This window comes from Anastrepha ludens, chromosome 6 (genome assembly GCF_028408465.1).
Source record: "Anastrepha ludens isolate Willacy chromosome 6, idAnaLude1.1, whole genome shotgun sequence".
Taxonomy (NCBI): domain Eukaryota; kingdom Metazoa; phylum Arthropoda; class Insecta; order Diptera; family Tephritidae; genus Anastrepha; species Anastrepha ludens.
In genome coordinates, this window is record NC_071502.1 from 79,721,346 (window position 1) to 79,793,434 (window position 72,089).

Genomic DNA, 72,089 nt, shown 5'->3' on the forward strand with positions numbered 1-72,089 from the left:
CTTACCATAAAATTTTAAAGCATCAGCATAAGTAAAAATTGGAATTTCTTTCGAATCGTAACTTCACCAGTTTTCAAAATAGTTTCATTTATCACACTGACCTGCGGCACTCCACTAGCGTGTGAGCTCAAAATAGAGAGAAAACTGAGATTGTTAGCTTCACTTCATAAAAAGCATACTCTCAACAGTGCGGAGTAATGGTTTTTTATTCTAAAATAATATTTAAGGCGTAGTTGTTGGCAAAAAATTATTGACCGTCTACAGACGGTCTAAACGGTTAGAGGCTTAAAGATGCATTTTTGGAGAGTTAGTTCTGAATACTCTCCACTACATTGGCGGTATGCATTATAATGTCAATCACTAACCTTATGAAGAGACGATGGCCAAGTTTTGCGTTCCGCGCTCGATCTGCCATCGTTTAGCATTTCCCATCGTCTACCTTGTACTACACGCTCTTCCACTAAAACAAGCTTATTCATACAACGCAGCCATAATAATTATATTTATATATATGTTTACCTACAACATGAATACTACAAAAGGTAGATATTATACAAATAAAGGCATAAAAGGTTAAGAAAGTTGTAAAAGTGATGCTAGGCATGTGATACGAAGAACGTTAAAATTTCCTTTGACTGCACGTCACCCCAATAAGTTTTAATTATATCAAGAAAAAAGTCAATATACATAATAATACCTCTCCAATAAGCAAAATATTTTAAATATTGTAACAAATTTGTTTAACTATTCGAAATAACTAACTAAAAATCACATTACCGTACTTATTTTGTTATGAAGGTTTACAAACATTGCTGCCTGTTATGTTTTAAGCTACCCCTTTGCCGATTTTTCAGCTGCTCTTTAAGCAATATAGTAAAGTGAGTTATATAATTGGCGCACATTTTTACTTATACTCAAGATAAATGTAATCACTTTTAGAAATTTAATAATAGAATAACTCTGGAAAATTTGTCTCGTAAATAGGCTTTTCTGCTTGCAGCTGTTGCGTTTTGTTGTCGCTTTGCGTTATCTGACGCTCCACGGCCAGCGAGTTGAAAAGATCGTTGAGTCGGTTTTGAATAAGATCATGCTACCGAAAATCGAAATAAATTATTAAAAATTGCTTAATTTCCTCAAAAAAGTACACCCCATTTACCTTCGGCTCTGTGCGTCGTACTAAATCTTCGAAGTTACCCTCTCGGAATGTGCGCACTATCTGCAATTGTTTCTCGCGCTGTTCACGTTTCATCGCATCCGATGGTTCGGCCAATGCACGCTTCATGGCTTCAAAATTATATTCGGGAGGAAGCATTTTCTGAAATTAAAAAAAAAAAAAATATTAAAACATTATCACGTCATATTCACTTGAATGGGAACTCACCTTTGACACCCCTGGTGAACTGGTAACACTATCACCATCGGCATTGTATGCAGTCAAGTCGGCAGAACTATTGCGTTGCGGCAACTGTGGATTGCTGACTGTATCCACCCACGAATGGCGATGTGCAGGATTATCGGTTTGATTCAGAGCATACGGAGTGCCAGTTTGCAGGCGGTTGAAGTCCATGCCAGAATTTTGAAGACTTTCGGCTAGAGCTATTTTGTCGATCGTCAAGTGGGGTAAGCTTAGATTAATTTTTGTAGAAGTGGTCTTTTTCGGGTCGAGCAAAGGTGGTAAGAAGTATGGCGCTTCATCTTTTCTTGCGTCGATTATCTTCTGGGTGTATTCAAGCAAATTATTAACGCCTGTAACGCGAGATATCAGAGACATCAAAGCGATTGCAATGCAATGTAAATTGCATTTGTGCACTGCTTCCAATTCCAAATCAGCTGTGAGAGCGACTTGTTGAATTCTAGGAAAAAAGGGAATATTTTAAATAATAAATTTCGCTCAATTATGTATGCACCTGTAGAAGTGTAGAAGTAATTGCTTAAATAATGTACGAAAGAAATTTTACCAGTGTTCCTGCTAAAGTTTCGCTAAGAGTAAAAATAAATGAAACTACGACATCATCGGCATACACCACTCCTATAATCACTAGTGCCGCTTATAAAAAGTTTGCGGTATAAAGACCTTTTCCAAAATCTTTGTTATTTGAGGTAATCGGTAATTAAAGGAAATTTTAAACCTTTTTCTGACCTCACATACTGTGCAGCCTGTGTCGATCACATATCACGACTGTAATCAAAGTAACACATAGGCTGCAAAGTCCCGGGCCTAATACATAGATAGTACTAGTTTTATTGCATTCACCTCTTTTTCAGTTAGTACTAACCTTAAAAAGGCAGCTGTTAAAATTTCATGCGTTTCACGCTACTTTTGTTATTTCCAAAGCAATGGACCAAAAAGAATTTCGTGTTTTAATTTTACACTGCTTCTTGATGGGAAAAATTACCGTTCAAGCAAAAAAAATGGCTTGAAAAAAAGCGTTATGAGGACTCCGCTCCATCAGAAACAACAATAAAACGATGCTTGCTGACTTCAAACGTGGTCCTAGAGACACCGATGATGCACAAAGCGGTGGACGTCCAAATGAGGCGGTAAAACATAGAAAACAGAAAACATCAAAAAAATCCAGAAAAGTTGCGTGAGTTAGCTGACATCGTAAAGATATTGAAAGAACGTGTTGGCTTTATATTGCATGAGCATTTGACTATCAGAAAGCTCTGTTCAAAGTGGGTGCCGCACTTGCTCACTGTTGACCAAAAACAAGACAACGCACAGTGTCACAAGTCAATCAAAACAATGGCAAAACTACATGAATTGAATTTCGAATTGCTCCCGTATTCGCCAGATTTGGCTCCCAGCGACTGCTGGCTATTCTAAAAAAAATGTTCGCCGGTAAGAATTTTCGCGCGAATGAATGCAACGGAAGCCTATTTTGAGGCAAAAGATAAATCGTTCTACAAAAGTGGTATTTAAATGTTAGAGTGGCGCTGGAATCATTGCGTTGTTTTTTTATGGAAATTACGTCGATTAATAAAGCTAATTTGGAACAATTTCTTTGTTAGGCCCGGGAGTGTTCAGCTCATGTGTTATAAACACTTCATTGATTGACTTCAAGTTACATAGCAAATAATTTCAAATGTCTAGCAGAAACAAATAAAAACCTTGATAAACCTCAAGGCACTAACATCCTTTATTGGGTGTTTGATGAGAAGCTAATTTATGGTAGCAACACTCTCGGAGGATTGATATTGCCTGACGAGAAGCGATTGCCACTAGTACAACTTTTTCTTTCATTTAGTGTTTCATGCCCGGGCTTTCGAGTCCGGGCACTTCTGAACGGTAGTCTCGCACCAACCCAATCAGCTATGGCGGTCACTAAAAAATTATACTTCTAAAAATACGTACCCGAGAATGAATAGTAGAAACTCTTGTACGGTCTCTCCACATGCCATTTCGACTATAAGCAGTGCTGCTGTATTGTAACTGGAAACAAGCGATTCAACACGGTCTGATAAAGCCATGCTATCGATCAGTGCTTGCATTATATTTGCACCATATTTATGCGTGAAAATTATATCAGATCGTGATGGTGGCTCCTGCGACAAGGCGGTGTAGGTCTTAACAGTCACATGACTTACCACCTTCTCATTTTGGTGACGATCAAGTAGGGCCTGGAAGATCTGCATTACGATAATACGTGTAGGATCATGTGGTGCACGTGCCATCTTCAGTAAGGGTTGCAAGAAAGATGCCGGAAATGCCTTCTCAAACGAAACGGTGCTGTATTGGGTACCCACTTTCAGTAGCGATTTTAAGAGTATATTCTGTAGCATTTGGTCGCCTTTACTTTTCTTTGAAAGATCCGGCACCGTATTCATTATGAATAACATTATTTCTATTTTCTGATAGTCCGGATGGTGATTAGCAAACTCTCCAAGTGCATTAATGAGCGCTTCTTGGTACTGAGATTCTTCGGTGGTAATTTCTGTTGTTGTACTGACGCTAGTTCGCAAATGCATTAGCAAATTATTAATTATGTCTAATGCGGAAGGGCCGACACTTTCGCCCGCGGCAATAGCTATTATCTTTGATAGCACCACTGCCAACGATGTGCGCGTCTTCGGCGATGACTTGAAATTATTGTCTAAGTGTTGCATTAAGGTCTCTACAACAGTATATGAATACTGGGGCTGAATAGAAATCATCACTATGCGAAAAGTGTGTATAGCGAATGTGTTCGGCACCCACAATTCATGTCGGTCCAGATGGCTGCGGAGAAAAACACCAATTAGCTCATTGTGAGAAATATTTCTGCACTTACTTACGTAAGCAATGGTTTTAGTACACTGCGAATGTGACCGAAAGATGCGCGCCCAACCAGCTCGCGTAACACTTCTTCGGCTAAAACCGGCGGTGTAACATGCGTAGCGTCCTCAACAGGTGTTAAATCGCCAGACTAGAAAATTGTGCGTGTATACATTTTAGAAGTTATTTTTAAAATGTATTGTTAACAAGATTATATTTTTCGAAAACTTAAATTAAAATAGTTTATATTAAAAACTTAAATAATAATAATTGAAAAATATTGTTACCGCTATTAAATTTTTCTTCACAAATAAAACGTTCACGCAAAACTTTTTCAGCGGCATTAATTTTTCGAAATTAAAAAGATGGAATTCTTGTTAAATGACCAACAGAGGTGCAGGAAAACAGGAACATACAACTTAGATTGCATCATGCTTATCTTACCTGCATATTGAACAGCAACGACGGTACAATTTTCTCCATATGCACCTTGTCCCAAATGTTCTCCACCAAATCATCAGAAACAGTCTTGCGAATGACGCCTTGTAGACCCTTTATACCAGCTAAGCGTATACTATCACGCAATTCGATATTGTCATGGTTGCCGTGACACATGGCTGAGAACTTCGAAATAAAGAAGTCGTAACGACGGTGGTACGAAGGCGTGTCCTCATTTATATTTGAAAACTTCACAAACTGTAATAGATAAAAAGCAAATAGAACATTAAGCACTTAATGCTCACTAATGCAGAGGTTTAGATTAAATATACATATCGTGACGGGGACATGAACTTCCAAAAAGTTTAACTAGTCGAAGACATTTTTTAACGATTATAATATAATTTGAAAATTTATATTAAACCTATTGCATGTTATACATCTTCTTCTTAATCGGCGTATCCATGCTGGATGTTCGAGATTACATACAAACGTCATTGTGATCTTAGTCGTACGGTTGTCAGGTCATATTATTAATGATGTCATTATATTTTGGTCTGTTTTTCGCTGCTGCTGTTAGTTCGCCGATTGTTTTGAGGCCTGTCCACTCTTTGATGTTGTCTAGCCATGCCATTTTCTTCCTACCAATTCCTCTTTGTCCTTCAATTTTTCCTTGCATCAGCAGTTTTAAAATATCATACTTGTCACCTCTTGTTATGTGTCCGAAATAGGCGACTTTCCTCCTTTTTATGTCCGTAAGCATGTTCCTAGCGGTTTGCATTCTATTTAGCACTACGTCATTTGATATTTTGTCATTCCAGCTTATTTTCAACATTTTTCTGTAACACCAGATTTCGATTCTAGTAGGGGTATGCTTACGGTTTTTAATGTCCAGGCCTGGCATCCATATAAGAGTGTTGACCATACATAACATTTTAAAAATGTTGCCTTTAACCCGATTGGTATGTCCCGGCGTGTCAGTATCTTTTTGATCTTCATGAAGGCCGCTCTAGCCATTTCTATTCTGCCTCTTATCTCCTGATCATGGTCCCATTGGTCATTCAACCATTCACCCAGATACCTGAAACGTTTTACTATTTCTATTGTTTTGCCACCTATGGTTAGTCTCGCATATGAATAGTCTCTGCTGCTTTTATTTACAATAATAAATTTGGTTTTTATGTTTAGCCCGAAGTCTTTGCTGTGTTTTTCAACTTTGTTTACAATAGTTTGGAGATCCTGGAAATTGTTTGTTACTAACGTTGTATCGTCTGCGTAGCGAATGTTATTTATATATATATATTACCATTAACTTTAATACCTAATTCTGCGTCATTTATTGCTTCTTAAAATATTTTTTCTGCATACACATTAAATAATAGTGGCGATAGAATGCAACCTTTTCTCACTCCTCTGAAGATTTTTGTCTCTCTTGTGGTGCTGTCTCCGAATCTGATTTCAGTATAAGTTTTGTATACATTTGACGTCATATTTGTTTATGTCCAAATCTTTCATTACTTCAAATAGCTTGTTATGTTGTATTTTGTCAAAGGCTTTCTCGTAGCCTATAAAACACATGCATATGTATATCTTGATTGGCGTCCTGTGATTTTTGTGTAAGCATTTGAAGACTAAATATTGCTTCTATGGTCCCAAACGCTTTCTTAAAGACAAATTGTGTTGTTCCTATAGCGGCCTCGCCTTTCTGATAAATTCTGTTGTGAATGATTTTGGGGAAAATTTTTAGCGTATGGTTCATTAGACTTATTAGCCGATAATCCTTGCATTGTTTTGCATTGGCCTTTTTTGGTATCACAATAAACGTGGATTTTAACCATGAGCTTGGATAATTAGCAGTTTCATATATGTATGTGGTTAAACACTTCCATTAGGGTTGGCATTCCACTGTCATTTATAAGTTTGAGAATATCAGCTGAGATTTCGTCACAGCCTGTTGCTTTTTTTGGTTTTGATAATTTTATCGCATATTTTATTTCAGACATAGTTATTTTAAGTAGTGGATCATCTGTTGAGTCGTTTGTGCTGATATTTACATCTCTTGAATCGTCTTTGAATAATTCATGGACATATTGTAGCCAAATATTGCGTTTTTCGTTTTCGTCTGTTATATATAATACTATTTTTTATGCGGATTAATACATACATTTTTTTAACTCATTCGAATCGAATTTGCTAAAAATTTAACAGAATTTTGAATATTGCAAAGTATGTCTCCAATTTTCGGTATTGGTTGGAATATGAGGATGCGGGCGCAGTGTACGAATAAAAAAACTACTTTTAACACTATACTGTGAAAATTTAGCTGCTATGTTTTGTCATTTTCACACTTATTTTCTCAATACATAAAGGCTTAACATTAAATAATGTCTTGATTGCTGCTTACCGAATTTGTTGCCATAATTTGTAGATTGGGGTTGGTGTCCTCAAGCAACTTCTGCACCATTCGCAGGAATGATTCAACAAACAAATTCAACGTGGTTTGAGCATGACAAGCTTGTAGAAGTAAATCCATTGCTTCCATGGCGATTTCCACAAACCTGTCAAATATTTTAAATTTTAATAATTAATAGTCAGTTTTCATTGATAACGCAAGCAGCAGCTTAACGTTACTCACTTATAACGTTTGCGATTTATGTCCTTGCTAGCTTTCTGATACAAATATTCACCAATTCTATCCAGTTTATCTGGCGAACTTAGAGAATAGAAAGTTAACTTCTCCATATTAGATTTGACCAGACCATCTTCAGGATTCACTGGAAATATATTATCGACCAGGCGTTTGTAGCGCGGACGCAGTGCTGAACAACAACCGCAGCAACCTATTGGAATAAAACACAAAAAGTAACCGTAAGATGAGCAAGAACAAATCGAAGCTTCCCTCGAAGGTCGTGGTAATATTAGGCGGACACAGCGATAACTGAACATTGGGAGGGAGAAAACTCAGTGTAATTATTATATAAACAAATTGTTTTGTATTGTTGTTAAGCAAAATTCTTCATCGCATAAACTAGAAGTCACACAACAACGCATACGTGACAATTCATTACTGGCCCCTGAAGCCTCCCTCAGCGATTCACCAAGGCCGAACAAGCAGTCTAACATATTAAGGTAATCTATCAATAAAATGGATGCCTTTGGACTAATTATGGATATGTGTAGCGACAGAAAAATTGTGAAAATGAGTATTATGGCTACGAAGCAGCCGGCCTTGCAAAAATCTTATCGCACTTATGTATGTGTACTCAAGATAACAATTGTTTTTTTTCTTTCAGAATGTCTGAATCAAAGTTTTCGTACAAACACCTACCAGGCATTCTGGTTTCGTTGATGCCACTTTCGTTTGCAAAATGAGCTTGATTAGAGCAAGCACAAAGGAAATTTGAAAATTTAATTTATCTATTAGGAAAGATTACGACAAGAAGTTTATATTATATTTGTAACGATTTAAAATTCTTTATTGGATTCGTCATCGCAAAACAGCTGAGGAAAACTTTGATGCAAAGCAAAACCCTATTTCAGCAGAGTTGTATTTTTAGTTTCGAAACGATTAATGTGGTGATAATAATGGACGAAGTAGAATATCATCAGTGCGCTAAAATATAATCGAAGCAATATGCTAAGTAGCGTTTATGCTCAAAATTAAAAAAAGAAATTGTTTGAAATATATGGGATATTATAACGCGTTGTTTGTGTCTGCTTGGCCATACGTATCTTTTCTCTCTCAAAATAAGTATGAAAACAATTTGGAAATCTCGTTTGACATTTCAAGGTATACGATATCACTTACGTTATGCCGTATACCTCGTGAAATGAGCGATCTACACGAACGTAGTCTCACTTGGCATGCGATGTATGTATATGGCTTATAGCTGGTCACGAAGTTTTACAAAATGAAATAAGAAAAACGATTTTGAACGAAAATCAATATGATATTTCGACTTATTGTATATCATCGGGCACCAAAATGTTATATAGTAGAAGTAAAATTTTTTTACTCGCTTTTTTCGCTTTTATTTTTTCTTTCCTGATTCTCCTCCGGATTCTCCGAAAATTTATATATAATATATTACAATATTTATTTATAAATTACAACAATGCCAGATTACAAGACAGAAGTTGCCGGAAAATGCGTGCTGCCACATCTAGAAATTACGATAGTGGTTAGGCACATGTGTGAAGGCAGAAAAGCATAAACACACAGTAGCAGTCTTAAGTTGAACGTGTAAGTTTTATTTGAAAAAAAGAAGTGGTCTGTAAAGTCGGTTTACTGATGATAGTTTAACGTGACAACGTCATAAGAAAATATTGATGGAATGGTTGCAATATTCAAAACAAAATTTTAATTTTATTTGTTTGATAGATATTTTGTATGGATATAGAGAAGGAGGTAAATGGAATCGCAATGGAATAGGTCAAGTTACATTTACACAAACGTGGAAAATGACGAAACATTTATCAAATTCATGAAAGATATGTTCATTTTCGATTGTGCATCAGACATTAATAAGTCAACAACACTAAGAGGCAACATCATCGATTTGACTTTTTCAAGACACATTACACTCGAAACACCCCCTTTCATTTCCTACTTTTCCTATCATCGTCCTATTCTCAACAGAGAAATGGTTCATTACCATGGACACAGGAAGAAGGCATATGTAAATGCAAATATGTGAATTTATATACAAATGCGCATATATATACATATACATACATATATATGCTCACTCAAGTAGGAGAGAGCCAGATGTCGAACGTTGCCGATCGCGGGGGCCGATTGTGCTCTTTGTCGTTCATCCCGCGCTCTCGCTTGCAGTTCAAGCAAGTTCGATTGAGCAAGATAACGACACATTTTTTCGTGCGTGCAGCCGGTTAAATCGAATTATAAGACGTTATCACGTCAAAAAAAAAGAATACTTGGACCAACTTGTATATTTTCGTAATTAATACACTCCAGAATACAAGAAAAATATAATATAAGGACTTATTGTACACACAATTGATTGGAATAAATTCTTCTCAATTTCTGTATTTACCTCACGTGATTAATTAGGTATGAAATAAATATTGAATTGAGAACTCACATGTTGGATCGGTGCATTTCTGTACAAAAGTGTCGAAAAATTCCGGTAACTCAACTGGTTCGAAGCAGCAACGAATTAAGGCCATTTATTGCGCGTCTCAGAAGCCGAGGCTGATGTCCCTTTTAATCTGTAAAAAGTTGTTCCTCATTTTGTATGAATAAATATACGAGTATAATATATATGTAAATGCAAATTCATAATAGGGTGAGGGCGAATCCAACGCTTAAACAGCTGATTTGAAAAAATATGTAAATATCAATGTCATTTGTATATAGAGGCCTCCACGATGAGTTCGGCAAAGTTACATGTATTTTGTGGCTGTAAGATTTTCCGATTAATGAATTAACTAATACCGAGTTACGGAGATGGCAGGGCTATAAGGTCGCAAAGGAACTTGGTTTATTTGAAATAAACTTTTAAATTGCTAGTAAATTTTGCGAATTAATAAAAATTAATTGATAAAAATAATAAATAAATAATTGGCCGAAATCTTTCTCCTATTTGTGGTGTGCGTCTTGATGTTGTTCCACAAATGAAGGGTCTGCAGATTTCAGCCGACTTCGAACGGAATGGTTTTTCATGAGCAGCTTTTTCATGGCAGAAATACAATCGGAGGTTTGCCATTAGAAGAAAACTTTTTCTTTTATTTGATGTCCATGAACGGAGATTCGAACCTACTCACTCCCGAATGGTAGGTACGCACCAAGCCATTCGGCTATGAGTTCACTAAATTATCGATATTTGACTTCTTACAGCTCTTCGGACAGTTTTTCTAAACTCGCCGAAAAAAAGCTAGGCGTTTTCATGGTTAAGAGAAGGTTGCACATATCGCGTTACCGTTACTCTTCTTTTAGTGACTTGAACAGAATCAGGTGTTAAGTTAACGCAGTTGTAAAGTTTTTCCTTTTTATTTTCGTCCTTGTTTGCATTAACCTAATTTATCTTTTAATTTTTTATTGCGCTTCCACATCTCTTACTCAATTATGACACATCAAATTTATGTTCCTCTTCCCCATTAATCTGAGCAATCTTATATTCTATAATTTTTGCATCGTTTCCGGTCAAGTGAGAAACACAAATTTCTCTCTCAGTACCATTCTTAATTGCCCGATAATTGACCAAAAAACGAGATAAAAATTTAGTTATGTCTTTCTGTCCGTGTGGACGATAACTTAATACTTGTACATCTGCATATCATCGAAATTTTGTACACAAGTTACCCTTGAAGCTTTGTATGGGGAAAATCTGACATCTGAAGACCATTTTGCCATAATTTTCAAGATTTCCGAGCATAGAAACTCTGTCTAAGAATATCGAATTATCATTGATCACACTGATAATATGACGTTTGCCTCACCAACAAGATGGTTCAAAAATACGCTTCTCAATTTGAGATTTAGAACATCATCTTTTCCTCGAAGCGTATTTCCATTTCATAGGCTACTTCCACAAACAAACATGTTGGTAATTCTAATTACCATACCGACTCCGGGCTCACCAGGAACTGGCAATACTTTTGGAATACATTCTTTGCAAATTGTATTACTTTATGGAAATACTGACTTAACATTTATTATTGTTAACGTTTTATACGGGGTCACTTGTGTTCAAAAAGCATTGTTTCGAAAACAGATTGTCGGGAAATGTGAAGCATCTGGAGTAGTATTTTGTAGTTGTTACCGGAAGAAAGTACTTCATTATTAGTAATACTGTATGTTACTCTGATGGTGGCACGCAAATACGAGATTTGTTAGAAAAAAGATTGTTATTGAAGAATTTGTATAAGAAATTGCATCAATATGAATATTATCCAAAGTAATCCCCTTCGGATACAATATACTTGTGCCAGCGTTTTTTCCAATTCTTAAAACACTTCCGATATGTGGTTTTTGATATGGCTTTGAGTTCTTCTAACATGACTGTTTTTATCTCCTATATCCATCTTTTTGTGGGAATTTTCAGTTTTAGAAACAGGGAAAAGTCACAGAAAGTCGTGCTCATAACGGTGTTATTATTGGCTTTGAAATCAGGTACAAGCAATGACGTGAGAGCTGGCGTATTATTGCGGTGCAATGTCCATGACTCGTAGTTCCACAATTCAAACAGGGTATAGTTTCAATGCAACATTTCTTATTGCCTATAAGAACTCGATGCACCACGCCATTGCAATCGAAAAAAACCGTAAGCAAAACCTGCACATTCGACCGAACTTGGCGTGCTTTTTTTGGTCTTGATTTTTCTTTCCGGTCTTAAGTCATATTTCGCGTTCAGTTTTGATCCTTTTGAGCAGATCTGAAATGTTGTTGATGTCTCACAACAGCTCCTGAGCGATGCTCAAGCGGCAGTTCTTTTGGTACAAATTTTGCAAATACCGAAATCAGAATGTCTATGACACCAAAAAAGTATTACTTGTATATGTATCTGTCAAAAACAAAAAACTAAGTATTCCAAACAGCTGTTAATATAAACCTATGTATGTAGGGAATCAACGTAACAAAAAAGCAAAAAAAAAAATCGAGAATCGGACGTACGCAGCTAACGAAACTTCAAAAACCACACTTTTGTGAACAAACTTTCTCAAAACTTCGCACGTGCAAAAGTCAAAAAAAGGTGATCGCATCCTCCCTCTTCATTGATGGATTTTCTGAAGCACGCTTCCAAAATTTTTTAGCATTACTGGTTTGTGAAGGGTTAAATAATTTTATTAATTGTATTTTTTCAATCGTAACCGCAATCATCTTACGCTCGCTTCGTTTTTAACAAAAACTTATGATGTGAGCAAAAATAATATGTCCGTATACACTGTTGTATTGTCATTCACAAAAAAAAAAAACACAGTGAAAAGTAGCTCTCGCAGTGTGAAGAGCGAAAAAGTAATTTCAGTTAACCTTCAAGCTACTTTTTAGCGATGAAAAGTTCCTTTCGAAAAGTATTTTGCATGCGTAGTGTAAATCGCTGCTTCCGTAATCACTTTTTACTTTTTGTTTTTTAAATTGTCAGGTTTACTGACTTTAACTTTTTTGACTTTAACTACTGGCAGTACTTTAGGAGGAAATTAAATGATAACTTTTTATAATACTATAACTCAGGGACTTTTATGTATATATAAATATGCAACGATCTGTTCGCAAGCTTTACATACAGCTTCTATGGAAGACAATATCTTTTAATAAACCAACATGAATTTCTTAAAATTAACTTTGAAAAATCACCTACAAAGCCAAAATATTCAGCATAAAAATTTAACTGTATATTTCTTCGATTTGATACCGGGCACCTTAGATTTTTGTTATGTTTTGTTCTTGGCTTTGTTGTACTTTTGGATATCTCACCAATCCTTCCGGTGATAGTTTTGAGAGACAGCTTATTCACTTTATTATCACGTTTTCTCACAGGCACTTATTGAAATATTCTCTTAACAATTCTTTTAAACATTACAATTTAATAAATTTGTACGATAATTCACTCTGGCTTTTATTCATTGCTTCGATACCGATTTTTCACGCCACTCAATAGCTACTGAACGCCTAAAAGTAGTTTACATTAAAGCTTCAAGGAATTTTAAGGTTTCAGTTTCTATATTAAAAGCTCCAAAAGTCACATGGTTGAAAGAATATGTCATTATGTACATATGTATGTATTATTTGTGTTTCTTTCCTGCATACCGTAAATATGTTTGTGTGAAATTGACCAATACGTATGTATAATTATGCGCTTTTGCTGAGTACATTTAAAGCTTTCAGAAGAGCAAACTTTACAATTTTACACTTTATTACACAAGTATACAGGATTTTGGAGCTGAGCAACTAACATTTATTTCTAGGGAAATTTGCGGAGCTGAACTCAAATGTTCAATTTTTTAGTAAGATTGGTTCTAGTTTTTGTGATATTCAATAAATATTTTTTCTGGCATCTTTGACCCTCAAAAGTACTGAATTATAAAAAATGTCGTTTGTATCTTTCCAGTTCCGTTTCACTCATTAGACTCCTATAGTAGCCGCTCTTTATGCCCTCGTCCAAATATCTTTAGTACAGTTTTCCAATTTCGCCAAATCTTAGTATAGCCACTTCTCACATAGATTTTAAGAAATAAAACCAAATAAAAAGTGTAGCAAAAATGTGTTTTTTGGTTGTTTTCAAGAAATTGCGATTTTTTAACTGAAAACTTGAGATTTGCGTTTCCTGAGAAAGATGTAAGCAATTCTTTGAATTTGTGGTCCTATTGTATATGAAAGAGTGTGTAAAGTTTCATTTTTCTGTTTTATAAATAATGGTAGGTAGGTAAGTAAGATGGCAAGAGTACCTCAGGAACACTACAAGTAGCACTTACGTGCCGTTTTGATACCATAATGTGGACCACTACCTGTGAAAGGATTTAGGGAGGAGAGAAAACCGTCTACAGCCATCTAGTGCTGTTGATGTAGCGGAGGAGAGAAAAGGGATCTAGGCTGGAGAATTTCATCAAGTCATCCCCAAAGGGCACGCTAAGGAATCTCAAGCGCTTAGCCGCCAGAGCCGTACATTTGCAGAGAAAGTGTGCCACAGTCTCTTTCTCTGCAGGATCCCCACAGCTTCTGCAATGGGGGCTGTACGGAATTCCAAGCTTCTCTGCATGAGTGCCGATCACCCAGTGACCAGTGATCACCGCAATGAGTTTGCAAATTGAATGGCGGGGGATTCCCATCACCTTAAGCGTTCTGTTTATATCGAATTGAGGCCATCGTGTTTTTGAAATGGCACATGATGGGACAGACCTCCATCTGTCTTGCGCTTTTCTTAGAAAGAAGTTGTGTAGTTTCCCTTTAACGAGCTGGATTCGGTTCTGCCGCCCCCTTCCTGGCAAGCTCATCGGCAATTTCATTTCCCTCTATGTTCCTGTGCCCAGGAACCCAGATGAGGGAAATGTTTCCTGCACGTTCGTGACGTTTGAGTTCCTCCTTACAGGTTTCACGAGAAGAGAGCTGCAATACGGCGACGACAGTGCTTTGATAGCAGCTTGGCTATCGGAAAAAATATTAATGTCTCCCTCCCAACAGCGACCCCGAAGCATTTTGCATGCCTGCAGGATCGCGAAGATCTCTGCTTGAAAGACGCTGCTTGTCTCCTTCAGTTTAAAGGAGACCGAAATGTTGGCTGATTTAGAGTAGAGCCCCGCTCCCACTCCAGACTCCATTTTGGATCCGTCAGTGAAAACAGAGGCATCTATATCCGCGCCAACTCTCCTCTCTTTCCAATCTTGCCTGCTCGGAAAGATAGCCCTAGCACAACCCTCAAAGCACAGTTTGCGGATGGAGAGGTCGGAGCGAATATCAGAGAAGGAAGGAGAGATCTGCTTCAAGATGCTACTATGTCCTACAGAAAGTTGTCTCCAAAGGCCAATATCCTTCAGCCAAATAGCACTCTGAGCAGCAATAAATTTAACCTGCAGATCCACAGGAATTAAGTGGAGAATAACGTTGAGCGCAGCGGTGGGACATGTTTTACAGGCACCAGTGATGCCCACACATGCAGTTCTCTGCACTCTCTCTAATTTAGTGGTGTTGTAGCCCATCTGAAGAGCTACCCACCAAACTAGGCAACCGTATGTCAAAATTGGCAGAACCACTAAGTTGTACATCCAGAGTACGACACGTGGCTTGAGACCCCATTTTTTGCCGAACATAGATTTATAGGCGTAGAAGGCTATATTGGCCTTCTTAACTCGATTTTCTATGTGCAGCTTCCATTGGAGCTTGGGGTCAAGTTTATAATTAATACAATTTGCCCTATTTTTCTTGTAGATTTTTGGTCTTGTGAGCTAGAAAACATTTTCAGCACCTGCAATTTATGGATATGAGTGTTTACAACAGAGAAACCAAACTAAGGTAAATGCCTTTTTTCACTACACTGCATGCACTAATTTAACTGCAAACACCTTCGAAGATTGTGCTTATGCTGCCGCTTATGAATTTTCACAAGAATGAACCGCAATTGAAAACAAGAAATAATAAAGATTATTATCGCAAGAGACCTTAAAGAAACTGGCCAAATATAGGTAATATTATACTTGCGTCATATACATATCTATGTTTTTGTCTGCGTTTTAAGCTGTATTTGAAAAAGTTGTATATCGGTAAATAATCACATTTAATATCCATCTAAGTCGGTCTCCTTGGCGCCGGATATGGGTTAAGTCATAGCTGCTACGGCACCTATTATAGGGGGAAAGCTTTGCATTGGGACCAGATACCGCTGTGGCTGTCTTCACTCCAGCAAACAAGGTGATATTAGCTATCTTGCCGGCTTGCCTGTCTTAACTCCTCTAATTCCCCAATTTCTTCTAAATTACTCCTGGAAGGGGAACTAATACTAATATGAAAGCATAGTGAAAGCCATGTTACGAAAAGCTACTTGGACTACCTACATACGAAGGTGCGGCTAACAGCGAAAGTGACTTTTTCCCAAAGTCAGAAAGAAGGACTCACTTCATCCAAAATCGTATAGTTTAATCTGTCTCACTTGATTTGCATTATAAGCACTAAAGTAAATTGTAATTGCAACTAAGCAAAAACTATTGAACAGTAGTATGGTCAGCATGTGAATAGATCAGGCCGCTCCACTGAAACTGCTCTCTATCAGCTGAAAAATATACTTCGGACTATCCAGGAGAAAAAGAAGATGTATCATATAGGTATGTGCTCTTTCTGGTATCTGATAAATGGCATTCTCAGCACCAGGAAGGTAGAGGTACAATATGTTACTATAAGCAAAATTAAAGGCGGCATAACAATCGGCGGACAAGGTGAAGTACATCTCATTTGTAGTTGACGAACCATTTCAGGTACTAACGCATACTCGTCTAACCTGCCAGTGTATCTACCAATACAATTAATTTAAGCTTAGACCATTCATAACATTAACATTAAAAGGAACAAACATTGAATATCAACGAAGTGAAACGAGAAGTGACAAATTTTTGGGTATCGTTTAGACCAACAATAATTTGGAATATATGTATCTGTAAGAGTGCTTAGGACCTGTAAGACCTATTGCAGAAACCAAGCAGCAGGATGCCATCAAAGCGTTTAATAAACAAAAGAACCTGATATGCGTTTGCATAACATGAAATAAGGGAATTTGTCGGGCAGCGTCCATAGAATTCTTTGGGAATTAACACCTCTTCATATATACTACACATAGAATTAAATTAATAGGGAAGAAAGCGCTTTGAGTCGTAGACATAATAATACTCTTATGAACCAACACCCAAAAATTTCCACGCCGAGAGATATGATGCAACTGAAGTTTAGTTGTATCACAACGGAGTAATAAAAAATATCGGATGTATCTGAGACTTACAAGAAAAACTAATGTATGATAGCCTAAAACATGTATGTGTTAGTAACTAAGTATCGGGATTCATCATCATCATCATCAGGAAGCGTTACAGTTCGGGGTGAGCTTTAGTTCCATCAACTAGCCTTCTCCAAGTTACACGATTCAAGGCAGCAGACCTTCAGCTATGAATTTTCAAATACAGCGATTGGTGTATTCAATCCGATACTAAGATACCCGGAAACAATGAGATAACTGATATCCATCTTTCAGCAAAAATATTTGCAATAGATAGACGTCCAGACTTCAATGTGAAGCATAACTATCGGGACCGCAAGATTGCAATCTTGTCTGTCCGGTTTTGTCTTCCTGTTTTGATTTTCGCTTCCACTTCTGTGGCCCGTTACTAATTAGCGCCATTTCCTTAGCGATTGCTTCTTTATCGTTGCCATTTGCGAGGCGTTAGGGCTCAGTTAGCCAAAACTTAGACATAATTTAACTTTACTTAGACGTAATTTAACTTAACTAAGGCCAACCAATCGCATCAGCAACATTTGCTGATTGTTAGCGAAAACTTAACTTAGAAAACATGAAGGGCTGTGCTTCTTAGATTCCTAAGTTAAGTTTTTATGTAAATTGGGCAATTCTTTGCTTTGCTCTAATTTAAAGTCTCCGAAAGTGTGATGCAAAAATGATTATTCGTACAAATACATAATATATGGCAACCCGTTAAAATGAAATGTCGAAAAGAAGCACCCGAAAATCAAAGTGGAGAAGAAAATTTCAAGATTGTGATGGCGTGATAAGAAAAATCTCTAAGTTTCTACGAAAACTAAGTTAAATTATGTGTAACAGCGTATTTTCTCTAGACTTAAAAATAACTTAAGCTACGTAAGAACTTAAATATGTTTTCTAAGCCTACGCTAACTGAAGCTTTACTGCCCCATTTGCCTACATCTGCCCTCATTTCAGGAGTAAACGAAAAATGAAAACTGATTATTGAACATTATGGCCAACGCAAATAAAAGCAAGACTCAGAGTTATTAAGGTTCACAAAATCGTAGGTATCACTGATTATTTTCCTCTCACAATATTTTTTCCTTTAATAATTTGTATTTTTGCGCTTGGAAATACGCAACACTCCAACACTGTGCAAAATGCAGCAATGAAACCCTTTTCACATTTAAAGAGCCATTTACTCACGGTGTTAGCGTTATATGCAGATGACTATACCAGTCCATACGTAATATTGTATATAAGTGAAGATGTGCAATGTGTGGTGAAAAGCTTCTGTTTATATCAATGAATGCAAAATTTAGCTTAAAAGTAAACTTACTGACACACATTTACGTATAGATCAAAAGACGTTTGTACATACTAAGGTATATGTGCACATGTGTGTGTGTGTGCTTACATTTAAACACCTGTTGTGTTCTGGTCACGGCAAATTCAGCTACTTAGGTAACCTTTTTGCGCGAAGAAATGGGTGGGCGGCGGAATTTTACATTACCAAAACTGTCAAATTATAATTTTTTTAAATTATTGTAATATTTTAACTCTTGTATGTATTAATTTATGTAAGGTTACAGGGAAAGTCGTTCTAGATACTTAAGGATATTATTATTTACCATTCGGAATTCACAGAGAGAACGTAGGTTCGAATCTGGGTGAAACACCAAAAATTAAGAAAAACATATTTCTAATAGCGGTCGCCCCTCGGCAAGCAATGGCAAACCTCCGAGTGTATTTCTGCCATGAAAAAGCTCCTCATAAAAAATATCTGCCGTTCGTAGTCGGCTTCAAACTGTAGGTCCCTCCATTTGTGAAACAACATCAAGACGCACACCACAAATAAGAGGAGGAGCTCGGCCAAACACCCAAAAGGGGTATACACGCCAATTATATATACAGCTATGGTCAAACGTTTAGCGCACTTAAAAAGAGTTCAATATAATGCTCGATTAAATGATATGAAACCAAATTAAATCCAGTTTTTTTAACTAAATATATTTAACACTTTATTATAAGACAAAATAACTTGAAGTAGACAGTTTTCCCTAGTAAAAATATGATAAAATAGAAGTAATTCTTATTTGGTCATAGTGGGATTTGGACAAAGACTTAGCGCAGTTTTGATTTCTGTAAAAAATATAAAATTTTTGTAAGAATTGAGAAAAGATTGTTGACTATTATTATTTACCATATTAATATTTGGTAGAATAGCCGTTATTCTGTATAACTGCTTCACACCTGCGTGGTAAACTCTCTATTAACTTTTGCACCTGTCCAAAGGAATAGAGTTCCATGCTTCCTGTACACCTTCCCAAAGTTCATCGATATTTTAAAATTTTGTTTGTCCAACCATCGTCTTCACATCATTCCACAAGTTTTCGATTGGATTTAAATCCGGACTTTGTGCTGGCCAATCGAGCTGGGTAATATTTTCCTGCTTTTGACCCCTCCCGCAGTATGTTTGGGATCGTTGTCGTGCATAAATATTCAATTTACTGGCATAAACTCGAAAGAATATGGCTCCATATTATTTCTAAGTATAGTCAGATACATATGCTTATCCATATTTCCTTCTATCTTGGCCCAACCCCGCGCAACGAAAAAGACCCCCAAACTTTTAAATTCCCACCGCCATGCTTCACCGTCTTTTTTGTGTACCGTGGATTGGTTTCCTGATTTTTTTCACGATGTACATACGTTTTTCCATCAGGACCGCTGCGGTTTATTTTAGTTTCATCCGTAAAAAGTACTCGTTTCCAAAACTCTGTCTTTTCGAAGAGGTGCCTACGCGCGAATGATAAACGCGCTTTAATATTCTTTTTTGATAGGAGCGGTTTTTTTCTGCTTATGCGACCAAATATTTTATTTTCATTCAGACGCCTTCGCACGAGCTTACTGGACAAACCTAAGCCTAATTCTGCACTTACTTGAGCCGCTATCGTTCGTGAAGACATAAAAGGATCCGATAGACTTTTCCTTACAATTATTTGATCCTCACGGGGGAACTTTTACGTGGCGGAGCTTTACGAATTTTTTTTTGTTTTAATAAATTAGAATCCGACTCTGATGGCATTGTATACCATTTTTCTTGAACAATGCACTATTCTGGAAATCTTCACTTGATTGGTCCCCATTTGGTAAAGGTTCCATATTATTTTTCTTTGTTCAACTGAACAACACTTTCCTCTAGCCATTTTAGCAAAAATTTAAATAATAGACGTTATTAATTAAATATTCACCACAAAAAATAGTTATTTGCCGAACCGATCGCATGTAAGAGAAAAACACGTGTAAGTGCGCTAAATAGTTGTCCAACGTGATTGAGACAGAACTCAAGAAAAAATAAGCAATAACAAATACGAAAGAATTATAACGGCCATTTTTTGGGCATTTGAAGAGACCCATAAATAACTCTTATCATGCTGAAAAAAAAATTAGGAAACTTTGCACTCTCTTAGAGGTAACTGCATTATTTATCAGTGTAATATAAAGTGCGCTAAATGTCTGACCATAGCTGTATATATTAGGCCGGGTCGATTTGTGGGGAGGCAAAAACATCGCCCATTGCTCTGTGAAAATCATATTCTAGGGATCAAAATAAGAAACTTTGCCGAAGGAACCATACCTCTAAAACGAATTCTGATGTCCCCCAATTTGGGTCGAACTTTTTAGTTTCTTTTCTCATGTAAAGGCCAAAAATGGTGATATTTTGAAATTATTGTATGGGGAACCCCCGAGGGGAGTTCCAGGGGGTGTGCCACTGGCATGGGTGGATCAGCCGTCCAAAGTTAGTGGGGGTCGGGTCAAAGAGGGATTTTTCGTTCGACCCAAATTGGGGGACATCAGAATTCGTTTTAGAGGTATGGTTCCTTCGGCAAAGTTTCTTATTTTGATCCCTAGAATACGATTTTCACAGAGCAATGAGCGATTTTTAAATCGACCCGCCCTAGTATATATGTATATGTTTTGTAAGAGATTATTTAATTATTTATTTAGAATTTTAAAAACACTACTTTACTAAAATGAAAAGTCTGCAAATGGTGGTATTATTGAAAAACTATATTTTCCAGTTCAGAAAAACATGAATTTAGCATTTGTAACGTGTAACCCGGAGTTAACCCTCTACTGCACAAAGCGTTCAAAAAAATGTTTTACGGTGTTAATATATTAATTTAATTTTTTTTTTTTGAAAATTAATCACTTGTACTTCAATTCAACTTTTTCCGCACTTCCACAAACAATTTTTAGCCTTTTTTTGCGTTTTATTATTGCTAAATATTATGTATTGTAAATTTAATGGACTAGGAATGGATGGTTGATGGATTAGCACATATGCAGTAAAGGGTTAGAGAATATTAGAATTTTACAGAATAAACACATATTATATTTATATTTATTATACAATAATTACATATTTTTAACATCAACTTATTTACATATCTATAATTGTCTCAAATATACGAGTAAGATTAATTAGAAAGGAAAGTTAAAAGTGGAATAAAAAAGTATTATGTTAAAAACCTTTTAGAATTTCTTTTCCGTTTTGATGAAATTTTGGGCTCTAACCCTTCAACATTTTTTGTAATCCATTTCTCTATTGCGGCCTATTTTTTAAACATTAAGCAATATTTTTACTATTTAATTATTTTAAGAGATATTTATGGAATGCACCCAGTGAGGCAACCATTTACTAATTTTTTGATAAATAATTTATTAACTATTTTTTATTATTATTAAATTTCTTATGATATGAGGTCTGTTGTAGACTTTCTCTTGAGTCTGGTGAAGGTTATGGGATTTGCAATTAGTTCCGTGAGAAGTGGACTTGAGTGCGATTGGAGTCGAGAGTTGTGTGATGAAGCATATTTTCTTGTTTCTTTACTTTACTTTATTTTGAGTACTTTGAGATCAAAATGAATTTGTGGATTTGATAAGGGGCATGTGAGATCATTCTGAGGGCTTTTGACTGCAATCTTTGAAGCATTTCGATGCTTGAGTCAGCGGCAGTGCCACAAAGTTGGATGCCATATGTCCATATCGGTTTCAAGAAAGCTGAGTAAAGTGAGAACTTACTTTCGAGAGAAACATGAGAACTTCGATGTAGTAACCAATATAGGCTTCTGAGTTTTGTTTTTAGTGCCTTCCGTTTGGTGAAAATATGGGTTTCCATGTAAGTTTGCTATCAATATGCATGCCGAACAATAATAAGATATGGATATTAGTATTCGTGTAGATATGAATAGTGAATCAGATTTATTCAGTTCGGAAGATTTGACTGTGGGGTTAAGACACCCTCACGAAAATATTCTTTCAATTTTGTTGAATACTACAGATGGCGCAAAAGTAACCTTGCGATGTTTTTTGGCTGTAATTAAAAAAAAAAAATGAAAAACTTTTATTCTTCTTGTGGATTATTTTTATTTGGTCTTTTAATTTTTTTTACATCAAGTCGAGAAAATGATGTCATTTAAATGGCCGCCGCCACAGTTGATTGCCATTTGAGCCCTTTTTATGGCATTTTCCATCACTTTGGCCAAAACTTCCGGCGATAGGTCCTCACATTCTTGACGGATATTGGCTTTAAGAGCTGCAAGAGTCTGAGGCTTGTTGACATAAACCCGCGACTTCAAAAAGTCCCACAAAAAGAAGTCTGGAGCGGTCAAATCAGGCGATCTTGCTGGCCAGTGCAAATCGCCAAAACGGGAGATTAGGAGCCCGGGAAATGCATCCTTCGGCATATCGGTTGTGGCACGTGCAGTGTGTGCCGTTGCACCGTCCTGTTGGAACCACATGTTTTCCAATCCCAATTCATCAAGTTGCGGCAAAAAGAACTCGTTGATCATTGCTCTGTAGCGCTCACCATTCACAGTAACCGTTTGGCCCGCGACGTCTTCGAAGAAAAAAGGTCCGATGACTCCTCCAGCGAAAACAGCACACCATACAGTGACTTTGAGCGGGTGTAATGGCTTTTCGTGGGTTATACGCAGATTTTCAGTGCCCCAGAAGCGTAAGTTTTGCTTATTTACGTACCCGCTAAGATGGAAATGGGCCTCATCACTCATGATTATTTTTGATGAAAAATCATCTTCCTCTTGGTGGTGATGAAGGATGGCTTGAGCGTATGTTAGACGCGATTGGCGGTCAGCAGCTAACAGCTGACGCACCGTCTGGACTTTGTACAGGAACATCTTCAAATCTTGTACCATAATTCGCTGTAAAGGCCGTCGACTGATACCCATTTGCGTGGCACGTCGTCTGGTGGATGTCGACGGCGCTTCCATGACACCCTCGGCTACAGCAGCAATATTCTCTGCAGAACGACTACTCCGGGGTCTGCCACGCCTGGCAGCATCTCGTGTTGTGCCAGTCTCTTCGAGGCGAGCGGCTAGACGTCGCAGTGTTTCACCAGTAGGCGTTGGACAGCGAGGAAATCTGCGACGAAATTCACGTTGTGTCAAAGTCATCGACCGATTATTGGTCAAATAAATAGTCAGCAATATTCCGCGTTCTGGAGCAGAGTAGCGTAACATTGTTTATTAACGTGTATTCCGCATGTGTTTACTACACAAATGTCAAGACAGAACTGACATTAGGGGCCAATCGCAAAATTTATAGCATTTTCTGATAGAAGGATTACCTTAGCGCCACCTGTTATATTGTTACTTTTCGGTGCTACCCTAACGAATTCCAAAAATCTTGGATTGAACCCCAAAGCCCCGAAAGAGAAGAAATGCTGTCGTTGTTTTCTAGTACAATTTATCATTATTAATACAGAAAGATAGAAACTCGGTTATTTTCATATAAATCCGTTCATATAACAAGTCTAGCCCCGAAAGAGAAGAAATGCTGTCGTTGTTTTCAAGTACAGTTTATCATTATTAATACAGAAAGATAGAAACTCGGTTATTTTCATATAAATCCGTTCATATAACAAGTCTAGCAGGCACCAAAATCTGATTTATCCTAAATATTCCTCCTTGTACTCATCAAAACTTTTCCCATCAATGCTGTGAGCAGGGCCGTGGAGAGAGTATTCGGGCCCGGGGGAAACTTGAGATGCGGGCCCCTTCAAATTTTTTTTATATATCAAAATGCGTATTATGTTATAGTGATATAACATTTAAACATTGAAAAACTCATTGATAAAATTTTTGATAGAATTAATTATCTTCTTAACACGTGTCTTCAAGTCTTAAATGTAATTATAAGAAGAGGCTTCTGGTTTCAAGTTTACATTCTAGTTTACTAGAATTAAGTTTGTAAATTGTGCAACTTCCATCTGTAGATGCATTATAAAAGACTAAAAGTCTTATTGTACATATACACCCACATGCCTTAGATACTTAAATCAATAAATAAATAACGATTTCAACAATGTACAGATTGTTCTTTATGCTATTCTTTGTGCATATATTTTTGCGTTTTTTTTCATATAAGGCATCCCAAAAATTACAAAAAAATCAACAGAAATTTTTGGCTACTTTAAACTTGCAATTTGTCAAGATAAACTTAAATTTTGTGGAAGTTCTGATTAACATTTAAAATTTAAAAAAATTCAATTTTGATTAAAAGTAGATATTTTTTAATTCTGCACAAAATTTAAAGTTTTGAAGAAAATTTCACTTACAAAAACTTCAGTGTTCATTCTAGATGAACTATTTCCATAATGGCTACATTTAGTTTCTTGTTCCAAGACAGGCCGAGCTTCGCTTGACAAACCTGCCCAAAAATTAGACTAACATTTGCGTCTAAAGCTACTTGTTTGGGAATTTTTTATTTTATTTTTCCTTGTTCACTCTTTTCGGGAGCATAGGGTCTCGACAAGACTCTTCCATCGTACACGGTTCTGTGCTGTTGTTTTTGCACTGTCCCATGGGATGTCGGCATCTGCTATTTCGCGCAGCATCGACCTTCTCCAAGTGTTTTTGTTCGACTGCGACCTCTGCTCCCTTGAGGGTTCCAGTCCAGTGCCATTCTCGTGATGCTATCTGGTGTGTTTTTCAATGTGTGATCTATCCATCGCCACTTTCTGCGTTTGATTTGTCTAAGGATGGTGTTTTGTCAGAATATTCTGCAGATGATGCGGAGGCATTTGTTAATGAAGGATTGTATCCTCTGTGTGATGATATTAAAGACATGTTTCGCTTCCGTAAAACAATAACGACTTCACGCATGAGCCGAATATTCGTAGTTTAGTGCACCTGGAGATTTGCGAACTCACTCATGCTGTATGCATTCGCCCGAATGCCGCCCTTGCTTCGTTTAGCCTACAGTTGACATCTTCATCTGTTCCACCATCTGCCGTGATGATGCAGCCGAGGTAGCAGAAGCTTTCGACGAAATCCACCAGGCATCCGCCAACCAATATCTGCCTTGCGTTATTGTGGTTAACTCTCATAGCTTTGGTATTGGCGATGTTGACCTTCAGTCCGACAGAGCGTGCCTGCGCGACTAGTTTTAACGCCTTCAAGACGTCTGGTGAAACTCCATAAGATGCCTTTTTTGTGTGCAGGGTCAGTTGGCTCACGACGTCATCAAGGACCATGGCGAAGAGAGGGGCGATAGGGGACAACCTTGCCTTACGCCTGCATTGGTAGTGAATGGATCGCTGATATCGCCTTTGTGAAACACTGCCAGTTTGGAGTTCTCCTAGAGGGCTTTGATTTTGCCGATGGTGTTAAGTAGGGTTATTCCTCGCCAGTTGCCGCAGTCACGCAGATCGCCTTTCTTGGGCAGCTTCACTATGATGCCTTTTGTTCAGAACGGAGGCAGCTTTTCATTGCTTGTATGTGACACATGAAGCTTCTCTGCAATTTCACGTGTAGTACTGTGGCGATCCGAATCGATTATTGCTTTGATTAGGGCGTCATCAACTTCATCTTTGAGTGAAAAATCAGCAGAACGAAATTTGGCAAACCAATTTTGACACTGCCGCTCTTTTAAGGCTTTGTCACCATAAACAGCATATAACTTTTTATGGGCATGCGATGCGGTTTTCCTTTTGCGGAAATAAAAAAGCAAAATATGACGAAAATGTTCCTTTTGATTCTCTATTTTTCAACGAACGTCAAACGAAAACTACGCAATCGATCAAAAAACTTTTTCTACTCATTGACAGCTGAATTGCCAACTATCAAATAACAAAATGTATTTTACATTTGTACTACGTCTGCAAACCTAAAAATTCAACTGAAGCCATCTCTATGAGTGAAATCCGCACTTTAGTACATTTATTATTATTTACTATTTATTTATATATTATTATTTATTATTTATTGATATATTACTTAACATTGAAAAACTCAAGGGTAAGCTAACTACCTTATTTAGTTTCTAATATTGTGGGCCATATACGGCAGTGGCCTGTCAGACCGCTCGTCAATAGTTAAGTTCTGTTTCTATCAATGTTTGCGTTGGGCTCGGGAACAGAATATAAAGGGTGATTTTTTAAGAGTTATAGGAAAGTTAAAAAAAAAACATACGTAAAATTCAGACTGCCGATAGTACAGTCCATATAATTAGATGTTTGAAGATTATTTCATGCAAATGTTGACCGCGACTGCGCTTCAAATGGTCTATCCGCTTAGTCCAATTTTGGCATACTCTTTAAAATGTTTCGGCCGGTATCTAACATATAAATGCTTTAATGTTGTCTTCCAATGCGTTAATTGAAGGTTTGTCTGAATAGACATGAGCTTTAACCTAGCCCCACAAAAATTGTGTAAAGGCGTTATATGGCACGATCTGGGTGTCCAATTGACAGGTCCCGAACGTGAAATAATATGTTCACCGAACTCGCCTCTCAACAAGTCCATTTTTACGCGTGCTGTGTGGCCTGTGGCACCGTCTTGCTGAAACCAAATGTCATGCAAGTCAAGCTCAGGTATTTTGGGCAAAAAAAAAGTTGGGTATCATTTCACGGTAGCGCTCACCATTCACAGTTACGTTACGATTCGCAGCATTTTTGAAGAAATAGGGTCCTATGATACCTCCAGCCCATAAACCGCACCAAACTGGATACATTGGTAGCTCTTGCAATTCTTCTGGCTGATCTTCACTCCAAAATCGACAATTCTGCTTATTTACGTACCCATTGATATACAAATGATCACAGTCTTTCGACTTTAAACTTTCTTAACAGGACGCGCCTTTTTATAATAAAATTCAATGATTTGCAAGCGTTGTTCGTTTGTAAGACGATTCATGGTTAAATTATAGAACAAACTGAAGATGCTTGACATTGAAACAAAACACGAAACGTGCGTCAGCTGTTTAAACCAACTGTTGAAAAAGATAATAGCTAAAAAATCACCCTTTACAAGTACGCAGGTCTCTCACACATAACCACGAATATGATTAACATGAATATAAACTTTTGATTTGAATCATTAAATTTAACATAAAACGAAAGTAAATTATTAAAACTTATCGCCCGTTTCCTGAAACAACGCCATAACTCAAAAAGTTGTAAAAAACGGTTTCAAGACTTTCAAAGTAAAAGTAAATCCCCATTTTCGTCTAATGAGACATTGTTAATGCTAGGTTGTTCAATAAGTTTTGCAATTCGATAAGAAAAACTCATTTTTATGGTTTGAAATACACTTTATTATTCAGTATATCTCCCTGAGCATCAGTACACAAGATTCCACTTTATGAATTCAATCCCTGAAGTGAGAATCTGGAAGAGCTGCAAAATACGCTTCCACATCTGTTATCATCTCGTCATTTTATGAAAAACGCTTTCCACCTGTGAATGTTTTTAGGCCTAGAAACTCATGGTCGCTAAGAGCTCAAATCTGGTGAATGCGGTGGATACTCCAACAATTCGAACTTGAATCCATGGATTTTAGTCATTGTTAAAAATACCCTTCAGACACGGTGCATTGTCCTGATGAAAAGGAATTTTTTTCTCCTTCAAACTGAGCCTTTTCCATAAATTTTTTCCTTCAGCTGGTCCAAAAGGTTACAATAATATTTAGAATTTATTGTTTTATCAGTTTGCAAATAATCTACAAACAAATTTCCTTTCGTATGCCAAAAGAACAGATGCTAGCACCTTGGCCGATTTCTGAACACGAACTCGCTTTGGAGCCGAATAACCTTGTTTTTATTAAAGATCATGGTGATAGACCCAAATCTCATCCACAGCGATGAATCGATGCACAAAATTTACTTTATCTTTTCGAAAATGCTCGAAATGTTGCTGAGATAGTCGCATTCGAATGTGTTTTTGTTCCATTGTTAGCGAATATGGCACCCATTGTGCACAGACCTTTCTGAAACTCAATATTTCAGTAAAATGATTGCTTACGCTGCCCAATGAGCTGCCTTCTTCTGGACTACTACTAAATCTCTACTCTACTAAATCTCTTTCAGGCACTTGACGATTTTTCAATACGATATCCTGTATTTTTCTACGATTTCTTCCTCCTAATTGCGGCGTGCGTCTTGATATTGTTCCACAAATGGCAGAAATAAACTCGGAAGTTTGCCGTTGCCTGCCGGGAGGCGACCGCTATTAGAAAAACTTTTTCTTAATTTGGGTGTTTGCTTGGTGGAGACTCGAACCTACGTTTTCTCTGAATTCCGAATGGTAGTCATGCACCAACCCATTCGGCTACGGCGGCCGCCGGTTTCTGCATGCTTATTTATTTATTTTTTAATTTTTTTAATTATGTTACGCTTGAAACAAATGACTCTTAATATTATCTAAGTAGAGTACTGGCTGACATCTTTGCATTTGTCCTTAGACTAATATTTATTTATTTTTTTATTCAGTATCTATATCTAACTATCTTAAAATTTCGCAAGAATAATGCAAAATATATATTCTTTATTACTACAGTCAACCGAACAATAGTTCGGCAGTAGCAAAATTAGCTAAAAAATAATTAAAATAATTGCCTATTAAACTACGCATTGTTCCTATTGGAAGAAACGGGCCCAGAATAGAAAAATTATTTAATTCCGAAAAAGTTCTCATTAAAGGCACATTTTTAGAGTAATCCGAACTGGGTATTCCACGTAAAATACTGTAAAGTGTCTGAAGTTACGGCACGGAATATTCAAATGCGATTTTTTTTAAGACGAAAAGTCAATAATTCCACTTACGTTGTTAGGCAGCTTTGCTTCGAGATAACGTGATTCCTAAGGGGTTTATTGAAATTTGATGGACGAAGAGCAAATTTAATAAACACTTTTTGTATACACTCGATTCTGTTAATAAGACATGCATAAGAGGTCTCCAGATAAAGGAAACATCATCTAACTTTGATCTCACTAACATTGTGTAAAGAAATGTATGGGTGCGAAATTGGTAAACTGTAACGCCGAACGAAAACTAACAAAGCTTATGCTTTAGGGGCGATATAACATATTTGACGAAAAATTTAATTTTGTGTCAAAGCAAAGACCTAAGTCTTGGACTTCAGTAACTTGCTTGAGCTGTGCGTCCGATATGAAATACCTAGGTATTGGATTGTGCTTTCTAGTGAAGAGAGCACTTGTCACATTTAGTTTCGAGTAAGAGTTAAGTTCTCAAGCTCAAACTGAAGCGCTTGAAAGTCTCCAAAATACTTTATTACCGAGGAAACCTTAAGATCGTCTGCATATTTTAAGAAATTTAGAAGAAGAAAAGCAAGAGACAGTGCCATTAATAGTTAACAAAAATAGTAAAGGTTTTAGAATGCCACCCCGATATTGCCACAAAATGTTGAAAAGATACGTTATCAAATGCTACCACGAAGGATACGATGTGATCCACTTAAGAAAACTGGAATGAGAGCCTAAGTGAGATAATTTGTATAATAGATTTTTGTGCGAGACTCTATCGAATGCATTTAAAAAATCTGTATTGAAAGACTTCAAAACAGTATTCGGAGAAAAAAGCAAGCTCCTCCTCCTATTTATGGTGTGCGTCTTGATGTTGTTCCACAAATAGAGGGACCTACAGTTTCAAGCCGACTCCGAACGGCAGATATTTTTATGAGGAGCTTTTTTCATGGCAGAAATACACTCAGAGGTTTGCCATTGCCTGCCGCGGGGCGACCGCTATTAGAAAAATGTTTTTCTTAATTTTGGTGTTTCACCGAGATTCGAACCTACGTTCTCTCTGTGAATTCCGAAGCAAGACTAGATGCCTTGAAAAAACCGAGCTGGTATAAGTTTACTGAAAAGAGTAGCTTCTCTTCAATGATACACTGATAAATATTCGTTACAGTACATGGGTCTGATATAGGTCGACAGTTGGCAAAATAATTTTTATTGCCGCTTTTGAAAATTGGTGTTATTGAGGATATGTTTCATGATCTGAGGAAAAAGACTTATTAAAATTTTTTTTAAAGGTAAAACTAAGTTAAAGCATTTCTTAAAAACGATTGCTGGCAGACCATCGCGTATGGAATTACGGAACCAAAGTATACCACTGAGTCTGAATATAAGGTAGTGTATAGATTAAGGCCTGCGACCGAGACAAAATTATCAAACAAATTCCGTTTGTCTGTATGTGAATGTCTATGCGTATGCTGATGATGTACAATTTTACTTGTCCAGTCGTATTGGTCTCGTTGACGATTTATGTTTCAAAACAAACAGTGATTTGTCTGCTATTTCTGTATGGGCTAATGAAAACTCTTTATGTTTCAACGCGTCAAAGTCATATGTCTTACCTATATGTAATAGTGTGGTGCACGTTGACAATATCCCTAAATTGTGGATAGGTACTAGTTCCCTTACCTTTAAGGATAAGGTAAAAAATGCGGGGTTCATTCTTAACACAAACTTGTCTGTGCTGACCATATAAATAGGGTTGTGGGGAATACGAGTATTTATGCTACATTGCGTGAGCTGAGAGTTTCAGCAACATTCGCGCCAGAGAAAACAAGCCGCAAATTAGTTCTCCAGCTAATTATGCCTCTCATTACCTACTTGAAGGTGGTATACAGCAAATTTGACTCCACATCTTGCCATAAACTTAATGTGGCATTTAATAACGCCACGCGGTATGTATATGGGATTGGTAGATATGACCATATATCTGCCTGGCCATCAAGGTTGCTGGGCTGTTGCCTTAACAGTTATTTGTCTGCTAGAAATTGGATATTTATGTGCAAACTTACATTATTCAAGTCCCCTCCCTATCTGACAGAGAAGTTGATACCAGTAAGGTCTCGCAGACACAACAAATTCATCGTTCCAACATTTAATTACCTAGCATCATCTAGATTATTTTTCATTAACGCTGTTAAAGTGTGGAACTGATTACCCGACACTGTGAAGGCTGGACTTAACAGATTTAACTGCAGGGCACAAGTCTATAATTACTTTAAAAGTGTTTGATTGCATTAAATTAGGGCATTACATTTCTCTCTACATTCTCTAATTACTACTTTTGTTTTTTATTTTCTAAATCCTTCTTTTCTTTTCCTACTACTTGTTTTCTTATTATTATTACAGTTAAGTTAAATATATTAGATTGATTTGGTAATGAACTGGCGTAAAATTTAGATTAAGAAACTTTTATGTTAAAAATATTCCAGTTGTATATAATATTGTTAGAGTACTATTAAAATAACTTATTCTTACCATGTACTATATACAAATAAATAAATAAATAAATACATAAATAAACAAAAAAATAAATAAATAATAAATAAATAAATAAATACATAAATAATTAAATAATTAAATAAATAATAAATAAATAAACAAAAAATAAATAAATAAATAAATAAATAATAAATAAATAAATAAATAAATAAATAAATAAATAAATAAAAACATATTAATTGCATCTTATGGAAAGCTATCGTGTTTGTCATTTAAAAAATTGAGAAAGGTATTGAACAAGCATTCGCCGTAGCCGAATGCGTGACTACCACTCGTAAGTACGTAGGTTCGAATCTCCGTGCATGAAACAGCAAAATAATAGAAAAAGTTGTTTCTAATAGCGGTCGCCCCTCGGCAGGCAACGGCAAACCTCCGAGTGTATTTCTACCACGAAAAAGCTCCTCATAAAAAACCATCTGCCGTTTTTATCCAGGATTTGATATAGCTCTATAGGGCAACTTAATACACACCTGGGGAAGATATGTATTGATTTCACACAAAAGTCATAAAAGTTCGATTGTAATGTATTCAATACAGTGATGGTGTTCTTGTTATGAAACAAGTTTGTCTATCCGAAACCTTGAAGTTCAGCATTAAAAGAATCAAAATTACATTAATTATTGGGTATGGGAATAAGGTTTCACTCTCGTAAAACAGGTATCCCTGCTTATACTATTTTTGTGTTCGCTCTGGTGTATATGTGAGGTCCCGATCACAGTAGTTGAAATTTGTTTCACGCGTAAAGATCCTTTTTTATCCAAAAATGTCTACGTTCGTCCCGAAAAAACAGCATTTGCGGGAAGTCATGCTTCATTATTACCTTTTAAAGAAAAGTGCAGCTGAAACTTGTCGTATATTAATCAATATTTAAGGTAATCACGCTTCATCAAATACAACTTGCAAAGAGTGGTTTCGCCACTTCCAAAGTGGCAATTTCGACGTGAGTGATAAAGATCGTGAAGGGACAGCGAAAAAATTCGAAGATGCTCAACTTCAATAATTATTGGATGATGACGCATGTCGAACCCTTGATGATACGTCTAAAGAGCTGGATGTTGCCAGATCAACAGTCGGTAAACGTTTGCATGCTATGGGAATGGTCCAGAAAGCAGGTAACTGGGTGCCACATCAATTGAAGATGAGGGATAAAGAGAGACGTTTGGTGACGTGTGAGATGTTTCTTGAACGGCAGAAAAGAAAAGGTTTTCTTCATCGCATCGTCACTGGCGATGGAATAACCCTAAGCGTCGAAAATGTTGGAGCCTGCCAGGTAAACCAGGTCCATCAAAATATCCATGCTTCAAAAGTTATGTTGTGCATCTGGTGGAATCAGAAAGGTGTCATCTATTATGAACTCCTTAAACCATATGAAACTATCACTGGCGATCGTTACCGACTGCAGCTCATGCGTTTGAATCGAGATCTCTATGAAAAGCGGTCGGAATGGGACGGTAGACATGACAAATTAAACTGATTTTGCTGCATGACAACGCCAGGCCACACGTTGATTAATCGATCCAGAAATATTTAGAGGGATTGAATTGAGAAATCTTGCCCCATCCGCCGTATTCCTAAGACATTTCGCCTTCGGATTACCATCTGTTCCGATCAATGCAGTCAGCCCTTATTGGAGAACGGTTCACTTCTTACGAGAGCATCGCAAACTGGATGAATGGATCAAGTTAAAAGAACTCGAATTTCGCGTCAGAGTAATTCGTATGCTGCCTGAAAGATGGAGTAAAGTTATAGCTTCCAATGGCACATACTTCACATAACATCATATATTATTTAATTGTTTGAAAGATTCGTTACTTTGGCTAAGAAAGGACGGAAACTTATTCCCATACCCAATATAATTGAAGATTCTCTGGCTATCTGGCTTAGATAGTTGGTAGTTATTTCCCCAAGACTTAAGTAAAATTTTAAAATCATATAATATTAATTTTTAGATTTATGATTATTGATTTTCATCATATTTGATTTGTAGTAAAACGACGCCAAATACGTTGATTAGTAACAAAGAACTATACATAAGAGTGAAATAAATCACCAACTCGCTTAGAGGTCTGTGAGGAATGTTAGAAGTCAAACTAGCCCACCTGCGCATTACTTCATTGACTTATTGCAATTTCCGAAGTTAAAGATATTGATATATGTACAGATAAAGCGCTATACCCACATTCGCATTAGTTTAATATATCAATGAGCCATCTATACTCGTACTATTTACATACATACTTACATTCTCGTATATGCATACCTACATATGTGCTATACATTTGTGTAACAAAACGAGTTCACCTTTGGCAAAGAAAGAATTGACTTAACACAAAGGTAGTTAGTTATAATAGATAAACAAGCTTTGACGCCAGAAGTTCGTTAATGCATAAATTCGTGGTGGGTTTGGAGAAGAGCAAAAAATTTGAAGAATGTTTGGGCGAGCAGGTTTTTTTTACTCACCATGCAATCATTAACACCAGTGCACCAAAACGCCAATACACCAGTACTTCAACGCCAATACTGCGTCTGTTGCGTTGGATATTGCTGACCGCTTCATTAACGAGATTCAAAGTAAAATTCATTCTCAACTCGAGTAGGAGAATCGATGAATGCAAAGGCCGGCTTTTGAGTGTTTGACGTTATTTTGGCTTTTGACTTGCGTTGTTGCTCAGCTATCAGTTAAAATCGCTTTTTTGTTTTGTTAATAAATTTGTGTGTGGTGGAGGTGAGTCAGTAAGCCAGTGAGAGGTTAGGCTGATTCAAATTAGTTGTATGGTGAGTTTTGTGTTTCGTTTGCTAGCGACAGTCTCATCTCAGACGTGATATTGTATGCTCGTTCGATCTTGCCCGTTGCGGTTGAATTGAGGGTTGCGTGTTGTTGCTAAACCACCTCTAGGCTGCATCAAACAAACAATAAATACTTGATAAAATACATAGTATAATACAACGAACAAACGAATTTTGATGATAAACAAATAACGGAAATTAACGGAATTTCTTAATTTATCAACAAGTTATTGCAGAAGCTTCATAGCATTTTCTTGTCTGTTAATTTGCGAATTATTGAATTTGACGAAAAAAGTGAACAAAATTACTCAACTGAAACTGCAAGTTTTTCAGTTATCGACTATCAGTTAGCTAATATTTATAGGTTGTGCATTTTCGGTGTTTCATTCAAGCCTCATTTTAAAAGCTCATCTTGTGCGAATTTTCAAGTGAATGAGTTTTAGCGAAAATTATAAAAAAAGAAAATAATAAAAAAAAAAAATTAAAGAAACAAAATGTTCAATTGATATTCGTAAAATCATTGCACATACGAGTTGTTTAATACAGACAACAAAAATAAATAAATTAAGCGAGGAAACTCGAATAACCAGAAACGCAAAATTCATTATGAAAAATTATTTTGATGCGCAATGACTTTGGAGAAAAACTAACTGAAGTGAAAACAAAATTTTGAAACGTAATTTACTACAAAACAACTTCAGCTTACTGTTTTGTTGATTTAAATCAAGTAGAAAAGTGCATACTTACTAAATAAATATTTACATACATATATAATATTTAGTTTTTAAATATTTTTGAAAGTGCATTAAAAATTACCACAAATTTTAAATATGCGATTCGGTATGAAAAATAAAATGACTTGCTGAGTTTGGTGCAAATTTTATCAGGTGAATCAATTTCAATTATAAGACAAAATTTATAAAGTACTTTTCGTGTGCGGGTAGCAGTTTGCTGATCATTGTTTATGGACTAATAGAAACACTTAAGGTGAGTAAAATTTCCGAACGGATAATCACCGTTTTAAGTGTGTGTGTGCACATTAATGCATTTAAATATTAATTTTATTTTGTATTTGCTAATATTTCTAATCCTCAGCAGTTCATTGACTTAACATAACTTCTTAATAATAACTTCTTTATTTTCCAATTAACTTTTTATATTTAAGCGTAAATTTGTTGCGATCACACATTTTTTATTAAATGAAAACTTAAAAAACAAAATTCATAAAATTTAAAATAATTATTTTTTGTATCGAAAATTTGCGTATTTATGATGTTAGTTTCCCGTGTGAACCCTTTTTGGGTAAGTGATTTGTCTTCTGTTTCAGGCCTCATCAAATAATTATCACTTCTACCACGAAGTGATTAAGAATGAATAAAATCTTTGAAAAATGATAATAAATTTGTACATCTCATATGCAGGATTACAGAGTTCTTGAAATCGGTTCTTATTCATTTTCTTCATTTAATGCATGCTCGATATGTTTTTTTATAAGATTTGACTCACTGTTCATAAGTGTAATATTTTTCTAACAGGTCAACAGTTATTGTGACGGTTATCTGATAATGAGCAGATGGATTCGCACCGATATAATCTTCCGTTCACCTCTGCATATTTTCTTATTGCTTGGCCGATAAGTTAGGTAGACAAGGTTCCATTGAGGTGGTTTCTTCAAGTTCAACGCTTTGTTAGCCACCTTCAGGCTACTCTTCTACGTATTGACCTTAAGGGAATCTACATATGTAATGAGGTTTCACATTATGTGAAGTATGTGCTTACTGCGGTAACTGTAACTTACTGCCTTGCTTTCACGAGGCTAAGATTCAAAAACATTGGCTCTCACTTTATCAAACTTCTGTGGGTCTATCTGTAGTCTGTAGGTCTATTACCGCCCTGCGAATTCTATCATCGAATCGCAGGATTTCTTCCGTTAACATTAATTTTTTACCATTAACGATCGTATTTGGTTTTCTTTCTCTTCCTCTGATCTGCTATCCCTTAGCTAGTGGCATCAGAACTTACTTACTGATAGTCACTTGTCTAATTCTGCCCCTTCTCTAGGACAGAACAACCTTAACAAAACCCAAGCTTTTTCCAAAAGCAGCAGCTCTCGATGTGGGAAAAATCACACACCTTTCTGATAAGAAAAATCTAGAGACTATACAAATGCTATCAACATTTTTCAGTATTTTTATCGATATGAATATTATTTTCTGCTAACGAATCTACCTTCAAAAAGTGAAAACCGGTAAACTGTTCTAAAAAACACCAGCGTAGCCATACATACTCGTACAAAAAAGTAAATTCTTGGAAAACTTCTTATTTGTATATGTAGCTACTTATTTCATTCAAGGTGTTCTGCCGCAAATTAATTTGATATTAGTACATTTTGGGCCACTAGCTGTTGCCAAAGCTGACTACAATGCCATATTAGGCAGGCCATAGACTTATTAGAATTATTTATATTGCCGACATTCGAGTAAGTGCCCAGTCGAGAAGACTTAAAATAGTGGGAAAAAATTTCAGCCTTAGAACTAGTTATCCAGTGACTACATTCTAACTAATTAAAAATATATGTGAAAATATTTCGCAATTTTGTTTTTAACAAATTTCGTTTTATTATATTAGATATGTGATATAAGACATTATTGTAATTATGTCACTAATGGAAAAAATTCAAGCTCCAACTGCTTTAGAGCAATGATTTTAAATAAATACAGAAATATTAATACTTTTGAGGTTATCTATCGTTTGATTGAACAAAAATAACCAGGAATTGTGTTTTCAGGTAAGAAAGATTGTAAAAAAGATTTGCGCTGTAAACTTAGTATACCTTTTCAGAACTATAGAAACACTAATACCTAGCCGAATTTAGTACTAGTTCTGAACTATCGAAAATGGTGTGGATCGGGCACAGTTGATATAAGAGAAACGCGAACTAGTTATGGTACTAAATTCAACAGGAATGCGCCAGTTAAGAACTGGTAAATTTTCCTGCAGGGAATCTACGTCAATACATATATATATTATATAGGTATATGTATAGTTATGTACCATGAGCTTTATTTAGTTTATTCATAACTCGTTTTGTTTTCGTTAGGAACCGTTTGAAATTTTAATTAGTAACAAATTCATGACTTGGAACAATGTAAGCGTCTTTCTGTGTCTCAGTTACGTGAAGGTAGTGATATTCCGTACAATTGATTCAATGCATTTTGTATACAGAACAAACTCTAATATGAAAACCTTGGAATACAAAAATGCATTTTTGTCTTTTTGTTAGTGACCGATGTAAGTAAGGACTTCGTAGGCTTAAGGTAGTAAGGAAACTTCAAGTAAAATAACCGCAAGCGCCTTCCTCATATATTTTACTATATGCGCACATCTCTATTGCCTTGTCTAATCTATGGAAAAAAATGAAATGTTTGTAAAAGTAACAAGAACAATTACTCACAAGCCATACTCGGTGGAGGAGCAAATAGATATTTTAACCCTTTACCGCACATGAGCCCATATATGATATTGTAGTTTTGATTAAATTTTAGTTCATTAATATCATATGATTGTATGACATTTCGAAATAACCTCACTTTTATATAAGTGGGTGAAAAAGCAAGGCTTTATTAACTCAAGCAGTAAAGGGTTAAGGCAATAGAAAATGTCGGCTTTGATGTCAGTATTCAAAAAATGCTACAAAAATTAAAATTTTATACAATTTTTTTGCGGAAGCCGAATCGAAACCGAGCTTAAGTTTTGTGGCTGGAAAGAGAGATATAATGGTAATTTTCACTGCACGTTTTCTGAGAAATAGGATGTTTCATTATACAAGTAATAAGGAGTTATTCTGCTGGTCTTCTGTCCTTTATTTAATATCTGGTTTATATTGATGGAGATGTAACATAAGTACAATGTTTTTCCTTAAGCATTTTTTCGAACTGAAAAGCTTTTACCTAAAATGTATACGAGGTGTGTTCAAAAAGTATGCGAATTTTGTGTTTTTTTTTAATTATTTATTTATTCATTTTGTCTTCTTCGAAGTAATCCCCATGAGATATTATGCACTTGTGCCAACGTGTTTTCCAATCTTCGAAACACTTAAAAAAATCATTTTTTTATCTTGTTCAGCTCCTCCTTCGATGCCGTTTTTATCTCGTCAATCGTAGCATAGCGCTGTCCTTTTATGGACCTCTTCAGTTTCGGGAACAAGAAATATTCACAGGGGGCCAGATCTGGGGAATACGGTGGCTGTGGCATCATTAGTGTGATGTTTTTGGCCAAAAAGTAGCGTCCAAGCAACGATGTGTGAGCAGGGGCGTTATCGTGATGCAAGAGCCAATTTTTCTTCTTCCACAAATTCGGGCGTTTCTGGCGGATTTCTTCGCGCAAATTGCGCATAACTTGTAGGTAATATTCCTTATTGATCATTCCACCGTGTGGCAAGCCCTCATGATGCGCAACACCCCTGCAATCGAAGAAAACGGTACGCAAAACTTTTACATTCCACCGAACTTGGCGCGCTTTTTTCGGCCTTGTTCATGCGGCAGCTTCCATTGAGATAATTGAGCTTTGGTTTCCACGCCATAACCATAAACCAACGATTCGTCACCAGTTACGACCCTCTGGAGCAAATTTGGGACGTCGCGGACAGAGTCCAACATCTCATTAGATGCTGCTTTTGGTCGAAATTGAGCAGTTTTGATACGAATTTTGCGGCGACCCGTCTCATGCCCAAATCATAGAAAAAAATCGAATGGCACGAGCCAATCGACATGTCTAGATCCTCAGCAACTTCTCTAACGGTGATTCGACGATTGGCCAATACCATTTTCTTCACTTCGTCAATTTTTTCGTCTGTTGTTGAAGTGCTCGCGCGTCCGACACGCTTTTCGTCGTTCACATCCTCTCGGTCTTCTGAGAATATTTTGTACCACCGATAAACGTTGCTTTGGTCTAAAATAGCTTCTCCCTATATAACACAGTCAACATTCGGAATACATCCGCGGACTTAATTTCGTTTTTCACACAAAATTTGATACAGGTTTTTTGATCCATCTTTCTGAATAGGTAAAAATCGAAGACGAGCCGAAACACGTGCAAGCAAAGCAGCTGTTAACAATTAACTGAACATTCAAAATGGCCCAACTCGTCGGCAAGGGTGAGAGACATAGTACCAACATAGCGCCACAAAAAAATCGAAATTCGAAACCTGCGAAAATTCAAAATTCGCGATACTTTTTGAACACACCTCGTATATTGTTTAACCGCTTAGTTTGTACACACATAAATATATGAGCTTATTTCCTTTTCAATATCAGTTTTTGATCCCATCAGTAGAAGAATTTAGCCACAGAAGCGATGGTGAGGTTCAGAAAAGTGCGCTACCCGTTTCTTTTTCCTGACGCTACCTGAAGCGAATTAGTGAAATCAATGGCTCCTATTTGTGTTCATTGAGCAGATTTCTGCTTTCTCTGGGCCCATAAGCGTATACCGTACCAAATATATGAATATGTGTTAAATGGGCATACAGAATTTCATTGCTGAGTCCCCGATTACCTGGCAGCCGAAGTTATTCTCACAATTTTGTTTCGAATGGCCAAGGCTGGCAATCTCTCATTCTTGATTCAGTTACACACTATTCAATCTCACGGGGTACTTGTTGCCCAAAGTATACCAGCTGTAAATGCAAATGTTGTTGTTAATTACAAAACTCGTTTTCTGTATATGCATCTCTTTATTACTTTACAATTAAAGTTAACAAGCAGGGATTCCCTGTTTACAGGAGAGGCCTCTTGCCTTCCTCGTCCACCTCCAGAACCATTCGCTTTGCTTCTTTATCTAATAAAGAGAGGTGATGTCTATAATGCCAACAAAGGTGAGTAAGCTTACGGAGTAAGCTGCGGAAAGTATTGCGCTAAGAAAGTATTGAAGAAGCTGTAAACATGTAGTTATCAAGCAATTTGAATATCTAAAGGCTATTAAGAATTTATTTTTCGGCTTCAGTGAAAATCGCTATTCTGTAGACAAAGTAAAAAATCGTAAAATGTTTTATGCTCCAAATTCTTTATGTATCCAAAATGGAACTGATACGAATGGTAAATGCGAAATGAGTCATATTTCTGAAGTGGCTTAGTGAAATGCTTTGTAAATGTAAAAGTGAATGTCTTTATGCGTATTTTCAAATTTAAATATAATTTTCAATTATACCAAACCTTCTGCTGTTATTCACATATTTATAGCCAGTTTCAATATCACACCCATCACCTTTTAATTCCATTCAATCAGATAGCTTAATAAATGAACAGAAAGCAAAAATATGCTACGCTTATATCTTAGGACCAACAATTAAAATATCACCAGTCTTTTTCAAACAAACAAAAGACTTAAGCAGCAAACTTGCTGTGACGATCAGTAATAGAGGGTCTTTCAAGTTCGAGCCCATTTTTTAAGTTTTTGACTTCATTATCTGTTTATTATTGTCTGTGGTAGGGGGTATATTATTTGTGTTAATGTTTGTGGAGGGCACGCTTACTGATATCGAATTTTCGAAAACATTTAGGCATAATGGAGCTCTATTTTGGACAAATTTGCACCAAATGTTATCTTCCAATGGTTTCTGGTTCATTCACGGACATTCAAAGATAGCTAAATAGAAAATTGCTGAAACAGCTGAAGAACAATGTGAAGTCAGTAAATGCACATATGAATATCCATACCACTAACAGCACTGAACCATATAAAGCTTAATGGCCAGATTCTAACCTAAAATTCCTCGTGTGATGTATAGGGTTTTTCAATAAGGGCGGGTAGAAGTTGAAATGGAATAAAATGGAGTTTGCTGTGTGACACGTAGCGCCGTCCTGCTGGAACCACATGTCGTCTAGGTCCATATGGTTCAATATGGGTCAGAAGAAATTGGAAGGGCCACCACGTCTACCGAAAAATGGGCGCAGCGCGCGCAACGTTTGCGTTAATGAACACTCATTTTGATAATAAAGTTTTATCATTCGATCGTGATGTTCTATCGTGTAACTTGCCATGATGATTTGGCATAAACAACTGAAAAATAAACAAAAGATTTGACAGATGTCACCAAAACAAAATGGCTGCCACAGGGCGCCAAAATCAACCCGCGCCAATTGAAAAACCCTTTACATAGACTGTACTAATATATAGATTGTAGATAGACTCAATTGCTGCGAACGCCGTTGATTGACAAATTTTGATTTTCTTCAATGATTTCCCTTGTAGCAGCGTTCTTTTGAAATAAACGGCCGGGATGAATGTAAATTGCTGTTTTTATTTCCTTTAAGGGGTAACACCACTGTACACGCGTAAAATAAACACGATTTTTAAAGATTTTTTTTGTATAGAAGGAAAGGGAAAACAATCACTCTGATTTGGGAAGTTATTACTTATATACTAAAATACAAAACTACAAAGCTTGATCGAAAAATTTTACAAAATGGCGGCATTGGAGACATTTTTGTAATGTGGTTTCTCTTGAAGGAGCTTCGCGGCACGCAGCAGAGAGGGTGCAAATTTTAATCTGGAACAAAGAGACATTTTTTTCTTAATCTAGATAAGAATAGCTAGAGGAACATGTAGGGGATTTAAAAAATATTTATTTTTGTGGAATTAGCAAGCATTTGAAGGGAAAAACTCTATTTTGGACTAAAAAAACTACACTTAAATAATTATAACAATCGTTCAAATTGATCTATCGAAAATCCCCTACGCTCTTCTCTTAAGAAGGTTATTATACAGACGTAGTGAAAAACCTGATTAAAAATATTTAAAATTGTTTGAGTTATGCTGCGTGCCAATTTCAGAAAACGTGTTTTGAGAAAAACGCGTTTAAAGTTTGGAAATTTGGAGAAGTCGTTAGGTAGCAGTCACTAACGCTTGGTTAAAAGCTTAAAATATTTATGAAATAAACTTCGGTAACGTATAAAACTTTTTGTTCTGTATTTTAAAAGGTTCAAAGAATTTTTTAAGCTTATAAAAAAAAAATCAATTTTTTGAAATTTCTACAGTGGTGTTACCCCTTAATCTTGTACCGAGCTAATCAATCGGAATTTTTGGCGTTTCCACGACAGTTGGGACTGCTCCTCCAGCAGCGTTCGCCGTACATGTATGGGTAATCTTATTGCTGCTACAACAACAACAACTGAAATTTTTAGATTTTCTTTTTTCATATTAAAAGGTTTCAGATATGCGATTTTCAGTCCTATAATTAATTTTGGCCGAAATCAAATTAACTTTTTGTAAAAAATAAATATAGTAAATTTGAAGATAACGTCTTAACATCGACACCACCAAACTGCGACAACTGTCAATGATGAAACAATCATGCACAAGAAATCTGAACTTGTAGCACCCTGTACATTCATTTGCTTTACATGCATTTTTGTTGTTCATAAGTATGTTTGTCTGCACATCTGTTTGTAAGCGACTAAGTATTAAGCATATGGAAATGTTGAAATGCCAAAATAGTCAAAACCTTATATTACATGTACGTCTTAGTTCGCCTTATTTTAACTCGTTTTCGCCAAATTCTATGCCGCTGTTGTTTTTGTTTTTTAGTTAGCCCACTCAGCGCTCCAGTTTGCCAACCACTCGCTGAAATTGTTTATGTTTTTCTTGCAACTGATTACCATTGATTGCTAATGGCTGAGTGAGCCAAATCTTTTTGCTGCTTATGAGTATTGTTGCTCTTGTTGTTGGCCCAACTGTTTTAACGTCTTAGTTGGTGATATTTCTTACGGTTTCGCTCTGTCTTATTTAATTTTGTTTGTTAAGTTTTTACTTGCGTTGCCAGAAGTACGGCAAACGTGCCATGGTTTGGGATGGTAGGGGGTGCGCAGAGTGAGAGGCATGCTGCTGAATGGTAGCTCTAAAGCAACGCCTCATCAATTTGCTTATAGTTTATAGACTTTAAATTAATATGTTTCTCTAAATAGCAAATAATTGAATTGTAGCGGAGCTGCGTTATTGCAACGGCGATTTTAGTAAATGTTTTTTCATACAGTTTGCCTGCTTGTTTATATACAATAAATAGTTTGAAATGAGAATGGTTTGTAAACAAAAAATATGATTGTAAATATAATTAAGCGCTGATTTAACGGATTGGACACGTAAGGAAGGAGGTACATAAAAATAATAAATTCAAAAGCAAAACTACAATGTTCGATCTCTCTCTGCTTTCACTATAAATGGTCGGCTTAGGCAGTTTGTAGGTGTTAAACGGGCACAGAGTGTTGCAAATGCGAAATTATTGGATCAGAAGAATGGCGAGCAATTTTTATGGGTTAAAAGGTGAAAGCGATATTGAACAGATTTATTAAAGAGCTTATTGAGAATATCAACTATGTAAGTAAATACAATTCAGCAATTGCAATAAGTATGTTTCATTATATATGTAAACAGAACGAGAGGCAGAGTTAAACCATAATGAAGTGTTCAAATCAGACTTGCAAATCTTTTTCTGCTTCAAGGTAGATTAAGATGAAGAAATTAACACTAAAGTAATAGTGAAGTTGTTTTATTAAATACTTTCAACATCTTTAGGCAGAAGCATTATGCAAAAACTGAATTTTAAACGTAACTTAAATATATAGGGTGTTTTTTTTAGAGGTTAGGTTTTCAAGTTGGCACTACTTTTTTCGTAGATGGTCTTTTTGACAGCTGTCACTTGATTTATGCTCAGTTTGGTTTGCCATTTCATAATGAATAGACTTACACCTGAACAACGTTTGCAAATCGTGCAAATTTGGGCCCAAAACGAGATGGCCACCGATCCCGATTTTCACAAGAAAATTTTGTTCAGCGATGAAGCTCACTTTTGGTTGAATGGGTATGTCAATAAGCAAAATTGTCGCATTTGGAGTGAACATAATCCACAAGCCATTGCTGAGACGGCGTTACATCCTCAAAAAGTCACTGTTTGGTGTGCTCTATGGGCAGAGGGAATCATTGGTCCATATTTCTTTAAAAATGAAGCCGGCCATAATGTTACAGTCAATGGAGAGCGCTATAGAGCCATGATTAATGACTTTTTCGTGCCTGAATTGGACGAAGTTGATGTGGACGACCTTTGGTTCCAACAAGACGGCGCTATATGCCATACAGCCAACGCAACAATCGATTTATTGAAGGAAACTTTTGGTGAGCGCATTATCTCGCGCCGTGGACCTGTGGCGTGGCCTCCAAGATCGTGCGATATGACACCGCTGGACTATTTCTTGTGGGGCTATGTGAAGTCGCTTGTCTACGCAGATAAGCCCGAGACGATTGACGTCTTGGAAGAGAATATTCGGCGCGTTATTGCTGACATACGGCCCAATTGCTGCAAAAAGTGGTCGAAAATTGGGCCTCTCGGCTGGAATTTATTCGAGCCAGCCGCGGCGGCCACTTGCCCTAAATCATTTTTAAAACATAATGGCAAACCCTTATCTTTATAATAAAGCTAAATTCTTGGCCGTAACATTAAATTATATACGTTTTATTTCATCTTGAAAACCTAACCTCTAAACCTTGAATGAGGGATATATATTCTTTAAGTTGCACACAAATACCTCCTTTAGGCCAAAGCGGCCAGTGAGTCTTCACCAGAACATACAGCGAAAAAGGAATTTGACAAAGACAGGCTCGATATATGAATTTGATTTTTTTACCTTTGTTCAAAACTGACCTCACCAATATGTGGATTTCGTAGCCCTTTTATTCAACAAGAGGTGAACTATACTATTTCTTTCACGAACACTAATTTTATGTCCACGTTTTATTTAAATTTTACCGCTTGTAAACTGATTCCCTTCATTGCTAGTTAATCCGCCGCACAGTTTCCTGTTCTGCTTGAAAAATTTGTTGGCGGCGCACCGCGCGATCAGCAGATTTAGAAACTTTCCGATATTTACATAGTTAAAACAGAAAAACACCAATCATTGCGAGGATCGAGTTTCAAAAAGTAGCAGTTAGAAGTGGCTTGTTGCAATGCATGAAAAATCTTCTGAACAAAACTCACTGCTATTCAGGGTTTGAATTTTATTTGAATATAAGCTAATAAATTTTCCTTTGTTTCTGTTGATAAAATATATTGAATATGCAGGCTGACTTTGGTCTTTATGTATTTTTCGGGATACCACCTTGATTGAAACGTTCCCGGAATATATTCAGAAAATTCAAAATATTGTATAAGTTTATTCCTGAAAAGTTTATGCCTTCAAAGTATTTCCATTCAACTGCAACGCGCTTATCCCAGCGTTTGATTCAAATCTTCAAATATTTCTGGAACTTTATTTTCGGTATAATCATCAGAGTTGCCTTTGATTTTTCAATTATTTTCTTTCGGCTGTTAAAACGCGCTCCCCGTAGGGTTTTTTTTAAGCGATCAAACAGAAAAAAATTGCTGAATGCGATGGGTGTTGGCTGGTATTCGTTTCATTCTTAATCAAAAATGAACGGATAATGATTACACTGTGGAACGGTGCGTTATTATGGCGCAAAATCCACGAATTGTTTTCCCATAAATCCTTTCCCTTTCTCGAATTGCTTCACTTAAAGGTCTAATAACGTGCAAATAATAATCCCTATTAACTGTCACATCTTTTGGCAAAAATTCGTGGTGCACAATATAGCGGTATCATATAATAATATATCCATAAAAATCGTGAACATCGCTTTCTTTTTCGACTGAAGACGACGTGTTTTTTGTTTGGCCTTGGTTCATTAGGAGTTCTCCACTCCCTCACTGATATCTGGATTGCTTGCCGTACTGATAAACCCACGTCCCGTCTCCAGTAATAATGCGCTTGATGAATGTTGGGTTGGTTCGGCTTAGGAAACCATGTTTTTGGCGATATCAACGCGGTTCCTTTTTTATATGAAATTCAGGCTCTTTGTGGCCAACTTAGCAGCAACACGAAGAAACCTAAATCATTAACTACGATGCCTTGAACGGATCCATAAGCAATGTCTCAGCCCTGTGTCAGCTCTCTGATAGTTTTTTTAGGATTAGTGATCAACTTTTCTTTTTGACACAAAATTTAATACAAACTCCATTTTTTACACTGTAAAAATCGAAAACACTTGCAGAGGTGGATTTACTCAAGACGAAGATATTAATCAGAGCCGTGGCAACCTAACAAAAATGCAGCACTAAAATTAGTGGGCTTAGGGCAGCACCTGGAGGTTGTTCCGGGGACTTTTTGATCAAGGTGATATTATGCCAGAATCCTGAATTCCCGGAACTCTTCTTCCTGTTTTGCATCTCAAACTTCAGTGTTGAATTTTCGGGATTTCGGGATATGCATAGAATGTATTTTAAAACTAAAGGAAATTCGTCGTTTGAAATGGAGTTTTTTGCTTTAAAAATGCGGAATTTTATTAACTTTTTTGGCATCAAACTAAGTTGAAAACGAAATGATGTTTGGAAAGTATTTATTGAAAAACTTAGCGTAATTAATTCACAGAAAGTAGAACTTTTGTGTCTGCAGTATTTCGCGAGGAATCTGAAATCGGAGGTTTGCCATAGTCTACCGAGGAGCGACCGCTATTAGAAACAACTTTTCCTATCAATTGGAACCTGTGCACTTTCGAACGGCTGTGCCCTTAATAAACGGTCTTTCAAAAGTCAGCGTTAATTACGGACTATAGAAAAATTTTCACAAATTATAGTTTAGTTGCATTCATGGGAAAAATTCAAACTCATTCGGTGAGACCTCACAAATTATAATATAAGTTAAAGTTAGATACAGGTTGCAATTTGATCTGTGTACAACCTTTGCAAAAACCATTAAACGCAAATACAAAGAGCCACTGAGAGCCCATGATAATCTGCAAATAAACAAATTCAACGGTGCGAATTTACAGTTCTCCTTGACAGTCTGTTTACGTTGCCGCAATAACTTGGATTTGAACTCGACCAAAGATTATAATTTCTGCAGCGTTTCCAAAAAATTATGAGAATGTTTTATGCTGTTACAACAACAACAAAAAACGTATGCATTTATAGCAACAACCAAATAGTATCGTTGCTCCACGAATAGGCTCCTAGGCTATCAGTAGGCTACCTAGTAACCTGATAATACCCTGTTAGTCACCCCACGCAAAGCGCATATCTCTTTATATTGAGTCGCTCTTGTTTTTGTGAAAAAGCAGATTACTGAGTGCATTCGAAGCTGTTTACATGCAAACAAATCTACACATATTAAACTCACAATTTTATGCCTAAAAATTAGGTTTTCATAAAATCAAATTATTAGCGAGAGCAGAGAAATTTTTTTTTTTAATTGTTCATGGTTTAGTTATTTCAAAGATTACCCATTTCTGAACAATCCAACAGTCTAAAAGTTGCTAATTCGCAGACATAAGGCAATGAAAAAAATAAGTTAGTTCTTAATTTCCAGTAAAGGCATAGCCAAAACTAACTTTCTAAACAGAATTCTTGCATTTTGATGCAATTAAAAATCTAATTAACCAAAATAAATTAATACATTCACGAAGGAGTGACAAATAGGTAAAAAAACAAACATTTCTGCGCACTACAATTTAAAAGATATTTTTTCATATATGTATATATGTGCCTACATGTTTGTTGGTTTGTGTTTATATGTAGTCACCTCGTGAATGGCTCGTCTAGCGGGGCACAACCCGCAACCGTTTGGAAATCGTGCCACCAAATTTGAATTGCTAATTTGCGAAAGACGAAAATAAGCGAACAGGCGCTTTAACAGTCATTTTGAGATCTCCTATATTTTATTGAAAATATTTCAGAGGATAAAAATATAAATTAGTTAAACTTTTAGAACTGAGATTTTAAATAATGAGCGCAAAGCAACTGTTACTAGTTTTAAAACGGGTCTCACATTATGAATGTTCATTTGTGTGTATTTGCGAACAAATAAATATTGTCACATTTGCCTAAGTAATTAACAAAGACTTTGAAGGTCACCCCGAAATTGTTTTTTAAATCAAAGCAAGACATTCAGTTTGATTGGAACCTAAAATTAATAGCTGTTAAGGCTTTTCACAGAATTTAATTATGACAGAGCAAATCGCAAATTCTTAACCATATCTACTCTAGATAATTTTATCATGTGTACTTATGTAATATATATAACTATGTATATAACTCTGTAGGCAAAAAGTAAGGTGAATTTGGTTGTAAAATGAAAAATCTTTATTTATTCTTGTAAATCAATTTCATCCCCTTAAAAATAATCCCCTCTCGATGAAATACACTTATGCCAACGATTTTTTCAATCCCCGAAACATGCCAAATAGTCCATTTCCGGTATAGCCATCAGCACCTTCTTCGATTCAGCTTTTATCTCCTCAATCGACTCGAAACGCGTTCCCCGGAGTGGTCTCTTGAGTTTTGGGAATAGCCAGAAGTCTCACGGAGCCAAATCAGGCGAATATGGCAGTTGCGGAACGATATGCGTGGAGTTTTTGGCGAAATGGTCACGAAGAACGAGTGCAGTGTGAGACGGTGCATTACCGTGATGCAAAAACCAAGAGTTGTTGGCCCATAATTCTGGTCTTCTTAGACGAATTGCTTCACATAAACGACGCATAACGCTCAAATAATATTCCTTATTAACAGTTTGGCCAGGTGGAAGGAATTCATAGTGCACCACACCACGAAAATCGAAAAAAACTGTCATCATGACCTTTATTTTTGAACGACTTTGAAGTGCTCTTTTCGGTCTGACCTCGCCTTTAGCACGTTATTCGCTTGATTGGTCGGTTATTTCAGGGTCGTAAGCATAAATCCAAGTCTCATCTCCCGTAATGATGCATTTGCACGTGTTGGTCATCTGTTGACGTCGATGGTCGTCCGGAGCGCTCCAAGTCATCTTATAAACATTTTTCTGTGACAATGTCGAATCACCAAAGGCCTTCTGCATGCTAAACGTTTCCGCTGCCGAAATTTCATTCCGCAAACAAAATTTGATGGCACTCTCTGCTCAATCAAATCAGTCATTGTAAAAATCGAAAAATGCACTCTTGGTCGTTTGGTAAACACAAGCGTCAATAAATTAGTGATTATGACATTCACATGAAAGTTGGCCCAGATGTTATTAACAGTGCTGCAAACTCATGAAAAAAATTGGATTATTTTTGATCCTCTATGATATTTGGAAGCTTTTGTTGTTTTTTTTTAATTGAAAATTGGAAACTAATGACTACTTTCGATATTGCTAAATTCGCTTGACTTTCAACTTGTGATAGACTCAGTGACAAAACTGTAGCAGATAATCAGGCATTGGGATTTCTTCTGTCTGCGTTTAGGCACCTGCTTCAGCCCACTATTTTCTCTCTTCTTTCAGACAGATGACAGCCGAGTGTTGTTATCACTAGTGAGTCCATTGGCAGCCAGCTAATTGTCGACTCAATCCGTTTGCTAGCGATTGGTTCGCCTCTCACCTGAACTGGTTAAGGATTAAGACTGCTCAGCTTTGTTATAAAGTGCACCAGTAGAGTTGGGGCTTCCAGAAGCCATTTAACTGTCTCTCTGAAGCAGGTGGATTCCCACAAAATGGAGTAACAGCACTCATTCACCACTTGAGCTCTTGAATTTCAATTCTACTTCTAGTATATGGTATTAAAGTAGGTAACTTTTGTCAACAGCCTTCGAACGAATGGATGGGTGCCATTTCTGTTTACTTTTGTTAATTTTTAGATAATTCAAAATGAGATAAAATACAATGCATGCAAATATTTTTTCACAAATTCGCAGCCGAATAGGTAGACATTCAAGGCTAAATAGATTTCTCTCACCAATCTGAATTATATACAGTTAACGTCAAAAATAGTATATCCCATATACAGTCAAACCTCCTTTGGACGGACACTTACCTTCAGTCAGCTGTTGTCCGTATAAGAGAGATGTTCAGTCAAGGAAAATACCACATTTTTGATATAGGAAAAATATCCGCCCAAAGGAACTGTCCGGTTAAAAGAGGTACCCGTTAAAAGAGGTTATACTGTATTGATACGTTTTGGCTATTTATTTATTTTCTTTTTAATTTCAATTATTATTGATCTATAAAATTGCATACCCAAAATTTTTCTAAAAATTCTGAGTAAAAAGTTTGAAATTTTAAAGAAAATTCGATGTTGACAGTATGTACCCATCATTTTGAAAATGGTCTAGGCCGTATAGTGTATTTCTTGTTATACGATAATTAAGGGTTTGAATTTGAGTAAATTGAGAAATATTTTTCTATCGTGATATAGGCTTTTTCATCTTTTTATGGTCTTGACTAATGAAAATTTATTATGAGGGTTAAGTTTTGTACTAATATTGCACAAAATTGTTCTTTTGATAGCTTTAAATTACTTAGACCTTTTTCAAAATCAGCTAAATAATTAACATAAAAATAATTTTAAGTATATTAATAAAATATAAATACACAATACAATTATTGACATCATCGGCCTTGACAACCGCGCCGTTAGTTTTGCCTTCTTCAAACTGGATAAAGAAGCAAAGCGAATGGGTCTGGTGATAAACGAGGACAAAACAAAGTAGCTCCTCTCATCAAACAAACAGTCGGCGCACTCGCGTATCGGCACCCACGTCACTGTTGACAGCTATGATTTCGAGGTTGTAAAAGACTTCGTTTATTTAGGAACCAGCATTAACACTGATAGCAATGTCAGCCTTGAAATCCAGCGTAGAATCTCTCTTGCCAACTAGTGCTACTTTGGACTAATTAGGCAATTGAGTAGTAAAGTCCTCTCTCGACGAACAAAACTAACACTCTACAAGACTCTCATCATGCTTGTCCTAACGTATGGCGCAGAAGCTTGGACGATGACAACATCCGATGAAGCGACGCTTGGAGTGTTTGAGAGAAAGATTCTGCGCAAGATTTTTGGACCTTTGCACGTTTGAAACGGCGAATATCGCAGGCGATGGAACGATGAGCTGTATGAGCTTTACGACGACATAGACATAAATACTGCAGCGAATAAAGATCCGGCGGCTACGTTGGCTGGGTCATATCGTCCGAATGGATACAAACGCTCCGGCTTTGAAAGTATTCGATGCGGTACCAGCTGGTGGTAGCAGAGGAAGAGGAAGGCCTCCTCTGCGTTGGAAAGATCAGGTGGAGAAGGACTTGGCTTCACTTGGTGTGTCCAATTGGCGCCGGTTAGCACGAGAGAGAAACGACTGGCGCGCTTTGTTAAACTCGGCCAAAATCGCGTAACTGGTTTTGGCGCCAATTAAGAGGAAGAATAAAATATAAATTTTATTGAAAAGACAAATGTAGTTAATAGAGAAATTCGTTCAAAATCAAATCGCTCAAAAACAAATTTAAAAACAAGTAATTTAACTTAATGTTCATTCACTTTTAGATTCTTGAAATATTTCTGAAGAATCGGAGGAATTCAAGATAGTAAGCATTTCATATCTCTAAGATTATCTGCTGACACAACTGGCCTGCTAGAAGTAAATAACTATTTTTGATAATCCTCTGTTAGGTAAAAATATAATAAAAAAAGATTTTTTGTACCACAAATAAAAAATAAATTAAAATAGTAAAATAAATAAATTTTCATCCAAGGCAGAGATTCGCCCACAGTCTTTTTTAGCCTTCTTGCCGTCGAGTTCTCAAATATGTAGCTTTGAGTCAGGAAGGGGGTTGCCATCGTATTATTTATCAGTCTTGGCTGATTGATATAACTAATTAGCTTTGTTTTTTGAAGTAGACCATTTTCATAATTAACAAGAAATGATACTGTATATATAGCAAACATTGCCTTCGTCTTCATGACAATTATTTACAAATTTTAGTGAACATAGTTCAATCAAGACGCAAAAATTGCTATCAATCAAATAATAAACAATTTTTTTACTTTGTGATTTAGACTGCTCTCAAAATTATGGGTACATCTCTGTTACGTAAGCCTGTTCCAAAGAACTGTTATATTTCCAAACAATAGCTCATAATAGCCCAGTGCACTTTATAAAAACATATATCAATAATGAAATAACATCCGCACTTAATATCGATACAAAATTTGAAAAATTTATATAAATTAAACAAAAAAAATTATGTGAGACTCGAAAGTTCGATCTACATTTTATTGCGTCTCAATTATTAAACCACAATCAAATAAGTTATACGAAACCGATAAATAAAAATGCAGAAATGGTAATTTGTTTAAATATGCAATTTAGTTAATATCTGGTTTTTCCGAATATAAATCATTGACTTTATAGCTCTTCAATAAAACTTTATGAGATGATAAAGTAGTTTACGGGCCATCGTCTACTATTTCAATTAGTTAATTTAATTTTTTTTTTGCCAAAATAAAATCGCAGCAGTCTGCAAAATAAGTTTGCATTAACAAAAATTCAACTCGCCTCGCTAGCATTGACACACGCGCAAGCGCACTGCTCAACTGAATATTCTCCCACTTATCTCCTCCTAAAATGCAGTAGGCGCATTTTAATTGTAATTTTTTTGAAATTGCAACTGCTGATGATGTTGTGGCCATGCTTAAATGCGTGTAAAATTCGGCGGCTATTTCGAGCTATTCCACCTGAACGGCAAGCAGCAAGAGTCGTGTTGCCAGTATTTGGTCTGACTGTTTGGTAGTCAGGCGAACTGGCTGACTGGCTGGCTGGCTGGCCTTCCTTGCGGTTGACATTGAATTTTAGTTACTCTGGTTTTTTGTTGCTTTGTTTGCTTGGCGAAGTTATTGCTTTTTTTTTGCTACAGTTTATATAATTGTTTATTTATTATTGTTTTTTTTTTTGCTGTTAAATAACTTTGCAATCAGCCTCAATTCTCTTTTAACTTTCCTATAATATTTCACATAATTTGTTGACTTGGAAAACAAACAGCCGAGAGTAAACTTGTTGGGCCGTAGATATGTATATGGATGTATGCATGCATGCGTGTGTAAGTTCGTTAGCTCATTTATGCACCAATCAACAACTAAATTGTATTCGTAAATTGAAATTGGCACTTTTTGAAAATCACTTTACCTCACCTTTTTTACTATTTATATTTATATCACCCCTTCGTTAGTGTGCCTTGTACGAGTAGGTGTTTTCTCTCTGAGGCTACTCGACTATCGAGTATCAAATGACATTTTAACGCCTCATTGGCTCTGAGCAGCAACGGGACACTTAAACTTGAACTTGAACGAGCACACAAACTATGTATATACGGCCTGCTATTGACTTGATACCCGAGTAGTTTCTACACTAAATTTTCAACATATGTAGATTATAAGTATATATATACAATATATACATACGAAGTATAGGAAAGTATTTATGGAAATATGTTGCTCATATTTATGAAAATGAAAGATGCATTGAGTTGAAACTGTATAGGCTGGGAATTTTATTGATTGTAACTAAAGGAGGAACAACTTGCGTAACTCAGTCAATGGAAATTATTTAGCTTCCTTGAGATTTAAAAAATATATGTGTAAGTGTATATATATGTGTAAGTATATATTTTTTATAAAGCAGCCAAATAATTTCATGTAATTTGTCTCAAACAAACAAGCAGCCAAACAACTCAGATTTGTTTTTTATTACTTTTCTTAAAAAAAAGTTTTATTTTTGATTCGCCCAAAAGAGTTTATAGACCGAATATACGAGCCCGTGTAAATACTATCAAGTATTTTCCTCCTGAAATTGAATTCTTCGAAATTATATACATGTATATATGTATATATATAACATTTTCTCGTGGTTCCTTGGTGAGCATAGGGCCTCATCGGGCACAGAGTAGATGCAGCGGACCTAAAAGGCGCGTATTTTATTTTGGCCTTCCATTAGGCGCACTGTCTTTTACAACAGGAATAGGCGCGTTGCATTCAATTAAAATAAATAAGGTTATGTTCAAAAAGAAAAACAAATTGTATTTTATTTTAACACCATATTCAATTCAGACTATATTAAAAAAAAGCTTCTGAAAAATATAATATAAAAATGCAAAAAAAAAATCATCACTTGTATCAACTTGATCAGCTGCGCCTAACGGAAGGTTAAAGTAATGTTTTATTTTCCTCGTACCAAAGTTGATAAATTTTTCTTACTTACGACCGGTGTAACCGAATGACTCGTGTGTGACCATCATTTAGGTGATCTCGAGCTCAATGACCACTGCAGACCTGCAAAAGCAAATGACAAATTTCCAAATTTATGCTTTGAAAAAGTTTCTTAAAAACCTATCTCTCATTCCGAGGTGACATAAAACTTTGAAAGAAAATTGGAAAAGGACTTCTTCTACAGACTTAAAAGTCTTTTGCTATTTCTTTAAAAAATTATTGCTTATGCCTAAACCACAACCCTATAAATCAAGTTTTTAAACTTTATGAAAAATTTGGAAAAATTCGACAAATTTTGATGTAAATTTTAAACTTTTTTATCAGAATTTTCAGAAAATATTCAGGTATGCTCACATGGTATTAAGTAGGCCTTCTCTACAGCTTAAGAGAGTGGCAACCATAGTTACCTAACCTCACAAAGCTTATGAAATTTTATTAAAATCTCTATAAAAACTTCAAGTTTTAAGCGACTGAAAAATCGTGTTGATTTTTAATAATTATTTTTTGCTGACACATTTTCGCATTTTGTTCCATATAAGAATGCATTTTTTAATGTAAAACAGAAAAACAAAACAGGAACGCCAGTTTTCTGAATTCTTAATTATTATATGGAAAAAACTGCAAGAGCCGTCCACAAAAAACAAAAATTAAAATAAACAACTATTTTTCGCCACTTAAAGCTTTCGTTTAGTTTACTAAAATTTCATGAGCAATGTTATTGCATGATTAAAAGTTTTCTAAAAATTCGAATCAAATAGTTTAAAATTTAGATGAAAATAAAAAAAAAAAATACTTTGAATCTATATAAAACATATGTTTGTTTGTTTTAAATGTTGATCAAATATTTCTTTAGGAAATTTACATTTTCACCAATACTTTGGTATTCCTTTTTCCCAAAAATATTGCCAACCTTTAAGTCGCTTGCCTGCTCTTTATAAATTAAATGAATATGATATTTAAGAAAATGGAATTTTTAGTAAATTTTAAAACCTAGTTTAATAATACTGATATACGAGTATATATCAACAAAAATTCTCCGTTATATAAAATAGACTGGCTGCCACCTATCGAATAGGAATTAGATTCTATCATCTTCCTCTTTGAGCCGTTCGTGTAGGTCTAACGCCACGTTTGTCCACTTACATACAAGCCTGGCTGCACAACTCCCCTGATACTAAACTCGGATTCGGATACAGGTGCTTTAGATTGACGTAATCCTCACTAGCGTCCAAGGCAGCATTCATTTTACGAGACCTTCTTAACTTTCCCAAAACATCGTTCTGTGTTCATAGTGAGTGGATCTTTTTATGCTCTATTCTTCACTGGAAGAATATTCTGGAATTTATACAAAAGTATAAATCGGAGGTAGAATACGATAGCGGTTTTGATTGCTTTTTTAAAGATCAGTCTATAGATGCAGCAAAAAAAAAAAAGGCTTTAGTTGTTTTCCACTTTTTGTTCAACTAAACTTGGAGTAGAGGATATTGTCCAAGAAGTAGCCCTCATTACAGAAACTCTATTTTATTCCACGAAAAATTGGTAATATTTCCCGGCGTTATATGGTATGAATGGCTTCACTAAGGATTAATAAGAATTTGGTTTAAGTTTGGTAAAGTTGACTCTTTTTGGAGCTATGTTTGTAGTTTCTCTGCTCATAGAAAGCGTAAATTTAAAATGAGTAATCGATTAGCATTCTGCATCCAAGCTTGGGTTCAGGACTACCGGCTTTGCAACCAGGCTGACAAGGCGTAGGAATTTTTTCCTTGCTGATGGAAAGGTTGTATCGCCTTGACTCGTCGACATAGCCTTGCTAGCAAAAACACGGGGTACCAATTCTAGGACAGTGGGTGAAAGTTGTCGTTTGGAAAGAAGTGGCTGTCGCTTTCCCAATAACCTCTCTTTGTGGATCTTACTTCTAAGTACAATATATTAAACTAGCAATTATTTTAGGATCTATTAACCAAACTTATCAACTTCAACAAGTATCAATTTCATTGAAAGTTCAAGCTCGGAATATGAAAAGGTGATCAAAAGGTAGATACACTAAAGTTTCTAAACGAGTTGGAAAATTGGTAATCTAAAAATGAAGTAGATACATACATTATCTGTCCTTACAACTGAGCAATTTGGTTATGTGAAAGACTTTTATAAGCAAACAAATTCTTACCTCATCAGTTATTTTCTCACTGTATTTCAATAAGTTGGCTGGATGCTATTTTTAGTTATTTGGTTCAACTGATATACGGAAACAAAACATCGGAGCATTTATATTTTGTAAACATGATTATTCAATTTCCAGCTCGACTTAGCGGTTAATGTTATTTCCTTTTGGGTCATTGGGCATAATTGTGAGTTCAACCGAAGTGGTAACATGTAGCAATTGTGTACGAGTATATGACATGAGTCGATTATTCATTTATCTACAAGTACTTATGACTCTGTTAATTGTTCCGTGAACGCTATTTGTCAATTGAGTGTACCAAATAGTACTTCCCTGTTTTATTTACCTTGTTAGCTTAGTAGATATGATCGTTTTAATGTTTTGCGACATCTTTAAACACTTATTCGTAATCGCAAATGGCTTTTCAAGTAAACGCATAGAATGTGAATACTAAGTACTCGGCTAAGTATTGTTTGCTTGTATATCGATGGCCATTTTGAATACTTAAGTATAAAAATAGCAGTTCTAGGAATAATAAACATATGGAACTATTAGTTTATTGATCAGAGAACAGCAGTTTATGCCTTATTTATTATGTGCGAAAGGTGTTTATTTATATTTACTCGTATTCTGAGGTTTGAGTCACACATTTTACATATAACACATCTCTACATACAAGTACTTATATATGTACATATATATATATTTACAAATGGTTTTTTAGGTGGGTGTTGCCACCGGATTTTCTATTATCTTATTTATTTATTATTTATGAAAAAATAGACGTAAGTACTGTGGGTACAAATACTTTTAAGAATAATCGATTCTAAAAACCATTTTTCTGCTAGCGTTGCCAACTGAATTGTATTGGAAAAATAATAACGTAAGGAACTGATTACAAGTTTTAATTGTAATTGTAAAAAATAATATATAAACACATCAGTGCAAGTAAAGATAAAGACAACTTTAAGGGGGGAGCCTGGTTTATAAGGCCAAAAAAAATCAATTTTTTTTTTGTTTTAAGCGATTCCTAATATATTTCAGAATATTCACACAAAGTTACAGAGCCTAATTCTCAATATTTGTGTAGATACAAAGCCAAAGGTAGGCGAGCGTTAGGTAGTTACGCTGTGACCGGACAGCTATAGTACAAACTTTATCTTCTTTTCTCGACTTTTCATTTTTATGATTTCTTTGAATTGACGTACATATATGAAAAAAAACTAATGAACCTTTTGAAACTAATCATAGCTGGTTCCCTTCAGTATTAAATTCTCTTCAATTTGAACTAACAAAATAGATAAAAAAAAATTTTCAAGATTTTTATACCAAGTTGAAGTGAATTTTTTTTTTATAGAAAGGCATTTATTTCTTTAAAACCTCCAAAAAGTTGAAATTTTGGAATTTCTTTCAGTTTTCCTAGTTCATCTAGAATAAAAAATCATGATATTAGAAATCCATTTGAATTTTTTGCTTTAGATAATAATTACGAGCTGTATCTTGTACGCCAGTTGGAAACTCCAGCGTTGCAGCGCTCTACTAATTTCTATGTTAAACATTTTTTTCAACTTATTTTAACCAGTACAACAATTTTTTATACTTTTTAAATGTTCATTAAAAGATAGAAAAAACTTTGCAGTGCTAAATTAATTTTTTCCTTAAAAAAAAATCGCAAAGAGATGCAATTTTTAGAACTCACAAACCAGGCTCCCCCCTTAATTTAATATTATATAATATTTATGTGCCGTTGCCATACAATTTGAAAGAAAAAATATTAAATTATTAACACAATTTAATTAAAGGCTAAGATAATAGGATCCAAAAAAATGTGTACAAAAGAATGAGCAAACTTTAATTAAAACTATACCATATGTATGGCGTTGCCACTTAACTCTTAAGACGCAAAAATAATAGGAGTTGCATTCTTACAAAAAGCATGTGCATGCATGAAAAAAACTGAACTAAAAACTAAAAATAGCTTGGCTCTCTCTTTCAAAAATTTAAGGTTATTTAGTTTTAAATCTATTAAGTATTTTATTTTATATGTAAGCGAAGCCGCGGGCACTAGTTGGTGCATACATACATATACATATATATTTTATATTCAATTTTGCTTGTATGTATTTCCCTATAATACATTGACAGATGTTTGTTTAGAGTTCCATCTGCGGCAGATAGAAATCTCAAATTTTTTAACAGCATTGCGGCATTGCAATACTCTTTGCTTTAAATATATTTCGATAACTATTATCTGATATTTGCTATTTGCGCATTTTGTTGAAGTCGGGCACATTCACTTAGCCACTTACAGGCATTACATTAGTAGATGAGAAGGTTTACTCTGATAACAAAGTTTTTCCCTACATACCACAGTTGCCCATGTCAGTAAGTTTTTCCCTATATAGTAAATATTAGTTCCTATCAGTTCAGAATATGCATTTAATCATTGTGTGCTTGAGCTGTAAACCTGTAAAGAGCGATTCTCTCAGCGCGCTAGTCCTGTTGTCATCATACAAGCCTGATTTTAAGGCCAACTATGTCCGTGATATTGGAAAGTTGTACAATATTATATTGTATTTTTTAGAACTCATTCGGTTTCCATCAAATCGGTGGGATTTTTTGCGATTTTGACAGAAAACTAAATTTAAAAATGATGTTATGAATGATCTTAATCCTCAAAAAAACCGTGAAAATCAACGAAAGATTGGAGGTGTTGATTTGCTTTCCCAGTATTGGTACAATGACATGACCACACTTCTGACTTGTTGGCTATATTTGAGTAGCTCGGTTGTATGGTTCGTTCCTTCCAAGTCTAGTCTTAAAACAATTTCTTAGTTTTGAGTCAATATATGGAAATTGCTCATTGTGTATCTGTATATTAATACTCAAAATCTTACCATATGAGGTAATTATATAGCAAATAGACGAAAAAACAGTTAGGCGTCTTTTGTTGTTACGAATTACAATTTCACATTTCATATTTTTCGTTCTATCGTGAGGCTCGAAGTGTTCTGATTGTAGCCGCTTATTGGAAAGAGACCTCAAGTCCATACCATAATTCAGTAAATCAGTTTTTCCAACAAATTTAAGAACAATTTTCATAAAAAAACAGTTTTTTGCTTGCTCTGAAAAAATAAAAAATGTTTATTTATGTCGCTTTTGAAGGGGTGTGCGATATGCCTTTTCGATTTAGGCTAAGGTTTCGTATGAAAGTCGAGCATTGCGGTGACCGCTAAATCTCGTTGACGTCTTGCAATTTTGAATGCTGAGTCCGAAGGCTTTCTCAAGTAATACTGAGCTTTAGCCGATAAATTCTTAAGTTTGAAATTGCCTTTTTGTACGGCAACTGCCCATTAGAAACAAGAAATTCAACATAATGAAGATAATATTTGAAATATAGTGTTAACATGAGCTCACAGGGACATAGGTGGCCGTTCTATAATTTTTTTGAGAGCCAAATAAAAGCACGTCTGAGAAATTTCACTTTCTGTGTAATTACAATGCGGCGAGAGATGTGGCTGACAGATGTCTTTACATGTGAGTAATTCTACCCTGCAGTAAAACGACTAGAAGATGAGATGCAACTGATTGAGCACAATTAGTCTTTGTTCTTAAAACGTTATTTTAAATGAATTTTATTCTCGAATATATTTTATTCTGAATCCTAAAAAGAGCATTTAGTATTTTTAATTTATTTTTACTTACAAAATAAGAGAAATACTCATTCTGACAATTAAGGGCTTAATCCAATATATTTGTATGTAACTGCAAGTATACATATATACGTACATACATACATACATTAATTGCGATAATTTTATTTTTAGTATTTTTAGTAGAGAGCCTTTAACAGTGTCACTCTACAACTACGGTCAGTTAATTGTCGAATGCCGAAATGTCGTTAGCCTTGGCTGACCAAAAAGTTACAGTTTATTGCAATAAACGCCTGTAATTTTTTTGTAATATTTGCACTGACTGAAACGGAATTAATAAGTGATTTTTTCGAATGCTGTAGGAAAATATACAAAGCTTCATTCTGCACCGGGATCAATGTATAAATTTATGCTATATCTACAGTCACATCCCTACATTAGGGTGTCCGTATGGCAAAACAATTGCACCGGAATGAAGTATTTTCGATCAGAAACACCAGGGCTAAGAATCGGTTATTGTGATTAACCAATAAGATACTATCAAGTAGGGTTGATGTCAATAAAAAAAAATATTTATTTAATTTAGCCAGAAAACACAAAAGTTCTTACTGAGTATTGACCAGTTGTGCTAATATAAACCATTTATTTATTAAGTATTAAATAAAAAACGGACTAAAACTAAAAAACTTCATCGAAACAATAACAATTATTATTAGTGAATTAAATGATGCATTCAGTTTAAAATCTAAAGAATATCTTTTCAATGTTTTAAGCTTAATAAAAAGTCTAAAAAGTCCCTATAAAGTCAATGAATTATCACTAAAAATATTGTTTTGATCAATTTGTTTATAAACAAAGTCAAATTTTCTTCTTTTTCACTTAAAATTTTTTTGTTTTTCGTTAAAAATAGGTAAGTGCAAAGCGGAATGACTTATTTACATGAACATTTTTTGTCTGGCTGATTTCAGTTGACTACAAGAGGCTATACATTCCACGGCACAAGTTAAAGGAGCTACGTTTGAGGAGTAGTAGCGCTTCCTTTTCCTTTCTTTTATTTCAAAAAAGTTTTGTATATCCATTTAAGCATGAATATTAATATGTAGTTTATTTTAAGGTAATAACTACTCTCAGTTTTTCACAAAAAATGATTGAAAAACTTGTTGCCTGGAGGTGGTGCGCCCCCCTTGAATTCGCGCAGAGTTCGAGCAATAGGTACTTTGAACCCATTGAACTTGAAATATCTTTTGAATATCTCGAGATAAAAATGGTAATGAGCTTTGTAACGCTCTCGCTGGAATGAGAAAGTTAATGCGTTGCAAAAGAATCGACCTTCTGCACTCAAGCTACTTTAATCTTTAATCGAATTAATAAATAGCAAGCGGGAGCTGCATGATCCCCTACTTTCCAATGTCCCGTAAGGGTTGCAGTGATACGTGAAATGTTTGGCCGAGAACATCCTAGCAGGTCATTCGTCCTTTGGATTTTGTATGACGGCCATGTGTTTTTTGTTATAATACATGTAGGTATTTGCTTCCATCTTCTTTCGGCTAAAGCATGATAGTGTGAAGCAATGGATGCTTTTAGTGTGTTCAGTGGGGTGGAGACTGCCACCGCCTCTACTCTGTGTAGTGTCGAGCCCTTTCTTGCTAGCTCATCCGCTATCTCATTGCCCTGTATGTTCCTATGTCCGGGAACTCATATCAGGGTAATTTCAAGCCAATGGCTGAGCAGTTTCAGCTTCTCTCTACACTGTAGGACCAGTTTGGATGAAATGTAGTTGGAGTCTAAGAGTCTGAGAAGATAGCTACTCTTGCACCAACTACCTTGTAGTGTTCTAGGGATTTGCATGCTTCTCTGATCGCTAAAAGTTCTGCCTGGAACACGGTGGCATAATCAGGAAGACGAATTGATTGAGATAGGTTGAGTGGCTCCGAATGGAAGCCAGCTCCCACACCACAGTTCATCTTAGAACCATCGGTATAAATTTCGATATCGTGTCTTCCAATCACCTCTCCTTTGCTCCACTCGGCTCTCGGTGGAAAACGTACTGTAAAGACTTTCTTGAAGTTGAGGTCGAGGACTGTGTAGTCTGATCCGTTTTTGAGCAGCGGGGGTTCCTGTAGGAGGATCTTGCTGTGACCGTACGACCTTGTTGTCCAGCTTCCTATGTCTCTGAGTCTCACCGCGCTGCAAGTAGCTATTGTTTTAATGTGTAAATCTAATGGCAATAGATGTGTTAGTACATTGAGCGCTTCAGTAGGACTGGTGCTAAGCGCTCCCTTAGTTAAGATACACGCTGTTCTTTGTATCTTGTGCAGCTTAGTTTTGTTGTATTTCCTTTCTGTTGCAGGCCACCAACCTAGTGCCGCATATGTTAGTATTGGCCTTACAATGGCTGTGTAGGACCAGTTGGATAATTTTGGTTGGAGACCCCATTTTTTCCCAACATTCTCTTACACGTGTAAAGTGCTATATTCGCTTTCTTTACCCTGTACTCTACGTTGGACTTCCAGCTGAGTTTGGGGTCCAGGATAACCCCTAGGTATTTTGGCTGTTTGGTTAGCGTGAGGCTGACGCCGTTTAGTTTTGGGAGATTAAAGTTTGGCACCTTGGTTTTTTTGGTGAATAGCATCAGTTCAGTTCTTCTCGGGTTTACACTTAAACCACAGTCCGTGGCCCAATTGCTGAGTAATACCAGAGCTCCTTCCATAATCTCACTGATTGTGGTTGGGAACATTCCTGAAACCACAAGCACTATGTCGTCCGCGTACGCCACCACTTTAATTCCCTTTCGGTTAAATTTGGTGAGGATGTTGTTGACAACTAGTAACCACAGCAGAGGGGATAAGACTCCTCTTAATTGTAATAAGAACGATTTTTCCCGAGGGCATCATAAAAATGTTGTCAAAACTGTACTTTGTATGCTTTCCTTTTCCTATACTACCTATCGACTTTTCCGTCATGTCCATCGCAGCTCAAGGTGCAATCAGGTTAAAGGAGATTGGTCTCTGGAGGCAATCACTCAAGGGACATGGTAGCATTTTCGGGCAGTTAACACTGTATTTCTCCGAACTTCGAACAGATCTCTCTATCCGCAAACTAGAGTTTGAGCGTCGTGCTAGGACAATATTTCCAAAAAGGCAGGATTGGATTTTGTGTTTTGTTTGTGGGAGGGGAGGATAAAAATGTCAGAAACATTCAATTGATGCCGTCGCGCCAATGATATGTGGGGCACGCTCCCGCTAAAACAGACTTCCCTGTTAGGCTGACTTCCACTCCGGGACCGCATTTGCACTACATAGAGGCTGGAGCCGTGATTGTGGATAACAACCACAAAAGAAACCTGCATCCAGGCTCTCTACCTATGACATATGGAGGTTATCCGTCGGTGATAGTCTCCATTACTCCATTAAGAAGTAAATAGAACTTCAAAAGTGTGCGGTAATGTCGTGTGCATTACCGTCTTGTCTGCGAGTCATTAACTCAAGCGTCCGTAATTGTTCTCGGTATGTCTGAGTCCAGCTCCTCTGGAACACTGTTTCATGTTAGCTTTAGCACTTTCCAGGAAGTTCGTTGTGATCAGACGCGGTACAGGGCGTTAATATTATTGGAGGATTGGATCGAGGGGAAAATCTGCACCGAAGCTTGGACCTCTGTCTGCACTGACGGTTCCAAGATGGAATCAGCAGTCGGAGCAGAGGTTTTCTCCAAATCAGCCTATTTATCCATCTCCTTTAAACTGCCGAACACTGCTAGTCTTTTTCAAGCAGAAGTCTTTGCGATCCAACAGGCATGCAAAATGCTTAGTGAACGCGGGAGCGAGGGAGAATTAACATTTTCTCCGATAGTCAAACCGCGATGAAGGCTCTGACGACGCCATGGTGCAGAACGAAATTAGTAAGCTCCTGTAAGGAAGAGATCAAATCTCTTGGGTGTGCAGGTAATATTTCTCTGATCTGGGTTCCAGGACATAGGAACATAGAGGGAAATGAAATTGCTGATGAGCTTGCCAGGAAGGGGACCGAATTGGCCTCAGAGACCTCCTACCCGGTCATCGGCATCCCCTTGACAGTTGTTAAAAGGGAACTGTACAAATTATTTCTCAGGAAAGCGCAGAAAAAATGGAGCTCCATTTCTTCATGTGCTGTTTCGGAAACCCTTTGGCCACAATACGTCTCAGAAAGTCCTTTGGACTCCTCGCCATTCAATTTTCAAACTTGTAGTTCTGTTTACCGGTCACTGAACGATCGGCATACACGCGAAAAAGCTAGGGTTAAATTTAACCCCCATTGCAGAAGCTGTGGGGACCTTTCAGAGAAAGAGACTGTAGAGCATTTTCTCTGTAAATGTTCGTGTTTGGCAGCTAGACGACTAATGTCACTTTCTTCGACAGACTGGGGCAGTGCGCCAATCTAAGCCCAATCAATCTCATCCATTATATCAACAGCTCTGGCTGGCTGTATATATCTGCCTGTTGGAGGTCTCATAATTGTATCAAAACGACGCTTTAGTGCTACTTGAGGAGTGCCAGACCGGCACTCAACTCACTTCAACCATTTCACTTACCTAGGTAGGGCTTCCTTTTTGAATTAAGAAAAATGTGTATTGAATATTTAAGGGAAGGAGGCGTGCTAGAGGGTCAAAGTACAGATACGAAATGTGTAACATTTTTTTTCGTAGACTATAAAGCTGTGGTTTTTCAATGTTTTTTACCTGCAGTAAAATATCCGCTATGTATGACTCTGTTAGCATTTTAATTTAAATTAAAAAAACTCAGACGTTGCGGACGATAAATTTGTTTAGCAAAATTGGTCAATGTGATTTTCGATATTCAGACTTTTATCCCTGTTATGTTGGGTGTTTTTTCGCTGGATTTAGTTATCGATATCGATAACTATGTTTTGACAGCTGCGAATGACAAATTGTGTTGGCATTTATGTTCAGTAAGCTTTGGCAAGTCGTCGTGAATCGTTTAACGTCAGAACAACGTTGGAATTATGCAAATTTACTTTGAACAAAACAAATCTGTTCAAGAAACGCAGTGTTGAAGAAGGCACCGAAATGGCCTTCGTGCTCCGACTACGTGAAAACTTTTACGTAAGGATCTTGGCTTACGTGCCCATAAAATACAGCTCATGCAAGAATTTAAGCTAAATGTGCATTGCTTGCGTCACATTTTTGCTGATTGGGCCCATTTAGATTTATTGTTCAAATTTATTTGAAAAATTAATAAAAAATTGGACTGATCGAATATACCGAGTAACTCGTAGCCGCCGCGGAGATATGCCGGATATAATATTCAAAAAATGAATGCATGAAATTATCTATGAGATTATAATAAAAAATCTCATTCCAACAATACTTCTGTTTTGTATTATCATTTTAAGTTTTGAAGCTCTTACTAATAAAAAACCTCTTTATATGCTAGTAACGAACAAAAAATTTGATTGAAACACGACAACATTTTTCTCTTATTTAATTAAATGTATCTTTTTTTCTTATTTTTAAAATGAAAACTCGTATATTCGATGCCGCAATTGAGTCTGAATATTGCGTTTCCTTGTTTTCCCACGCATTTGAAATTAAGATTGAGCATAGTTATCGTGGAAGCTCTTAGAATTGGCTCACATGACCAATCCCGAGCGCTGCTTTTTCTGCCAGACCACATACCGATTTCAGGTCACCCTAATATACACACATACATATATATGTAGGTATGCACAAGCATATGTACAGCGATCCGAAATTGCATTTTTGTTTTTAATGAGCCGCAAATTTGGGAATTATTCGTTAAATTTGGCTGTCTGGCTGTCCAAAAAGCGTAATATGGCCTGTGAAAAAGGTCAGCGAAATACGAATCAAAGAAAGCCGTATTCCAGTCAATGATTGCGGCTAACGATGACTCTCATGCAGTCGACCTAATTGTCCGTCTCCTGGCTGGAGTATTTTTATCCTTAAATAGCCAGCCAGCGTGGCAGACGTCATCACTGCAAAGCGACTGATGTTTGCTACAGATGAGTGCCAAGTGGTAACACGTCCAGGTTCAAGGTTGTCCGATGTGCATACAAATTTTTTAGGAAGGCGTAGGACACTGATTTGTTGCTGCCTTGCCTTTGATGTTTTTTCTACGTACATTTCGATTGCATTTGATTTCAATTTTTATCGTTTTGTCTGCTTTGTCCCAGACTATACGAACAATCAGAAATGCATTTTTATGAATTACGTTTTCACCCTTTTTCGAAGCTACGCGGATATCGCATTTCTTGCATGGGTGCCGTTTTTTGAATGTTGTTTTTTTTTGCATTTTATTATTGTTGTTTTTCGTTGCAAGAGAGCTTCAAATTTATTTCCATTCATAGCACATAAACCCATTTTGAACTTTACAGCAGTTACTACAAATAAAATAAAACACAGAGTTCTAGAAATATATGCATATGCGCATGTAACTAAATGTGTGTGAATGGGATGTGATTTTGTTGAGAAATATATGATTGTATTGAATTTCAAGTCATAACACAAAAATATGTATGTATGTATTAATTTATGTGTACATTTACATGCGTTAATACATACCAGTACATACATACATACATACATACACACGTACACACATACATATGTACATACTATAATCACGAAAAAACGTATGTAAGCCAACATTCTTGCTATTTTTATTGTAAGTAAGCTTTTTCTTTCTAAAATGGTTTTTTTTTTGGTTTTCATTTAACTTCATTTTTACATTGTACTTTTGTTCAAACCGCCTTTTCCTTTTTAACCAGTCAGAACATGTCGGAAGTGGAATAGCTGCAAGGTCCAACAAACCAGTAGGTACCTACACGTACAAGTGTGTCAGTCGTCATTGGCTCTGGACAAATTTGGTGAGGGCAGTTCAAGTCCATGCCTACACGCGAGCATTAATAAATATATAAGTATGTATGCACATATGTGCGTATGTATTAGCTTATAGTGATATATATATAAAATATAAATACCCGCCGCGATAAATACCCTGAGCAACTTGCACAAGGTTTGCATTTAAAATGTGTATGCAAGAATTTATAAAAAAATTTATTAATAAAATAAGTGCGGAAAACTAACTGAGAGTTTAAGTTTATTTAAAAAATTTTGAAAAAGTAAATAAAAAAAACAAAAATTCTTGTATGTCAGTATATAAATACTTGAAAATTCAACAGTGCTAACTATTCTTCCATTTATAACATTCCACGTGTCACGGGCTCATGTTAGCATCAGGATGTTATATCTGCCGACATATTTCAGCCTGGATTTATGGGACACAACTACCCTTGAAGTGGTTGGAGGGTTGTCTAAGGCCATATCCGAGCTATACTGCCACTGCATACACATATATATCTATTTTGCCACTTGTTTTCCACAAAAAAGTTCATTGTTTCTTGAACAACATACACCGCCGCTTGAAACATAGATGCGTACATTCCAAGAGCAAAGTGTAGTTTTGTACCGCTGGATTCCATGTATACACTAGAGCCGGGACGGTGCTCGGTCCTGGAGCAATCCGTGAAAATGCGAAACCAGTGTTTGACGGGCTCATTTTTAGAGTTTAACCACAATTGAGCCTCTGGCAGCACTACACTGTATCACTTTTCAAGTACGACTCGTCCTCCTGACTCCCACAAGAGAGGGTATACTTATCCAGAGCACTGATGCATAGGTGATAATAGGCCTTGCTAAGAGGAAGACCCCACGTTTTCCCAAAAACACTCTGGCACTGCCGGAAGGCTGTCAGTGCTTTGGATGTGTTTATTTCAACGAGTGTCTTTCAAGAGAGTTTACTATCGAGGATTACTCCAATATATTCGATCTCTTTGGATAGTTGGTTTTTGACTCATTTTAGCTTAGGCAGAACGAGTATCAAGCTTCCTTCTTCTGGTAAAGAGGACAATACCAGTCTTGGTAGGGCACAGTACCATGTATCAATCATATCCAGAGTTTTGTGCACTTTTCTACAGATGCTCATAAGCGTAGGGTCTCTTACCAAACTGGCAACGTCGTCCATATATGCGTGTGCGTAGACTACAGCATCATTTAAGGTGGTGGATTTAACCCAAGATGACATCAGCAGAACTCGCAGAAGAGGGTGAACCATCAGCAACTTCTGATAGGTTTAAAGCTTTTGGGGCTGATGTAGTCATCTCTTCCAATCTTAGGGATGAAGGCGACTCTCACCATCCTCCAAGAGCGTGGCCTATTTAGTGCCAGGCATGAATTGACATTTTTTTTCTACTCTTGCTTGCGTCACTTAAATCTTCTATAGGGTGATCAGATGGCAATCTAGCAATTCCAATTGTTACGTTGCAGTAGCTTACAAAGTTAGCAATGAAATATTCATATTTACATACATAGATTTATAGATTTTGCAAACGGCGTCGTACATCAATCATATTTGACACTTGTGAACTAGACAGCTGCAGCATACAAACAGACAATCAATGCAGCGCGTAATGGTCCAGGTAAAGATTTACATAATTTAAAATCATAAAACATTAGCAAACCAAAAAACCACTACAACAGAATAACTACTGGTTAAGTAAACCAACAAATAACAAATCCATCGCGCATACTCTGACATCAAACAGATTTGATATACTCTCTCTTGATGATGAAAACGAAAAAGTAACACAAAACAGTGGGGCAAACAACACTAATGAGCAGCAAAAACTCCAAAACCACCACCTATATTTGTACAGAATGTTGAATACATTAAATATTTAACCGGTGCGCTAAACAAGCTTGTGACCAACCCCAACTCAGCTGATAACTAGAATAATTTAAAGCTATATACATACACTTGTAAACTCACACAAAAACTTAACCAAAATATAATATTGATAATGAATAAGGTTATGAAATCCAAGCTGTAGAAAGAATTACTTAGTGTCATACAACAGGTGTGATTAATAAAGGAGGAAAAACAAAAAATTCTTTTTTTGCTTAGTAGAAATTTTTGTTTTTGCTTAGTAAAAAATTAATTAAAGTTGGATGAATAATTTAGCGCCACCTTGTAACTGACGGAATCAGAAGTATCGACTTTCTTTAATTTCTTCTCGGACGGCTGTTAGACGACAGTACCTTTTTAATTATAGAAATCTTAACTGTGCTGCTTCTGCCATTCAAAGAAGAAATGTTATGTACTCGTATGTATCGTATAAAATTGGTACCTTGTTTTGAATATATTTCTGTTCCAACAGTTTGGCGTGTGTGCTGGTGTTGTCCCTCAGTTTTATGCCACCACCTGAGTACTCTACGCAGAAATCACCGTACTCTCCCAATAATCAGAATTCTATATCCAAAATGCTCAGTCATATCTACATACATACATATATGAACTACAAATTTCTCACCATGCTTTATTGAAATACTCGTATCTTAGCCTAATGTTGCACATGCCTAGTAATCAATCTACCGTCGACTGAGTTTTATCACTCGACTCACATTTATTATCCCCCGATTCGCAACCAATCCTGTATCCGCATTACTATCACATCTGCTCATTCTTAGTCGTCATGAGAAATGTTATAAGGAATCTAGTTGGGTTTTCGGTAGTTTTGATCACAAATTGAAATAAGCTTAAAGTAAACCGATCTGGCAAAATTTAGGAGCTCTGTCACAAAACCTACAATTAATGTCTCACCACAGAGTCCAAACAAACAAAATATTGTGCATGATACCATAATTCCATATAAATGAGTGCGTTGTATGGAGAAGCAAGAAATTCTTTTCCATTATGGCTTTTCAATAAAGTCATTAAATTGAAAAATTGTGTTACTATTTCATCGTAGCGCACACACAAATATATCTAATAATCAGCTAACCGCCAAGGAGGTGAAAGCAAACAATGTTCAAACCGCCTAAGAATCTACTTGTACAAATTCTACCTAAGGGCAGCCGATATGTACAACAATAGCAACTTGACGCACGCACAATATCACATTTGTATGAGGAATGCGTCTAGCGATTGCCATCGTAGCATTAGCGGATGAGCATGCGCACCCGAAAATACTATACGCCCATATACTTGTATACTCGTATATATATGTGTATGTGTGTTTATACTTATCTATCGCCTTCCGCACGATTCGACACGGCATTGTGGCGCAAGCTCGATTGATGAATCGATCGGTCAAGTTGGTGATCGATCCGCTGATCAGGTACTCTTAGACTGATCGCCACTAATTGTGTTTGTTTTTACTTTCAACTTTGTTTTAACACTTTTTTACCATACATATGTTATTGTTGTTATTGCCTGAAGGTGACTTCTGTTTCTTGTGTGAATAAAAGTGTGCAATAAACGTAAACACCAGCACATAATAACGACAGAGAGTGGCGCAGTACGACTTCTAATTAAAAATTTCTTAGAACTGAAAAGTTATGCTGTTTTACGAGTAGACTTTATGTTGGAGTAATCCTCCGCAGCTAATCAGCGGCACTTAAAGTGGTCTCGATTTGGTGAGGGACGTTAATCGAAGTTGAGAATATTGAAAGATTAAATTAAAAGCAGAAAGGCAGACACGACAGAGGACTGTTGTTGTTCTGGAAATAGGGAATGCTGGGTTAGGCAAAGCTAAAAAAAAAAACAAGAAACAAAACGTAAATCTCGATAAACTCTACTTGTTTTCAGCTGGAAGCCTTTGTGTGTGTATTGTATAAGGAAATATTAGTATGCATTCCATTTCGACGGCTGCAGTGTTGAGAAATATGACATTGTGCCAGACAAGTATCTATAAGGATTGAACAAGATAAGAAGGCGGTTTTCGTTCTGAGACTGATTTTGTTTTGCTAAAAAATTCTCTACATGAATTTTTAGTTCTTTTGTATAAATGTCCTTGAGTTATTTGGTAGTCCAGCAGCTTATATATGGGCCCCTCTGAGTTCCCACAATTTTGTATTCCTTGATAAAATATACTTTTATTTCCACATTTAGCTAACACAATACTTGATTAATTGCACAATAATACTATGTGGCTTTCTTTGTCGCGCTTTTTATTTGGGCCCTATCTTGTCGATGTGGAAACTTTTACTTCCCTAATCACTCAAATTCAACACAGAAAACTGAGTTTATTTTATGCAATATCTGTCAAGGTGTCCACACATTACATCGGTTTGTTATAATCATTATCAGGAAATAGTTAATAGTAGTAACGAACATAAAACAGCTGGTGGAACACATGGGCTAAAAAGTCTGGGCCTAACACATAGATGGTATCCACCGTAATCTCCAGATTTGGGTCCCAGCTACTACTGGCTGTTCGCAGACTGGCTGTTCAAATCTTGGACGGTAAGACATTTCGCTCGAACGAAGAGGTTATCGCTGAAATTGAGGCATACGAGGTGTGTTCAAAATATAAGGTTAATTTTCATTTTTCCCAAAAAAATGTTCATTGATTCATCAATTTCTATTTTATTATTTTCAAAGTAGTCCTCCTCAGATATAATATACTTGTGCCAGTGTTTTTTCCAATCCTCGAAGCATCATCCTCCTTGAGCTCTCTCAGCGATTCGGTTGTTATTTTCCACTTTTATTTCCCGCTCTTTCATGGGCTCTTCAATTTTGGGAACAGGACAAACTTGCAGGGGATCAAATCTGTAATCGAAGAAAGCAGTGAGCAAAACCTTGACATTTGATCGAACTTGGC

At 36.3% G+C, this 72,089-nt stretch overlaps 1 protein-coding gene across 2 annotated transcripts; it reads right to left on the reverse strand.

Annotated features, from left to right (window-relative positions):
• Positions 1-471: 471 nt before the first annotated feature.
• On the reverse strand, positions 472-13,282 carry LOC128866602 (protein EFR3 homolog cmp44E). Of its 2 annotated transcripts, XM_054107466.1 has the most exons (10): positions 13,131-13,282; positions 9,799-9,925; positions 7,329-7,533; positions 7,098-7,251; positions 4,700-4,951; positions 4,276-4,406; positions 3,356-4,219; positions 1,382-1,853; positions 1,157-1,315; positions 472-1,090 (listed from the first exon to the last, which is right to left on the reverse strand). In XM_054107466.1, exons 2-10 carry the CDS (start codon positions 9,881-9,883, stop codon positions 944-946), a joined length of 2,469 nt encoding a protein of 822 aa, XP_053963441.1. In that variant the 5' UTR covers positions 9,884-9,925; positions 13,131-13,282; the 3' UTR covers positions 472-943. The 2 variants fall into 2 exon arrangements, with proteins under 2 accessions (XP_053963441.1, XP_053963442.1); XM_054107467.1 differs by lacking the exons at positions 9,799-9,925; positions 13,131-13,282 and adding an exon at positions 8,022-8,213.
• Positions 13,283-72,089: the final 58,807 nt, after the last annotated feature.

Bases quoted from the DNA above. Each gene is read 5' to 3' on its own strand.
- LOC128866602 (XM_054107466.1), bottom strand. From the start codon at position 9,883: ATGGCCTTAATTCGTTGCTGCTTCGAACCAGTTGAGTTACCGGAATTT. The intron at 7,534-9,798 runs GTGAGTTCTCAA...TTATTCCAATAG, and splicing joins GAAATGCACCGATCCAACAT to GTTGCTGCGGTTGTTGTTCA. The intron at 1,854-3,355 runs GTACGTATTTTT...CTTTTTTCCTAG, and splicing joins TTTCTACTATTCATTCTCGG to AATTCAACAAGTCGCTCTCA.